Raw genomic sequence first — 72,089 nt, forward strand, 5'->3', positions numbered from 1 at the left:
ATCATTTCCGCAGCAGCGAGTGAGGTTTTGGGTAATAAGAAGCCCCGTTTATAACTCCAGGCCCTGCTCAGGAGCTGGAGCAGACCCCAGCTCTTAGTCCCAAAACTAGCCCTTTGGCAAGCTAGCTCCCGCCTGAGTACTCTTAGTTCCTCTTTCTGTTCCCAAGCGAGTGGGTGAGTGAGCAGTGGGGGTCTTAACCAAACCCCTAGGACCCAGGTATCATCCAGTAGCCTACTTATCAAAACAGCTTGACCCTACTGTCAGAGGGTGGCAACCTTGCCTGCGGGCCCTGGGAGCGGCTACAGAGCTGACCAAGCAATCTCTAAAGCTTACCTTAGGGCAGCCTATTTCAGTGTTTTCTCCTCATCCGCTAACTGACCTTCTCTCTCACAAATCACTCACACATCTAGGACCTTCCCGGTTACAGGAGTTTCACCCACTCTTCATTGAAAATCCTTCAGTTAGCCTCCATCCTGCTTCTCCACTCAACCCAGCTACTTTGCTTCCTCTTCCGTCTCACTCTCCCTCCCCAGCCCACTCCTGCCCTGAACTCATAAATACACTTACCAAACCCGGAGAAGGCCTAACCGACCTTCCTCTATCTGACCCAGACCTCACTCTATATGTAGATGGGAGGTCTATAATAACAGCTGAGGGACAGCGAAAAGCAGCCTATGCCATGGTCACAGATTCAGTCACCCTCGAGGCCCGCTGCCTTCCTGATGGAACCACATCACAAAAGGCAGAACTCATTGCCTTAACCCGGGCTCTCACGCTAGCGCAGGGAAAGCGAGTGAATATCTATACTGATTCGAAGTATGCTTTCCTTATTACCCACTGTCATTCTGCCCTCTGGAAAGAGCGGGGATTCCTTACAACCAAAGGATCCCCCATAATCAATGCCACTCAAATCTCTAATCTCCTAAAAGCCCTGTCACTACCCAGGGAAGTTGCTGTCATTCACTGTCAGGGGCACCAGGCCCAACATGACACTGTTCCCCGGGGCAATGCACGGGCAGATTCGGCAGCTAGAGCCTTAACTAACACCGGACCGACCCCCACCCCAGTCCTTTTTCTCACCATGGCCATGCCGCCAGTTTACTCACTGTCAGAAAAACAGGCTCTCATATTAAAAGGGGGAACTGAGTCTGATCAGGGCTGGATCTTCCTAAACAGCAGGATTGCCCTTCCATGAGAGCAGGCTTCTAAAATAATTTCTGACATACACCAGTCCTTACATATAGGGCCCAAGGCATTATACCATTTTGTACAGCCCCTCTTTTTCTCACCGGGTTTACAACACACCATAGAGCAAGAGCACAAAGGCTGTGTCACCTGCTCTAAGGTCTGGCCTCAGGGTAGCTGAGGCCACAGTACCCTACCCACCAGATGCATGGCAGCTTTCTGGCCCAGGACTGGCAAATTGATTTTACCCATATGCCTCCTCATAAAAAACCTCGGTACCTTCTAACTTTTGTAGATACCTTTTCTGGATGGATTGAGGCCTTCCCTACCTCCAAGGAAACCGCGGACATGGTAGCCTCCCTCTTAATTCAGTAAATCATTCCTTGCTTCGGCCTACCTGGGACCATCCAGTCAGACAATGGCCCGGCATTCACTGCTCCAGTAGTCCAGCTGGTTGCTGAGTCCCTTAATATCTCTTGGAAGCTACACATCCCATACCATCCTCAGTCGTCGGGTAAGGTCGAACGGGCTCATGGCATCCTTAAGAACCACCTGGCCAAACTCATCATAGAGGTAAAACTCTCTTGGCTTATACTCCTACCTCTTACTCTGGCCCAGGTCCGAGCTGCCCCATGGGAACCGACAAGTCTCAGCCCCTTTGAGTTGCTGTACGGTAGGCCCTTCCTGGTTTCTCATAGCCTCCCGGTACAACCACCTCCCCTGGCCTCCTACCTTCCCTACCTCTCTTCTCTGCCATTTACTCAGAGAACATGCTGACCGCATTCCCCCTGTGGTCCCAAGTCTGGGGGACTCCCATCAGTGCCTCTCCAGCTAGGTGACAGCGTTCTCCTCAGGGAACTTAAGCCAGAGTCTGCAGCCCAGGTGGTCAGGGCCCCACACTGTTATTCTAACCACCCCCACTGCTGCTAAACCCCTGGGTCATGCCCCGTGGTATCATGTGTCCCGCCTCAAACTGGCCCCCCAGAATGACCAGTGGAGGTCCGAGCCCCTTGGCCCCATTCGCCTTCGCCTCATGCGTGGCCCCTGCCCGTCATTCTCTGACCCTCTGAGCCCTTCTAATCACAATAGCTCTAGCCCTTCCTCTTAATGCGAGCCCTTACTACGTCTGGAGGTTCTACCTTCAAGAATCCTGGAGAGATGGCCCCGCCACTAAAACTCATTACCTTGCCCAGGCAGACTGCCAACCCGCAGGGTGCCAGTCAGCCATAACATTCGAATTTCCGCGATCCAAGTCCAAAACTATTGGGAATTCTGGAGGTACCCCTGCCCTCTGTTTTCTATATCAACAAACCCAGGACCGTTGTCTAAAATGGAATCAGACCTACGGTGGATGCCCATACACTAGCTGTGTCACGCATATTCCCTTCAATACTGAAGTCATCCCAGCGAACTATTGCCGTAGTGACATACTCCACCTCAACCACCAAGGTAAAGTGTCTCTTGTGATCCGCAACCCCTGGGACAGGCGCTGGGAGAAGGGAGCTACAGGCAAAATTTACTACTTTCAAAGCAGCCACCAAGCGGCACATGGCTAATATATCGATCCTGTACCGGCGCTCTGCCTGTAGACATAAACTGACTTAACTCCTTAAGTGATACTATCCAGCAAAAGGAAGCCTCCTTAACTAACCAAACCAAACCCTCAGGGAACACTCCCCAGCCTTTTGCATGGATAATGCTGGTGCGACAGGGTGCTAACATGCTGAGCCTAACTGAAGCAAAAAACTTTACAGACTGCTTTCTGTGTGCCTCCCTTAACCAACCCCCCTTAGCCACAGTTCCCCTTCGAACCGGTTTCAGCCTGTCACAATCACCCACGGGACCTGACACCACCTTAACGAGCATCCCCTTGTTCAAAATACATTCCCAAAGTCTCTCTCTCTGCTATGGAAAAACTAGAAGTCCCAGTCTCAGGTGCAACACCACGGTAGAAGTGAAAACCACCCTTTATGCACCTCTAGGGGTTACTTCTGGTGCAATGGAACCCTAACTAAAGTCATCAAAACATCCTACCCGATTCCCTGTGTACCTGTCACCCTAGTTCCACAGTTAGAAGTATACGGACAGGCTGAGTTTCTGTCTCTCATCGCACCGTCTCCTAATCACTGGGACAAGCGAGCAGTCTTCCTTCCAATAGTAATAGGCCTCTCTCTAGCATCTTCACTAGCAGCGGCTGGACTAGGGGGTGGTGCCATGAGCTACAGCGTCAGTTCAGCCGCCCAACTAGCAGACAAACTCCTTGTGGCCACTGAAGCATCAGCCGCCTCATTAGCCTCTCTCCAGCGACAAATCACTTCACTGGCGCAGGTAACACTCCAAAACCGACGGGCCCTGGGCCTGCTGACGGCAGAGAAAGGAGGTACCTGTTTATTTCTTCAGGAGCAGTGCTGCTATTACGTCAATGAAACAGGCCTAGTGGAGGAAAATGTCAACACCCTCTATCGCCTCCAAGAAGACCTCCTAAGAAAGCAAAACGCACCAGCTTCCTCTTTTAACTGGTGGCAGTCTCCCATACTCACCTGGCTAGCTCCCATTATCACCCCCATCATCGTTGTCTATTGCTAATGCTAGCCCCTTTCCTTCTCAGGTTTTTACAAGCCTGCATAAGGGAAATTTCCAGGGTAGCCATAAACCAGATGTTACTTCACCCATACATCCGGATCCCAACCGAGACACCGGCCAACTGACCCCCCCCTCACTCCGCCCCCGTTCAGCAGGAAGTAGTCAGAAAGAAGCGGCGCCCTATGTCATCAAAAAGGTCGGGATGTAAGGTTGATAGCCTTGCTGGGACCCAGATGGACAACACCCACCCCTCTCCATGCCTGATAACAGTTTATCAGGACACCTTACTCAGCATCTTCTCCATACGGGCTCCCCTCACCCACTTCTGCATTCTGCTCCCAGGTCTATATTCAGCACTAAACTATGCACTCTCAGCACTAAGCTATGCATTTGAACCCACGAAAATTTAAGAAATCCCGCCAAGCCTTACCCAATGGCAGCCCTCCCCATACATCCTTGGCCAGCCCACCCCTCAATAAGTCTCACCTCCTTACCTATAGCGGCGCACCCCGTCCGGGCCTTGTCTCCCTACAACCAATGAAATTGCCTATGCTTTGCTTCCCCAATATCCAATCAATCACCTCTGACCCCCATAAAACCCCCTGCCCCGAGAAGTTAAGAGCGACTTCTCTGGCCCCGTCCTGGACCATAGAACCTCGCCCGGGAGCTGAATAAATTGCTGAATAAATTGGATTTTTCATTTTTATATACTGGCCTCAGTTTCCTCATTTCAACTCGGCAATATATCTTACAAGGCAATATACCTTACAATTTGTAACTGCGACTATTTTCACAGCTATGCTGCTGTTCTGAGCATATCCTAAGCTGAATGGCACACATTATTTTCAACTTGACAATGGCTACATTCTAATATTTTTGTAGATGATCCTGTCTTGCTGTTTCTGTTACATATAGATTGCAGGTATCATTAAGAAACTCATTCAGAAAGGTAAATATGTCAAGTATATGCACTATAATGAGTATTAAAAAAGGTTTCTTCTCTGGCATTGGCATCAAATACTATTCATTGAAGTAGGTTACCTGGGAAAACGTTGGTTTTGTACAGACTAGGACACTTTTGCCTAAAGACAAGAGGATACACGAAACAAATTGTTCAGCTTTCTTCTGGCACTGTGGGTTTCCAAAACAATGACTTCTGTGGGTATCTTTTTTCCTTCCAATATGCAGATTTTTGGTAGCATTTCTTTTCCTGCGTTATTTAATTATTGGTGCTATTTGATATAGACTAGGAGTAAGTCTGCTTTGAAATGTTTTTAAACTTGCTCTGAATTCTATGAATTGTATTTACATGTGGTTTGCATGTGAAATGTATACATCTGTTCAAGAAAAAAAAAATCTTAGGTGAAAAATGATCAGGGAATAATAAGAAAGCCTTTCTAAAATCTGTCCTAAGCTTCACATGCCAAATCCAATTAGTTCATGTTTGATGGGTCAATATAAGAAATTTATGTTGTACAAACGATGAAATAGAGTTTGTTTTACAACAGCAAGTATGATTACATTAAATGTTTCTACTTGGAATAATATATAAGAATATTAATAGTTTTGTTGATTTGAAACCCAACAAATGGTAATTGGGTAATGTTCTTGACTTTCGGGGCCTCTGTTACCTCATATAAAAGGTTTTGCTATCACTATACAATCTCCAACCTCTCTTCTAGCTTGAAATACTGTGATTCCAAATGTACTCCTGGGAAAATTAAAAAATAAAGTCATGTGCTCCTTACTACTAAGCATTCAGAATTTTTAAAATATGAATGACAGAATTAGCCAAAATAGTTTTTCAAGGAAAAGGAACTACATAATCAATAATGAGAAAAAGGTCAGCATAATGTTAATACAAAATATTTATTTATTTATTTCTAATTTTTTTTTTTTTTTTTTTGAGACAGAATCTCACTCTGTTGCCCAGGCTGGAGTGCAGTGGTGAGAGTATGACTCACTGCAGCCTCAACCTCCTGGATTCAGGCAATCCTCCTGCCTCAGCCTCCCAAGTAGCTAAGACCACAGGCACACGCCACCATGTGCAGAAAATTTATTAATTTTCTGTAGAGATGGGGTTTTGCCATGTTGCCCAGGCTGGTCTTCAACTCCTGGGCTCAGGCAATTCTCCCACCTCAGCTTCCCAAAGTGCTGGGATTGCAGGCATGAACCACCATTGCACCAATCCAAAATGTTTAAACTGACATAAAAAATAGTCTAAAGGCTGTGTTGGAAGCTTGTGATTTTTGTGACAATGTTCACTTCTTTTTGGCATTTCTCAAATGATCAGTTTATAGTAATTTTCCCCTTCCTACCCACGGGTGGCAAATTGATAACAGCCACTCTTTTTCTCTTGCTAAAGTATTTTTTGGAGCAGGCAATCAGAAAAAAAAGAAATGGATCCTATGGCCTTTCCAGAAAGACCATGATCTGTTGTCACTGGTTTGTTCATCTTGTCATCTCTATCTTGAGCCTACAATCATTACTCAAGGGTCTGGGAGAGAAACTGCTGTAGTAATGTAGGGAGGTGGTCACAGCCCTTTCCTCTTAAACCTCTTGTCCTGCTGGTTTCCCTACCCCTAGACACGATAAAGTCCCTTCACTGAAAGAACAGTTAGATCTCAAAACCAGCACACTGAGGATGAACAGAGCTTGTATTTTTATACAGACTGCTATTTAGTACCATACAAGGAAATAAAGCCTTACACACTTAAGCCTTTAAAAAGACAGACTCAAAAGGGAAGATCCTGCGTTGCTTCCTAATTTCTGGATATTTTCTATCTATGATCCTTTATTTACCCAAAGACCCATGAAGGCCTCTAGTCTTGTGTACACCCTCTTTTACACCCAATTAGGAAACTCCTGAGGGCTTTTCTCCTCTTGTCCTTTGAATTTTGACAGCAACCTAGTACTTTGGCCTTTACATAAATGTTAATGAAAGCCCTCTTAGCCTGGACACTGCTAATTCTCCTTTTTTTTTTCCTTTTGGTTGATAATGACCAAAGATGCCCGCTTTATTTCCTATTAGGTGATTGCATTTCAGGCTGGTAACATCAAATAACAGTCTGATTACCAACTAAGTATCTCTGAACTACAAATCAATAATCCTGTTTGGCAAGAAACAAAAGTGTCAACAGCTTGTTGTGAGGAGCTGGGTTTTCCAAATAAATGGTTTGGGTTGTCAGAGTGCTGAGTGGAGCCAAAGGTAAAGTCCAGGATTGTTTAAAGACCCTGACACCCGCCTGAGTGAGGCTACAACCACATGAGTCCCTAGGCCAAAGCCCTCCACCCCAAACCCTAAGAGCATAGTTGTTGCTTCTTTTTTGGTGAACTATGGTCAAATAAGAGGCCGATCTGCCTGGGCCTAGCCAAGGGAATCCAGTGCCTACTCATAGCGACATGCCCTCTGCTCTCACTCCCACCCTAGGGCACAGCTCCTTCTGCAGAAAATGTGAGGCTTCTGATAATTCTTTGTCTTTTTAGTTCTGCTTTGAAAATAAAAGGGAATGACCATAGGGTAACCAAAGTGGGTGCAGGCAGCTTGGCAGAGGTGCAGTGGCCTCAGACAGAGCTGGGTGGAGTGAGAGGTCTGTGCTGGCTAGGAGGTGCTCCTCTAAGAACTCAGAGCTGAGTTTCTTGGGAATAGATATACAATGGGAAGAATCTGTTAAAATTTCTAGATCATGGGAGCTGGTCATATAAGCATGCAGAAACTCGGGGAAGGTCAAGCTCGAGGAAGAGATGAAAGAATGAGAAGCTCTCATCATGAGGCGGGAGCTCAGTAACAGTAAAGCCATAACTGTATGAACTATTACCTTTGTTAAATGGTTTTTCTCACCCTAAAAAAAACCCACACGCTTCCTTTTACATTTGAAAAACTCTTCTCTAAGAACACATTGATAAGCTGCTGTTTTTCCCTCAGACTAAGAAAAGCTGTCACTTATGAAAGGATTTTCTCACCAATAGGTCTAAGCTGACGCCTATCAAGGCCAAGACTCTTTCTCTGCTCCACCTCCATGTAGGTGTCACCAGGCAGTTCCTCTGGCTGTGTATGTGCTGATGCCAGAGTCAGGGCAAGAGCCCTGATCCACTGGCCCTTCACACTTACTCTGTAGAAGAAAATCCTGGCAGATCCTTCACCAAAAGCTAGTGACTTTGTCAAAGTGATGCTGTCTCTGTTCTGAGTAGACTGTGCCATCTCGTGATCCCAAGCAGAGTCTCCAACCATGGTGGATTCTGCTGCTGCTGAGAGGACATGTACCCCAGGGTGCTAACCTGGGGAGTGAATGCAGAAGCAAGGCACCACAGGAGGTTGGACACTTGGGTTGTATAATTCAGGACACACAGGATAAGTTTAAGGGTAGAGGGGAGGAAGGGGAGGAGGAGAAGACTAAATTGTAAATAGCATATCAGAAGGCCAGGCCCCATCAGGTGGGCTCTGGATTGAGTTTTTCTGCCAGGAAGTTATTCACAAAGTCCTCTACAATGGTAGGGGTAATCTCTTCCACGTCCATCATGAACTTGGCCAGTGCTGACATGTCCAGCATAATGAGTAAAGGGGCAGCCTCTGGAGGGTTGATGTAATCTCACAGGAAGTCAGTCATGTCATCCTCCCCAGGTACAAAAAAATGGAAGTGGTGTCTCCTCCTTTTTGGCTTTGCATTTGGCAATGATTTTCTCAGCGATTGGCTGAATCAGCTGCTTGGCTCCCTGGGACTCCCTGCCATCCTCAGAGTCTACAAAAAAAAAAATAAATAAGGAGGCAGGGTCCAATTGGGCTGCACAGTGAGTCAGAGATCTTCAGCATGGGCTTGGAGTGCCATGAAACTCCCAGCAGTCCTCATCATTAAGGAACTCTACTTGCATCCCCAAGCCCCGGCATGATCATCCTGCCCTGTGGGTCCTGCACAATGAGCATAGGGAATGTCTTGGATTCCGTACAGCCAGCTGGAGTGTGACCTCCAGGCCTCCTCAGTGGAGGGGATAATGAGCCAGAACATATCACTGAAGTACTGTTTGAAGGACTCTTCTCACCTGTCTTCACTAGGATAATCTCAAAGTTCTGGCCTGCCTCCTTGATCTTCTAATAGGATTCCACCAGGACCTGTGTGAGGCTTTGGCAGGATGAACACCCACGTGCACAGAAATGGCATCCTATGTGAGACCCTTCCAGGCTGCTGCTCTCCAGGAACTGTGAGTCATTTTTAAGGAAGGGCTCTGAAATGACTTCTCTGAAGAGTTTAGGTTCCCAAGGATCCATACCTTCTGGGTCATCTCAGATCACCAGCAGCCCATTCTTGCATACAACCTTTCCAGGGGTGGCATCAATGAATGTTAGCAATGGAATGTCAGAAATTTGGTATTTGTTCCAAAGTTTAAGCTTCTGTGCTTCTCGGTGTAGGGCAGCTCCAGCTAAAGCATGTCCTGCATGAAGTCCTACCACTGCCACTGGTCATCCCTGCTGCTGCTTATCACCAGCTTCTAACCAAGCTGTTCCTCCAAGAAGCTCACCATCCTGGCCCACCACAACCCTAGCATGCAGGCCTGTGGGTAGGTAGGCAGCAGCAACTCCACTTCCTCTGTCCACGTAGCCTGGATGCTGCTAATTTTTAATGGTAACAAGGGTGCTGGTGGGCATTCTGATGCCAGGTTTAACTCTCTGTCATGGAGCTGATTTTTTTCTAATTACCTCAGAAGCAGCATGAACATCTCTCCAAAGTGAGTATCACTTATTTGTCTTGGTAGTATATTAGTCCATTTTCACGTTGCTATAGAGATACTACCTGAGACTGGGGAATTTATAACAAAACAGGTTTAGTTGACTCACAGTTCTGGATGGCTGGGGAGGCCTCAGCAAACTTAAAATCATGGTGGAAGGCCAAGGGGAAGCAAGCATCTTTTTCACAAGGTGGCCGGAGACAGAGTATGCAAGGGAAACCACTATTTTAAAAACCATCATATTTCATGGGAACCACCTCACTATCATGAGAACAGCATGGGGGAAATTGACCCCATGATCCAATCATCTCCTACCAGGCCCCTCCCTTGACATGTGGGAATTAAAATTTTACATGAGATTTGAGTAGGGGCACAGAGCCAAAACGTATCATTCAGTCCCTGTCCCCTCCCAAAACTCATGTTGTTTTCACATTTCAAAACACACTGCTATATAGATAATACCTGAGACCAGGAAATTTATAAACAAACAAAAAAAGGTTTAATTGAATCAGTTTCATAGGGCCTGGGGTGGTCTCAGCAAACTTACAATTATGATGGAAGGAGAAGGGGAAGCAGGCACATTCTTTACAAGGCAGCAGGAGAGAGAAAACACGCAGGGGTAACTGCCACTTTTAAAACCATCAGGTCTTGTGAGAATTCCCTCACTATCATGAGAACAGCGTAAGGGAAACTGCCCCCATGATCCAATCACCTCCTAACAGATCCCTTTCTTGACATGCAGGCTTTAAAATTCCACATGAAATTTGGGTGGGGACACAAGTCCAAACCATGCCAGGTAGTAAGTATTCTATGTTCATTTAAAGAAAGGATAGCTTAACATGGTTTTAATCCTGTACCTTGCAAAAGAAAACCCTTGAGATTTGTACTTCTATGCCAGGGTTTCTTGACTGTGGCATTATTGTCATTTTGGGCCTGATAATTTCTTGTTGTGAAGGATTGTCCTGTGTGTTAGGTTCCCAAGGGAATTCCATACCTTCTGGGTCATCTCAAATCACCAGCAGCCCATTCTTGCATACAACCTTTCCAGTGGTAGCATCTATGAATATTAGCAATGGAATGTTGAAAGTTTGGTAGGTGTTTCAAAGTTTAAGCTTCTGTGCTTCTCCTTGTAGGGCAGCTCCAGCCAAGGCATGTCCCGCAAGAAGTCCTGCCACTGCCACTGGCCAACCTTGCTGCTGCTGATCGCTAGCTTGTAGCCAAGCTGTTCCTCCAAGAAGCCCATCATCCTGGCCCACAACGCCAGCACACAGGCAGGTGGATAGGCAGACAGCAGCAACCCTACTTTCTCTGTCCACGTGGCCATTAATTTTTAATGGCAACACGGGTGCTGGTGGGCACCCTGTATCCAAAACATTTACTCAAAAGACACAGTTGTAGCTACACACTGGGACAACCAAAAATGTCTCCAGACATTACCAAGTGTTCCATATGGGTAAAATTGCCCTTTTTGAGAACCACTCTCCTAGATATATCTTATAAGAACTTCTACAATAGCTACAAATAGCTTTCTGTTATCCTCCCAGATGTCACCATTAATTAGACTTTTTGACTGTTTCCAAATTGCTCCACACCCTGAAAAATCTGTGTATCAGTAAAGACATTATTCTTATAATTAAATACCAAGAACTTATATTAAATTGGTTTAGTAAAGACTGTAAGAGTGCTCTGCTGTTACAATCTCTTTTTCGTAAAGGTTTCCAAAATTCTGGTTTATCTTAGCCTGACAATAAGTGAGCATTTAACTGCTCAGCTGTTGGGCCTTCTCTTTAATAGCCAGGGTTCTCTAGAGAATTGAGTTGTTCACAGAAAATACCAATGGGACATCTGTAGTCCTTTCTGCTCTGCCTCTGCCTTGATCCAAATTCTCTGCACCCCTCAGTTTCATGGTACAGTAATTGGAGGCCCAAAGAAAGCTAGTTCCTCCTGGTGATATAAAAATAGTTCCTAACTTACATGTACAGTGTTGTATGAATGGTTTTATACATATTGTTTTAAAAACATGTACAGAACTTTATAAACGAAAGCCAGGCAGAAGACAAACTGGATTTTCTTTGTCCTTCCTTCCCCTCTGCATTCCAGTATTAGTTTAAATGTGATCCACTTTCATCTTTTCTTGGAAAGTATGAATTTTAAAAATACAGCTTTCCAATTTTCAATATATGCCATGTAGTTAAATGCTCTTCAGGCTTCTAACAGCAGAAAATATCTGTTTTGTTTTGTTTGCGACAATCAGGGTGGAAAATATAATGTTTTGGCTCATCTGAGGAAGAAAGGGCTTCTGGAAAAATGCTAGCAAGTGTTTAAATAATTATAATCACACATATAAAATTAAGTATTCTTAGAAATGCACTATGGTACTTTTTTTTTTACTGGGTAGGATAAATAAGGAACAGATTTTTATTTTTATTTTTTTTAGTTTTATTGGGGACATTTTATAAATCACAATGCAGTGAACCTCACCACATGAGTCGAGCTGGCCCACTGCCACTACTCAGCTCCGTAAAAGCACCAGCTCTCCTTTGAATTCCGAGAACAGCTCTCGGCCTGTGAGAACATCTGGGGCTCAAAGTTTTGGAAAGAAACAGTTCAGGTCCCTTTAGAAGGGCTCTCCCTATGGTGGGAACTGGAGTGTACACACACTTAAAAAGGATTTTGCAGTACCATTGGCCAGAGGCATTGGCTTAGAGCTCTAGCACCAGGGAAGATCAATGTGAGACCAAAACAAATCCCCAAGAAGCTTTATGAAATCATTCAGTGGGATTCAGGGGCTCAGGGTATGTTTTGTATCTCTTCTCTAGTCTTTTTCTATGTGTTTTCTCAGGGGAAACGAGTGTCTTGTGGTTGATGGGTCCTTGCATTCTCGTAAAATAGTGATGAAGAAAGAGGTACAATCCGAAAAAGGCTGGGATTTAAGGATATATTCAGAGGAACCCAAGCAAATCCGATTCCACGTATAAAGTGCTGCCTGGTAAATTCTGACAGTGATTTTCAAAGCACAGAATGAAGACGCTAACAGGTGAATAGTTTTGTCTAACAGTTACATAGAGGAAAGTCAATCATGAACATAAAACTGGTGGTTGTCTAATCTACCACACAGAAGCTCCCTTAACTTCCCCCCTGTCTATTCACTTTGGGGGCTCTGCCTCATCAGCTGCCAATAATGACATCTCCTGTTCCTTGGGGAGGAGGGAGAAACAGGAAACAGTGGGTGGAAAGAAGTGTACACACTCACAGGCATGTGTGTAGTTATCTTCAGCAAGAATATTTTCTTTCTAACTCATTCAGGATGCTTTAAGATGAAGAGAGATAATATTCATTAAACATAATTACCTGAATGATTTTAATTACAAATCATTAAGGAGAGATATAGCCTTGTATTTTCTGAGAAAATGGAACACTTAAGAAATCATGTTGCCCCTTTCTCTGATCTTTTGGCTTTACAGATGCATGTTATGAGTGTGATTTGGATAAAGCTGTGGGAGCTCTGAGGTATATAAAATTAAATTACACTGCCAACAAAATAAGATTTCTTTGGCTCACCCTCATCCTCTCTTTTGAGACTCAAAGACCCTGCCAAGTGCCACAAGACGATTATTTCTCAGATCCCCCACGTGGCATAGGTTACTAAACTTTCCTTCTGAATCCGCTATTGTTCACCATCTTTGGTGCCATCTTGCTTTATGGGTCCAAAGCCACCTTGCTGTGACAGTGCCTTGGTGCACTGTTTTCAATGACATGGCTGTTGTGGATCTGAGTTGGTGAATACTGAGTACTACTGCAGTCTCTAGAACTCAGGAAATGTCAAAACTGAGCTGTTATAAGCCCTAAAATGTGGTGCATCTCTGTTTCCCTTTTCATACTGTAAAAGAGGGCTGTGTTGCACTGCCAATAATTCACAAAGAGTTCTTTTCATTTCACTTAACGTTCATTTTTGACCTACAACTTTATGGGGCTTTTTTGGGTGACAAAGAAAATAACAGACATTGTACTCATTGTTTGCTGTAGACTCAGTCTCCCTTTGAGCTACTTTTGAGGCACCTTTTCTCTGGGTAAGTCTTCCTCAGGGAACTCTTAGGTTCCTTGTGCAAATGAACTTATGGTAGGCTACTTTCCAGGGATCCAGACAGGTGAAGGTGACAGAGTGGGTTTCAGCCCAGCCCCAACTCCTATATATTAGTTGTAATTTGAAGATATTTTAATACATTCTATCTGAAAATGAAATCAAGGGAAAAAGTGGGACAGTAATCTGTATATGCAAAATCTATATATTCTACATAAGAGGACAAGACAAGCTAAGATGAGCAATCATCTAACATTCCAATTTTGTTTGGTTTGGTTTTTGGTTTGCTTTCAGTCAGTCTTAATTAAGGTATATATTCTTTCCTAATGAATATTTATTGGAAATGTAATGTTCTGTTTTCAGCAAAATAACAGACTAATTATTAAGTAGATATGTTTTAAATTTCTAGCTAAATAAACTTATCTACATTTCTTCCTTTCAAATTAGCTTTATGTGAGTCATTACAGAACAAGTGGTTCCAGAAGGTCACTAGCATTCTGGAATATTATTGTCTTCACTATATAGCTGGATATATACATTTCAAGATCTATGGAAAATACTGGCTGGCTTATCTAACATTTCTTCATATAGAGATCAACCATTTCTATTTATCTATGGAGGACAAGATAAGTTGAGTTTAAAACGGAGGCACTTCATCCTTCATTGACTTCTGATTCTTTAGTAACTTCCGATTCAGTAACTTCAAATCTTTTAGCAACTTTTGAATCACCATGAGTAAGTCAGGTTTAGCTGAGTTTTAGTGTATTTTATTGCAGTCTGGTGAAATTGGCACTCCATATCCATTACACACAGTAACTACGCATTAAGTGACATAGTTGAATAACACAGTCACTACCCATAAAATATGATAGAAACTTTTCTGAGGCCTCCTTGTCCTATCTCAAGCATTCTTGTGGACTGTAGTAGGGATATGTTATCCTTCTTGGTCACTGAGCCACATAGCGAATGACAGATCTATTCACCTGGCTCTCACTAGCTGCTTATGAGTCCATTTATGAAATTTAGGCTGTCACTAACACCAACCAGAAGTCGCTGGACAAATTGATAAGGAAATGCCTACCTGCAACTTAAGATTGACTTGTTTGGAGCTGTCAATGACATTTCTACTGGGCTCTTCATTTTCTGGAAAGAACAATAGAAGGAAGTGTATGCTATTACCTCCCAGTCACCTCCAACCTTCACAAAAATATCAAAAGCCTTCCCAGTCTTGGGGAAATCTGACAAGAGACAGAATTATGAGAATCATCTACTCTGTGTTTAAAACATTTGAGTTATAAGTCAAAACCTAAGAGTATTTTTATGTCTGTAGTGCAATTCACAGGAGGCAGGGAGGGAGCACCAAATCCCGACCCTGTGCTGATTGGTGTGAGCCCTGGATACAGGACAACGGGAGCGACCTGAGACCTTCCCATATCATACTAAGTCAAAATGCTGTAAAAATCCTCAGGAATTCAATGCTTTTAAGGAGAAAAAGCCAATGACACTCTCATGGTGTCATTCAAAAGGAAATTAATATGAATAAAGAAAACTAACAAAGAATGGTAGGGAAATCTGTGAGCTACGTCACAACCCCTGGCAACAAGCATGCACCGACTCCACTTCCTGGCTGTCATTCAAGCCTGATGTTCTTGGGAATATGTGTTTTGTCCCTCGATGCTTGACAAAACAGCTCTCTATAGGATTATTCCATATGACCAGATCTAAGGTTTTTCCAATCTAAGCAATAAGCTCCCACACCCCCATGGGCAGGGGCTTCTGTTTCTTTTATTCATGGATGTGTCTCCAGTACTCATTAGAGTGTCTGGCATACATCAGTGCTCAACAGATATTTATAAATGAATACACAAATGAATTCTGTGGTATATTTTATTTCTATACAGCATTTGACAGCTCTGAAGAAGACTTGAATTTGCTCCCTCAGCATCCAGGCCACTGCAATTTTCTGGTTTTCTCCCTACCTCTCTGACTACATTTTCATTTTGTTTTATTTTGTTGTTTGTTTTAAATTTCTCAGCTCTTCTTCCTCCCTTCTCCTTTATTTACTTTCATTCTTAAAAATCATACTTATGTTCAATTTTTAAAAATCATGCCACAATAAGAATCAATTTCACTTGGACCTCCATTACAGGAGCTTTGCTTTCAGGTTAAACTAGTATAAACATAAATACAGGAGAGGATTAGAAAGCACTTACTGGCTACTTAAACTGAAAACTACAGGAGAGTTAGTCCAAAGCACAGCCAGATTCAGAGGTTTTGGAGTTGGCTGTTCCCTGAAATATTGTGGTGGCCCCTCAGAACTTCTAAACTCCATCATCATTATTCCCAGTTCAATCAGAGAGAAGCTACTTCCTTGTTCTTTCTGACACACACAGCAGTCTGAAATGAGAGTGTATTGATTGCTTTGGTATATATTTCATAATCTACCAAGGAGCCCTGTATATGGAGTCATTCTCAATTGAAATGCATGGGCCGAGAGCTGGGAGGGGTTATACACCCAAAGGGAAATTCTGGGTTACCTGGATTCTTGGCTAGCATCTTAAAAGATGCATGTTATATGTAAACTGTGTAGTTAAGGCCACTATAATGCTGAACTTTGTTGTGGGAGGATACTTGGTAATGCCAGGAAAAATATATTAGGGTTTTCTGAGTTGCTAGTACCATATTTGTTGATTTAGATGCTGGTTACAGGATAAAAAATCTTCCAAATCATACTATAGTTGGAGCCTACCTTCTACATGGATTGTATACCTCAATAAAAAGTTTACTTTGAAATTTAAAAAAGAGGCCAGGCATGGTGGCTCACACTTGTAATCCCAGAACTTTGGTAGACCAAGGTTCATGGATCACTTCAGCTCAGGAATTCAAGACCAGCCTGGGCAACATGGCAAAACCTCCTCTCTGCAAAAAATGCAAAAATATATGGTGGCACATGCCTGAAGTCCCAGCTACTTGGGAGGCTGAGGTAGGAGAATTGCTTGAGTCAAGTAGGCAGATGTTACAGTGAGCCACGATTGTGCCACTGGACTCCCTCCTGGGTGACAGAGCAAGACACATCAAAAAAAAAAAAAAACAACCCCAAACAATTAAAAAAAAGAAAGAAAATGATGTTAAAATGTGTTTGCAGGTAAATACCCCCTCATATCTGAGAGTTTATTATCTATGGATATTTATCAGGCATTATATTTCTGACCTCTCTTTACCTTTTTGTTAGCCTGTTTCTAGAATGGGAAATGACTTATCCGGTGGATGAGTTTGGAAGACAGCTATTACACCAAAAGTTATTTGAGGGTAGAAAGTATGTTTTATATACCTAGATAGTCTCCACAGCCATATAATAGTGCTTTACTAAACAAATACTAAGAAATTTATGAGTTAATATATCATCTATAAAAGTCCAAGGAAAGAAAAAAAGTTATAATAGGATAGTTGGCCCCAAAGCCATAGGACATTGTATTCCATCGACCCCATGTTAGCTAATTATGGCCCATGGGGTAAATACAGCTCAACACCTGTTTTGTGAATAAAGTTTTATTGGAACACAGGAACACAGCCATGCTTATTCACTTGTATACTGTCTATGACTGCTTTCACTACAATGGCAGAGTCAAGTAGTTACAACAGAGACCATATGGCCTGCAAAGCAGAAAATATTTATTATTTGGCCCTTTGCACAAAATGTTGGCTGATTCCTGCCATAAACCATCAGCTTGAACTTAACTACTTATTTATTAAACCACTATTAATTGATTCATTCACTAGATCTTTGTTGAACGTATAATATTATGATAGACACTGTGCTAAGTACTGAGGACTAGTGAATGAACAACAAAGATGAGGTTTCCACCATTGTGAAGTTTACAGAGTGGTGGGTTACACTAACTAGGACAATATTTGAAAATGTTTAGTGTTTCATCTTTTCTTCAATTCCTATTTCTAGGGCTTCAAATAATCATGGCTTCAAATACATAATCTAAACCCCAAACCAAAGGTTTGCTTTATAACTTTTCAACAAATTTTGCACTTGGAAACAATACCTGTGATAAAGTACCAACACAGTGTGCTCCTGTCATTTACTTTTCAACACTGAAAGAGAGAGTGGGTTATTGATGCTGTTTTATAATCAGAAAATGCTTAGGGGGTAAAGATCTGCAAACTGTTGGTCAGCATAGCATTTTGGAAATTAAGCAGTTAATCTCATTTTATTCCCTTCATTGTTAGTGGAACAAGTTAGGACTTAATAAACTTGCTTTTCAAATGTAACTCTTTTTAATGAAACATGAGGTTACAAAGTTCTCATTCTTCAAATCAAACCAAGCTGAAAAAAAGTTTTCAGGTCAGTTAACACATGCTTCCTATCCACACCATGACATTCTGTGGGGGGAAAAGGAGGAGTTGTGCAAAGAAGGGATTTAGCCATTATTACTGCTCAAATGTCCTAAAATTTGCAATACAGCCAGCTGACAGACTATTTTGCTTTTACCTATGCCCCTGTTACAGGTATAAAAAGAAAGAATTTTGAAACATCTATACTTGTTCTCTCATTCTAGTAACATTAAATGATCCCAACACGGATGTGTCGGGAAATACACTGCAGATTCCACATTTTCCTGCTCTGTAGACCTGCAGTGTTTTTCAGTGGTTCAGAGCACATGTGATAAGGTCAGGTTGTCCTCAACACTTGCTCCCTACATTGAACTTTTGCTCAGAAGCTGCTTTTACCATTCTTAGCAAGTATTGGTGTTGCCACCATTTCGGTAGGATTATCCTGGAAAAATCTGGACTCTGATTTTGAAAGGCTCAATTCCCATTCATGTGTGTGGAAGCAGGTGAGCAATGCCATAAAGAGGAATGATTTCAAATGCAAAAGGGATTCTTTCCTTTTCAGCAGAAAACATGAAAAGATTTTTTTCTCTCTCTAACACTTGCACCTATGCTACTTCAAATGAAATTAGACTTAAATTTTGTCTGCCTCCTAATCATGTAGCCAGAGATCCATCATGGTAAGTGAAGCCGTCAGAGACTGTGATGAAAGGAGAGCACAGAAATGTTGCTATAGTAACTGAAATACTCTTCCACACTAATAAAAAAAATTCCAGAATATCTCAAAATGCCCTGAGGCCTGACAAATAATTTTAGAAGGAATTGGAGATTCTTACACATTGGTCAGAAAAGGGACTGGCTCTGCAAAGGTTCTTAACCCATTTGCCTTTTTTAATTAATGGAAGATGTTGGGTATATATTATTTATATGTTACTGCATAAGTCTAAGTTTACATCACACAAACAAATCAGGACCTGGAGCATCCTGGTACCTAGGGTTGCTTCATAGGAACTGGCAGTTCTAAGCCAGAATTGTTTTTCACTTTGAAGGTGATTCTGCTCAGGGCTGAAGCCACTGCATAAACAAACTGACGGTTTGAAAAGAAACACCCCAGTTTTAATTCCCTTTGGAACTAAGTTTAGATCATAATTCATCTTGTAACAGAATTACATTTTTATAAAGATGTTTGTAATTTTAGCCATTAGTGTTTCTGTACATAACAGAGACAGCCAAGACTGTCAAATTCAAGTACTTTCTTCTGTAGCAAAGAGAGTAAGTGAGAGCTATCAGTTACTCCATACGGGCTACAAAGACGAGGACAATTGAAGACTTTCAGGAGGAGCCACTAATGACGGTCTCCTTTCTTACTGTCTTTTCTATCAAAATTAAATACAGAGGCCATGGGACTCTGGGGGGTTATCTCTAACTTCTGTCCTTGCAAATAGCTCCCAATAAGAAGAGGACTTCCACACATTCCTGCCAACACATCTCAGAGGGTTCAGAATGGAACAAATATTTCATACATACAGTGCTTCTCAAACTCTAAAGCACATCTGGACCACCTGGGGATCTTGTTTTATAAAGATTCTGATTCAGTAGATCAGGAGAGGTACTCAGATTCTATGTTTTCAACATGCTCTTCGGCAATGCATCTGGTCCTCCAACCATACCCTGAGATCTGAGCATAAAGAGCAACAACTTTGGGGTAGCCACCTGGAGTTCTACGTGGAAAAGAATATTCTGACGCTAAATTCTCACTTTTTGGGAAAGAATGATGTCATCTGTGAGTGAACTTTTCCTAGGTTACGGTAGCAGTAGCAATAATGTCAGGTTTTTTGTTTGTTTGTTTTTGTTTTTTAACCACTCCTAGACAATCATGACAGAATCTCTCCACCCTGCTTTAGGAGATAGGAGTTTATGGTATTCTCCTATTTCCAGAAGAACTTAGAATTCCTGCATACTGATGAGATAATAAGACGGTATAATTATGAAAAATCTTTTGCAGATGGAGGAAGTTTCAACAAAAAGCTTAAGTACAGTAGATAAGGTCACATAGAAAATCAAGAATACCCTTTAGTTTTCCTGTCTCCTAAAATATTTCTATGATTACATTAGCCTGCAACTAATTTTTTTTGGTATCAAGTGTATGTGAAATCCAAGCGGAAAATAGATATGAATTGACCTATTCTCAAAAATCCTATGCTTGAAAATTCATTGAGGGAAAATTATTTAGATTTATAAAGATATCTTTATAGTAAATTCAGCAAATATATTTTAAAATAAAATTAGCTTTGTCAAATTCTCCACATATTTTTAGTGAAATGTACTTATAGATCCATTGGGGTATAAATGATAATGTTGTTGAAAATTGGATGGATATATTGTTGAATGGAAAGAGCATTGGAATGAAAGAAAAACTGGATTTGAATTTCTGCACTGCCATTTTTTAAATTGTGTGAACTTGGACAAGATGCAGATGCTTCTAGATTATAGTGAAGTTATGTCTTTATAAACCCATGGTAAGTTGAAGACATCAGAAGTTGAAAATGCATTTAATACACCAAACTTACCCAATATTATAGCTAAGCGTAGCCTATATGAAACATGTTTAGAACACTCACAGTAGCCTATAATTGGGCAAAATCATTTAACATACGGCCTATTTTATAATACAAAGTGGAATACTGTACACAGATGAGCATTTTGTAGACATAATGGGATGTGAAAACAGAAAACACGATATCCAAAAAACACTGGCAATGCAGTATACCATAAAGTCTAGGTGGTTTACCCTTGTGATCACATGGCTAACTGGGAACTGTGGTTCACTGCCACTACCCAGGTTTGCAAGCGGTGTTATACCACATATAGCTAGCCCGGGAAAAGATCGCAATTCAAAAATTAAAGTGTAGTGTTTATTGCATATGTATCACTTTCATACCATCATAAAGTTGAACCGTCCTAAGTTAAACCTGAAACATTGGGGACCATCCGTTCTGTGTGTCCATGTGTACATGTGTGTGTGTATTCATGCGTGCTCATGCACATGCTTGTGCATATGAAGAATAATTTGCCCTGTGCATACACTGAGGTATCGTGAGGGTCAAATAAGGTGATATGAAAGGCTCTATAAGTGGAAAATAGCTAAATTATTATTTTTGTAACAAAAACCTTAATGTTAACCCATACGTGATAGCATGAAGCATATAATAATATTTGTGTCTTGTGTTAGTTGATATGGGGAATGCATAATGTCATTAACATAGTTGCACTCCAGGGTCTGTTAAAATAAGGATTTTTGGCAATTTTGTCACAAATTTCATAATTTATGTGTGTTTATGTGTGTGTGTCTGTGTATGTGAAAGAGGACAGAGAGAAGGTTTTGTAGCTGAGAGAGAGGGAGGAGAGAGAAGGTTTTGTAGTATACTTTTGACAAAAGTGGGTACGTATGCTGCCTGATGCTTACAAATCAGTAGACATCTAAGAAGTAACACGAGAAAATAAAGCCATTTAGAACCAGGGTTGATATTATTCAAGTTGAAAACCAAATTAAAAATCCCCAGTGTTACAATTCAGAATTTAATTTTGAGAATGAGTCCAAATGCAGCTAAAATGAATACCGCCAAACTGTATGTTTGGGAAGTATTTTTATTGTTTATTTTAATTTTTCAATTAAAAAATTGTAATTAGAAAACTTAACATGAGATCTTCCTTCTTAACGAGTGTTTAGATGCACTAGACAGTACTGTTAACTCTAGGTCCAATGTTATAAATGACACACAAATGCTTTTAGAAAGTGGGGGGAAAATATTTGATCTACAAATTTTTAAGCAATGGTTGCTAGCTATTGCCATAACTATACTAAGGACACTGAGGACAGAAAAGCAAGTTTTTATACAATGTTTATGAATCCCTAAGTCATCTTTCCTCAATCATAGGACAGAAAAGTAGCTTTCTACACAATGTTTATGAATCTCTAAGTCATCTTTTCTTAATCACTGACTTACATAGATTCAGAATGACACTTGGTTAACTGTTTCCAGATAATTTATTACTGCAACCCAAACCAACCAATCCTCTGTAAAGTTGCAAAGGTGGTTAAGATTATTGTTGGTTGCCTCAGCTTCTCCACTTTATGTCCCTTCTTATCTTTATACCCATCCTAAGTGCAAAATCTACTTATTTTCCCCTTGTCTTTGAAAACATAAATGGAAACTCTATCCAAGAATCAAAAAGCACACATAAGCTTGTGTAGTCACTTTCTTTTAGGGGTATTTCTTTATTTAAATAAGAATCAATGCCTAAGCACCCTGCAAATACAGCTTCCAGAGGACCCCATGTTTGTTTTTTTTTGGCACAGGGCAGGGAGTGCATAGTGCTGGTAGACAAGGGCTGATCCAAACTCAGCAATGAAGCATAGATGTTTAAGAATGACTCAGTCCCTTGCCTCTGGGTTCATTCCCTATAAAGGTCCAAAATTATTTTTATCACTGGACCTGAAATTCTATCAAGTACAAATATATCTATCTTATACTCATTTCAAAGGCATATCTCATTTACTTAGTATGTGTTGTTGTAACTCGATGTTCCCTCTTTGCACTGACTACTACTAAAATTATGGTTGAGACCAGGAGCTTAGGGGTCTAGAGATCTAGGGAGGCTGAAATGCTGAATTTGAGGGGTACATGATCATGGCACGTCTCAGAAAGCAGTAAGCATGATGGATGCCGACGTCTGGACCTGGCAGGTGGGCCCTCCAGTGTGAATGTGTATCCACGAAGCTGAAGTCAAAGCAGTGTTAAGTGTCAGAAACAGGTGAGGCAGATATAGGTAAGATAAACAGGAATAACAAGTGGGAAATTTAAATTTTGTATGTGTTAGGATTAATATATCATGAAGGACAAGGTCAACTTTGAAGATCAAAGCAGAATATTCTGGAAGTTTGCACATTACAATATTATAGAGATCAGGCAAAAGAGAATTGGAACTCGGCAGAAGGTCATACAAGTAAAGCACAGAATCAAGATGACTCTTTATCCAAGCCAATTTTCTCCTTAATCAGTATCTTCCTTTAGTTTTTGGATGCTTATTCTTAACACAGGAACTATGTACCAAGAATGGCTGGCTTAGAATCTGCAGGTAGAATGAGTGAATATGAGGTAGGGAAAAGGAATTTTCCATCCTGTTGATCTAGATCTTTATTTACTCCTATTTAATGACAAATTGGTCCCTGAGTCCATGGTTGTGCTGCAAAGACAGAATAGGATGAGCATACAATGTACTGAACAGGCAGCCTCCCAAATCGATAGACAGCATACCTGCCTAGATGAGCAATAGAAAATTCATTACCTTGGCAAAGTAATTATTAGTAGTAAACATCTAGTACAGGAGACAGAAGAAGGAGAGGAAAGTGGATGCAATCGACCCTGCTTGGGAACTCCTGAAGGCACAGCACTCACGTGGGCACTGACTTGCGCCAGACATAAAACTGCCTGCATGTGAGTTGATCCTAGGAGATCAAACCCAGAAAACATGGCCCTGAAACATCTTACAGGATTAGCAATGCATCACACTTGAGCACCAGAAGAGAAAGGGAGAAATTCTACCGTGGTATTATTTAGACTTATGATCTACTAGTATAATAAAAATGCTAAGTGAATTTTTTACTGACTGCATTAGTACAAAATAAAGTTCAGGCTTGGATAGTGTTTGTTTTCCATCATCAAAGAGTTGCAGCTTTTCTACAGATAATTCATAGGCTTACTAAAGCCTGTTTGAGACACCTTCTGCAAAACAGTTCAGCAGTAACCAGGAAAAAAACTGGCAAATGAACCATTATTAAAGAGAAAATGACACATAAATGCTTACCTCTTGTCCATTTAAAATAATTAACCTGGTGGGCACGGTGGCTTATGCCTACAATCCCAGCACTTTGAGAGGCCGAGGCAGGCAGATCACTTGTGGTCAGTTCAAAACCAGCCTGGCCAACATGGTGAAACCCTGTCTCTACTAGCCTGGCCAACATGCCAAAACCCTGCCTCTACTGAAAATATAAAAATTAGCTGGGCATGGTGTCACATGCCTGCAGTCCCAGCTATTCAGGAGGCTGAGGCAAGAGAATCACTTGAACCTGGAGTAGAGGCTGCAGTGAGCCTTGCACCACTGCATTCCAGCCTGGGCAACAGAGTAAGATTCCACCTCAAAAAATAAATTTTAAAAAATGAGATAAAATAAAATAATTAACCCTTACTTGGAAACAGTTTTAATGCCAAGTGGTTTATTAGGTTGATGCAAAAGTAATTAGAGCTATCCTTTTGATATTACACATTGAAGTTCTCCAAAGAAGAAAAAACACACTTTGTTTATTAAAGCAACTCGGGACATTGTTTTCTGTAGATGTATATCTTTCAAAAGTAACCTTTGCTTTTCTATATTATGTGCAGAAAAATACTGAGAATAATAAATCCCCAGTGTGTAATGGCAGTTGGTAAGAAGACACAGATAGTCACTTGCTCTAGCCATATACAGAACTCCTTATTTCCTTCAATAAATTTAAGGAATGGTGGCAAATGTAACTCACGTCCACATAGAAGCTTCCCCGCCCCCACACTGCCCAGAGATGTCTCTGGGCTAGAATCCTGTGCCTAAGACCTTTTCTAGTTAAACTTGGTCATGGTTCCAATTCACTGAGTCTCAAGGCAGTGAGAATAGTGACACATTCTGATATACATAGGTCAGTCCCTTGTGGAAACATTTAAATTTCTGCCAGAGATAATACCAATCAACAAAATTGGGGGAAATATTGTCATTTGCATTTTGAGTTATTCTTAGAGGAAAAAGAATCAGCATTGATTTGACCATGTTTGAGCTTTCCTTAACAGCTTTGGTAATGAGAATGGCAATTCTCCTTCTGACTGCCTCTACTACTGGCAAACATCAACGCCAATAATTTGAAGTACTCCCCAAGTTAATCAGTGTATATGAATTAGGTTTCAGTTTTGAACCTTCCTCTTCCTTTTTATGCAAAACCCAAGGGAAAATAGTGTTTGAAACATTCCAATTCTTCTTTGATATTCTACATGATCTTGGGTAAGTTATTGAACCTTTATAAATTCAGAGCTTCCTTTTGAGATAAACGATCATTAAGCTCTCTACTCATGTATATTACAGTGGTTTGTGGAAAGCCATGTCAGTTGTTTTAGTTGTTAAAATATGGTACTAATGAGTGAAATCCCTCATATTTAAGCTCTGGGTGGGCTGTTTAACTTTGTTCTGTTAAGTGATCATACACTTTATCATAACCAGGGACTTGAACCAAATAAAATATCGATTTGGTTCAAATTTATTTCAGAAAATATTCTAATGCTCTAGTTTCATTCTGGTTCAGTGGTTTTCAAAAATGCAGGTTTGGTGTCTGTTCAAAAGTTCTCATTGGGTTTAAAAAAAAAATGATTGTGTTACTTGGTAAATGATGCTCGGCTCAACTTTCATTAGATCAAAAGTTCATTCCAACTTTGTATAAATTGAGTTTATAGTTGGAAATAGTTCAATTTTCAGCTACTAACTTGAGTCAGATATCTCAAAAATAGACATTGCTAGTCACAAAAGAAACAAGGAAGGAGTGAGTGGCAAGATCTGGTGCGTTTCTTTAACCTACACTATCAAAATAAATTCTACTGCAAGTGGAAAAATTACATCACGCTATATAAGCAAGACTCATGGGGACTCAATCATAAAAGTTGGTTTTCTTCTCTTTTCCACAATATTGTTAAACCTGCTTAGTGGGGATATTCCTTCCCTTCCCATAGGATAAAAACTTAGCCTCATAATTTCCTGGTTATTCTTAGAAAATAAGGGAAAGATAAAACTGCAAGCTCAATTCAGTAATTCATTGTGTCTAGTAATAGTCCCTTATAATAGTCAAAACTTCAAAGATTCTTAAAATTTAAATTTTCTCCACTCCCCCAGCTGGTTCTGCTGTAGGGAACACACTGCATAGAGAAAGTATGCTCCTTCCTCTCTCTCCCTGGTCCTCCTGCTCCCTGCTGGCCCACAACTGGACCATCCAACAAAGGAGTGAAGAAGCTGTGCGTGCATGAGCAGGAGACATCTCACAAGCAGGGACTATATGAGACAGCTGTGCACTCCCAGCACCTGGCAGATTTGTCAAATGACTTTTTCTTTAATGGAAACATTTATGAACATCAGAAAGTAGAGACCTTCTTTTCTACTTTGGTGAAACTCTCCCAATGTTTCATATGTAATATTAAGTTGGGAAAGAAGAAGAAGAAAATAAAGAAAATAAAACAAGACAATACAAGCTTTGTTATGAAAGCACTTGCCATATACTGAGGACATTAGCATTAAAAGCAGAAAAATCCCACATAATACTACAAATAATATAGCAATAAAAAGACATAACTGAATACATCCATGTACATAAGAGTGGAGAGGGTAAGCGTATAAAAGGAAGGATATGGCGAATATTTTGGAGATAATAAAACTGAGCAGAATTCAGTTGGTAGAGGATGAGAGAAGGCATTTCAGGCAGTGAGAACAGCATGTAAAATGTCTGAGGGGGCTAGTGTGGTGGCTAATGCCTATAATCCCAGCACTTTGGGAGGCCAAGGTGGGAGAATCACTTGAGGCCAGGAATTTGAGACCAGCCTGGCCAACATGGTGAAATCCTGTCTCTACAAAAACTACAAAAATTAGCTGGGCATGGTGCATGTGCCTGTAATCCCAGCTACTTGGGTAGCTGAGGTGGGAGAATCAATTGAATCCAGAGGGCAGAGATTACACTGAGCTGAGATTGTGCCACTGCACTCCAGTCTGGGTGACAGAGCAAGATCTTGTTAAAAAAAAAAAAAAGTCTGAGAATTAGAAAGATATATGACAATTAAGGGAGGACATTTGAGTGACTTTCTCAGTGTTGGTAAATCAATCTCTAGCAAGAAATCAAAACTACTTGGGAGGTAAGAGGGCACCATTCATTATGAATGATCAGAAAATTTTAACTTGATAAACAGAGAACTGGAAACTCTCTTGGGGACTCAAGAAAGAAAATTTGATGATTAAAATATTGAGAACAATGACCTTGAGAATGTGTGTGGGGGAGACCAAAGTAGAGGGTTATGTCTCTAAAAAATCTGAAGAACCAGGTCTGGTAAAAATAGAATACTCTTGTGAAATTCAAATGGTCTCATATTTTCCAATTCAAAGAGATAAACAACTTTTCTCTATGTTTTAAAAATCATTTAAAATTTCTTCTCATTCTGCCATAATCCTATCAACAGATCCTTTTCTGGTGAGTGGTGAAAAAAAAGGTCCTCTATGTAGCAATGTGGCACATAGAGGTACCAGTGGTATGACTGCCGCCATATGGTCATACCATTCTTTCATATAGTGCCTGTGAGGCAGGTGAAAAAAAATGTAGCTTTATGGCCTTTGAATAATACACTTTTTTAAATCCCAGGAAGAAGTGTTTATTGGTGTTTTATGGGAATGAAGAGAGCTTTTCTCCTCACCTTGGACAATGGAACCTCTTCCTATCTGACGCAAGGTGTTATGAACAGAGCATCTGGATATTTGGTGAAGTGTTTTAAAGCACCAGAGCCTCTACTCTCCAATTATGATGTAGATTATTATTTCTTCAGCCCTGTGAGGGATGATTTCCATTGTCCAAATAAAAAAATTGGAGTTCGGAAGGAATATGTGAGTTATTCAAGTCACACGACACAAACAGGAAATGCAAGGACCCAAATCCAGATCCTATGATTCTGAGTTCCAGGCTATTTTTCTCAACACCAAGCAATTGGCATGAACAGCTGTCCATGTGCTAGTCATTGAACTTATTCTGTCTGCTTCATTTTATGAAATCATTACCCTACGTCCTAGGAACAATGTGTTACTATATCATTAGCAAATTTGTTAGTATGAACATGCCATGTTAAGTCACAAAGAGACTACCTCAATTATTCTTCCTTTGATTGATTTTTGGTAAGGATACAGAGGACTTTTAGTTGTGGTTTAGCCTTACGACACGTTATAAACATCGACATACACTGTATTAACTGTCTAAAAGGAGCTTACTGTTTTAAATGCTTATTAAAGATAATTTTGAGCCATATTAATAATTTAATTTCAAGAACCACTTTTATGAAAACCACTAAACAATTCCTTTAAGACTTGATTATGAAAGAAGGAGGCAATAAAACAAGGAAGTAGGTAGGAGGTAGTGGCATTCAAATTAGGAAATTTTCTATATGTGAAAAAGCTTCTCAAATGTTTCTGGGTTGTATACATTATGATGGATTTTTGTAGCCTTTATAGAATTTTAGAAAATAAAGAAAAATTAAAGGATAAGAAAATCACCCATATTTTTAAGATGGCAATGATTTTCAAAGAACGTTTATTAATTCTCAAAACTAACTAGTGTCTTGATAGTATGGCCTGAAACAAATACGGTTCCATCTGTGGAACTTACTTCATCCAGGGGTTGAACTCTGATTGTGAGAGATTTACAAAATAAAGCCAAACCAAATAATTACAAATACAAACAAAGTTACATTCCCTCAAAGTAAATACAGTGGTGATGATGATGATACTTATTATTATTATTACACATTTTTGGTTAAGGATTTGGTAAAAAGTATAACTTCTTACTCTCACAACACTTTCTTAACAGATGAAAGTGCCTTAATTGTCAGACAGGTTTGAGGCTGCATTTAGAGATTTGCATCTACATTTGGTGAGTTTTATATACCAGGTGCTGCCACCTAAAGATTATGAAGAAATGTGGTTAAGTACCAATCATGAGCATGTATTAGCACACCAGGGCCTTGGAAGGAATAACTCATGCATGGTTGGCTATGTTTTAACCTCTAAGTCAATCTAAGAAATCTAAGGGTAAAGGCAAAAAACAAATGCTTGATTCAATCAAATTGTTCCAAAAGTCAAAATAGTTCAATAGTTCAACACACACACAAACTTCTCTTTACAGAATAAGTTGCTAAGGATTAATTATTGCAGAGATTAGATCCATCATTCTGAATATTTGAGAAAAAAAGTGAACTCACAGAAAATTAATCATTACTTGTCTTTTATAAATGATAATATAAAATGTTTAAATTATCTGATTCTTAGTATGTTATATATAACCAGAATTTCTATCCTTATTAGAAAATGTTTAAAAATTTAATTTTTATTATTTAAAAATATTGATCATATAAATCCAAAATATTTCTCTGAACAACATCTAGCTAGGCATTTCATAATTTAATCTGTCATACTGTCTTTGTTACTAAATTATTTTGAAATTTGTAAAGCATTTTGGAAATTTGGATGGCATATCTTAGCACATTTTTTAAAAGAATGTGGATGTTGTTATGACTTAGGTGACCAGAAAAGTTAGTTCAATTCCTAAAATGAAGAATCTAAGCCTTTCCCGTTACAGCTCCTAAATTTGAACTCAGTCTTTGATCTTTTGAGCCTGCTGGCCAGTGCCTACAGACTATTACATTTTCTAGCATATTCTCTACCTTGCTGCCAGAATTATCTTTCTGAAACCAAATTCTCACGCTTTGACATCAAAATATCAGTGGATTCCCTTTACCTATAAGATAAAATTTTAACATTTTAAAAGGCTTTTAACATTTATCAATTTGCAGCCCCAATTCTTGACACTGCAAGATATACATAAAACATGCCAGTCCCATTGTATTAATCTCTTCTCATGTTGCTAATAAAGACAAACTTGAGCCTGGGTAATTTATAAAGGAAAGAAGTTTAACTGACTCACAGTTCCACATGGCTGGGGAGGCCTCACAATCGTGGTGGAAGGCAAAGGAGGAGCAAAGTCACATCTTGCATAGCAGCAGACAAAAGAGCTCGTGCAGAGGAACTCTCAGTTATAAAACCGTGAGATCTCGTGAGACTTACTCACTCTACGAGAAAAACTGCCAAATAATTCAATTATCGCCACCTGGCCCCACCCTTGACACGTGGGGATTATTACAATTCAAGGTGAGATTTGGATGGGAACACAGCCAAACCATATTACTAATCAGCAATTTTCTGGTCTTCGGAGATACCGTGTTTTTCGGTAGTAATACTTCTTTGCCTGTGGTATTGCATCTGTTATGCTAATAATGATGATGATACTACTAATAATGATAGTGACAACCATTAATCAAGGATTTGCTATGTAGTACAAACTGCTAAGCACGTCATACAGATCATTGTCTTTTGATTTAGTATTTTCTATGAACATCCCTGCTTTGCAGATGTAAAAACAGATGCTTATGGGAAATAAGTTGAATAAATGGTTAAGGGTGTTTCCTGCATAAAAAACTAAAACAGTCATTTTGGAGAGTATGCTTATAATCCGAATGCAAGGAATAGTATTTTAACAGATTATTAATGCATATATTCTTTGGTCTTGAGAGAATTACTTTCCTTTTGTGAGCCTCAGCTTCTGTCATTTTCCATCTTTGAAATGAAAGAATTTGTAGATCCTTTGACTTGGACTCCCTGCTACCCACATACTAAGTAAAACTGGCAGACTAATGAGGCAAAGAGTTTACAGCAGATTTCAAATATCAAGTGTAATGTAAATACATGCAAAATAACACATCTGTTTATTTACCTTTACAAATCCAACCATTGCATTTTAAAGTGAGTAAGGATAAAGAGAGGGCTGGAGTATTGTCTTAGTAGCTATTTCACCACATGGAAGGAGTGAGCAAAACTATTTCTCCTAACCTCTCTGTTCCTGTGATTCAGATAGTGTTTCTTATCCAACATTTGTGAGTGGAAATCTAGCTATAAATAAAAGAGGCTGCAGAGAAGAAACATGCTTTTATCAATCAGATGGAATTGGGAAGAATTTTCTCCATGGCTTCTTGAGAAATTCTATGAGAATATATTAGAAATTTCTTTTTGAGATGGTAACCTGTATGGCAATCTGAAGCCTTGGTATGATGATATTCAGTGTGAGAAAGAGATACTGCTGTTTGTTCTCTGAGTTACAGACACTGTGCTAGAATTATGTAAGAAAAATGGTAATAATATTACTGTTGAATAAATGAATGGTAGCTAAATTTGAGCACTTACTATGTGTCAGGCTCTATTCTAAGCACTTAGTAAGCATTGGTTTATTTAATCCTCATTATATATAAATCACCTGTGAGAGAGAGAGAGGATTCAGGATTGAATGAGGAAAAAGTGAGACACAGTTGCAGCAGGGACCTTGGCTAAGCTTGAAGGACTCTCTGGAGCTGGGTTAGTCCTACAGAGACAGCATCCCAAACTGATGCAAATGGTCCAGGCCTTTGTATTCTTGCCTTGACAAGAAAGTGAATTCAGGCTGTCCCCAACCAGGGAGGGTAATCCTGGTTGAGACCGCATTCTATGTATGACTGAAGGATTCCCAAAAGGAATTCATCTGAGATATAACAGGAGCCAGAACTCCAAGCAGCTGGGAGAATGAATGCTCAGGCTTAAGGGATGTGGGAGCACAGAGTTGGCAGCTACCAAAGCATCCATTATACCAAAATATAGGGTAAAGGCAGAAGGTGGCAAGAGAGGAGGATGAAGAGAAAGGGAGGATCAAAGTCCTGGCTAATTTTGGATGACATTCCAGGTATTTTGAACTTAAGTGTGTAAGCCAGTGGCTCTCAAACATTTCTATCTCAAAATCTCTTTACAAACTTAAAAAGTAATAGGACCCTAAAGAGCTATTGTTTATATGAGTCACAGCTATTTATTTCATCATATTATAATTAAAACTAAGAAATATGCATTTTAAAAAAACATTTATTAACTTATTTTTAACATATAACAAGCCCATTATGTACAAATTAAGATAAAATACCTTTATGAAAATAACTTTATGTCTTCCAAAACAAAGAAAGTTTAGGAAGGAGTGTCATTATTTTACATTTTTGCAAATGTCTCTAAATATCTGCTTACTAGAAGACACCTGGATTTTTATATCTGCTTTAACTATGATATCTCACTTTATGAAGCTTTGAATAAACTCCACTGAGAATGACTGCTATAGGCAATAGTGAGTCACTGAAGGATTTTAAGAAGCATGCACTAAAATCTGAATTACTACTATGATTGTAGTATAGAGAACATATCTGGAGGCACAAAGTCTATTCAGAGATGAGAGATTATGGAGGTTTGAACTAAGAGCACAGTCATAGGTATGGAGATGTGTGGATATCTTTGAAGTACATTTTTGAAGTGAAATGAACAGGATTTGGTAACTGGATACGAGTTGTGAAAATCCAGAATGACTCATGTTTTCCCACTTGAATATTTGAATGAATAAAGATTTTCCATTATCTGAAAATGAGAACATGGAGAGTAAAGGCTCATCGAATTCAACTGATACTTTGGGATTGGATTCAACTGTTGTCTTGGGTAGAGCTCCCTGGAAGCAAAGCCTAAGACAGACATTCTTTCTATGTGATTTATTAGGGGATGATCTCAAGAGAAGGAGGATAAGGAGAAATGAAATGAAGAGGGAGAAAAGCCAAACACCTAGTGTCAGGTGGAGACTTGCTTCACCCCCTATGAGCTCTGGAGCACAAGTTATACCACAGAGCTGGTTATATTTTGAGTTAAAAGGGCCAGACTTTTGCAGCCCTGTGTCAGCCAAAGATTGGCCAAAGTCTGGGGAAGGTATCCTCCTGGGCCAAGCACATTCCCTTTAGTTGAGGACATTGGAAGTCTGTTGGTTAGTGTACCACCTTCATCTTAGTCAAATTGTCTGGATAATTTGCTGCAGCTTCTATGTCAGCACTTGCTGTTTTTATGTTACAGAGATGCTGTTTTGCTTAAACCTCAAGAACCAATCTCTGCTTGCTTCCAACTTTTCTTCTGAAGCTTCCTCACCTCTCTCAGTCCTCATAGAATTGAGCAGCGTGAGGGCCTTGCTCTGGATTAGGTTTTGGCTTAAGGGAATGTCATGGCTGGTTGATATTGTATCTGGACCACCAAAACTTTCTTCAATACCAGCAATCAGGCTATTTTTGCTTTCTTATTGTTCCTGCATACACTGGAGTAGCACTTTCAATTTCCTTCAAGGGCTTTTACTTTGTATTTACAACTTAGCTAACTGTTTGGTGCAAGAGGCCTAGCTTTTAAATTATGTTGGCTTTCAACATGCTTTCCTTGCTAAGCATAAATATTTCTAGCTTTTGATTTAAAGTGAGAGATGTTCAACTATTTCTTTCATAATAAACAGGGTTATTAGTTGTCCTAATTTCAATGCTGTTGTGTCTCAGGGAATAGGGAGGCCCAAGGAGAGGGAGAGAGACAGGGAACAGCCGGTCAGTGGAGCTGTCAGAACACACACGGCATTTATTGATTAAGTTTGTTTAATCTGTACCCAATCTGATGTGGGCACAGTTCATGGTGCCCCCAAACAACTACAATAGCAATATCAAAAATCACTTATCAGAGATTACCATAATAGACACAATAATAAAAATTTGAGATATTGTAAGAATTACCAAAATGTGACACAGAGACAAAAAGTGAGCACACACCTTTGGAAAAATGACACTGATAGATTTGCTCAACTCATGTTGCTACAAACCTTCAATCTGTAAAAAACAACATATAAAAAACAGAATAAAGTGAAGTGCAATAAAATGAGGTATACCTTTATCTCATTTTCCATAAAATGAAATTTTATGGAAATTTTCCATAAAAAATTAAAATTGTATCCAGTGACTTCCTTTCAGGGGGTTAATGCATCACAGTTCTAGAACCATTTAATTAGGAGCTGTACTTAAAAATGGAGCAGACAACATATCTACCCAATCTTTAAACTGTAAAGGAAATCCGGGGTGCCCACCAAAATATTCAACACTATCTACTACATAGGCTCACCAATCCAGGGAAATATTCAGAATCAGCTTATAAGTGAACAAGCATTCCGAAGAGAAGAATGGCCAGTGAGGAATACTAGAGTTAATTCTACCAGTTATTCTTACAACTTTAGTCTTTTTTCTTTCTTAACCAGGTGAGCACATAAGTGGGAGTAATTGTGTATCCTATTTTGATTTATGGCTCCTAGAATTGACACTCTACATTTTTCTTTCTAGAATAGTGAAAACTAGCTGAGTGCATAGAAGGACCCAAACCTCTTAAACTAGATTGATTTTCATTGCCTTAATTCACTTTTCCTTTTCTGCTTTGATGTCTTACTGACTGTTGAGCTAGAATGCTAAATCACAGGTATGCACATACTCACATGAGGGACTTATAGACAGGAGGCTTTAATGACCACCGTGTGCCCAGATAATTTGGACCCATGATTAAAATCAGACATTTTAAAAGTTATTTTCAACCTGAGGCCATGTGCTTACCTTTCACCCCTCCTCATCAATGCAGAGCCACAGTTTGCAAAAGATCCTGTTTCTTTGATTTTATTTTGTGGTTTCAAAGGTAGGAAAGAATTCCACCTAGTTTGGAATTATAGCTAACTACAGGTAAAGAATGTTACTATGTGTGCCTTGGTCCACTAGAGCCAAGGATAATATAGGGAACTAGCCCAAGACATTAAAATGTCTGCACCAATTGTGGTCATTGTGTCGGGGTTCAGGACTCATTAGGAGCAATCTTTGTTGATGGATCTTGGTGTGTGGGCTTGTGTCCCAAGTGAGGACCATCAAGCCAGTGAATGAGTTGGCACTGCCAGAAGGTTTGCAGGCAGGCTTTGAATCTGAGATCATATTCTAAAACTGAGTTATAAACTTATTAGAGCAACCACCTCCACTTATTGTCAGTTCATGAAACTTCAGAAAGGAGAAAGACTTGGGTGGTGGAGGCAGGTAGGGAACAAAAGTAAAACTTTCCCTGTGTCTGTGAATCCATGAATCTGAAGATCTTGGTGTGATGTCCCTGGTTCTTAGAAGCCTGTGGTTTATAAAAAGCAGTTTGTGATCCATTAGTTGATCAGGAAATCAACTGAGGAAGCTGCAATCACCTTTTGCAAAAAATCTCAAAATAAACAGGAAAAAAAATCAAAGTATAACACAAGTAGTCAGAATAGAAATGTTCTATAAAATACATATTTCAACTATATTTATATTCAAAATTGTATGTGTGTTTGATTGTGATGCAAAATTTAGTTTTAATTATGGTCAAAAAGTTTGAAAGCCGAAGTTTAACCCTGCGGCCCAATGAGAAGAGCAATGCCTTTTCTCTGCATCTTATGGTCCTTTCTGGTGTAAATAGGAGATTAAAGTCACTCATTCCACAGTGATGTTGGTTCTCTTAAAGGAAGTCACTACTAAATTAAATAAATTCAAATGAACATGTATATCTCTGTTTTCCCTCATTTCCCTGAAAGTACTGTTGCCTAAAATCCCGTCTTCACACCAGAAGCGCAGTCTGCCTGCTCCAACAATTCCCTTCCTCCCTCCCTCTTTCCTTTCCTCCTTCCTTCCTTGCTTCCTTTCAATGTTGGAAGATTGGAATGAGTATTTTCAGAGTCAGGAAGGTTTAGTAGCCAAGGCAAACTGTGGTTGGAAGCCGAAATTGTAGCAAATAAGCAATTAAGGTGGATACAATGTCCCCATACACCTTCCACAAATATTCCCATCCTGGGGCAGGCCCTCATCACTTCACACCTTGGTTATTGCCATGGCTCCCAGCTCACTCCCTAACTCTAGTCCTTCCTCACGCGACTCCATCCTGCCCACACATGCCAAATTAATACTTCCAATATATTGTTTTCATTATGTAATTTTTCTGCTCAAAATAACTTAAGGCCGCTATCCCCTACAGGTCAAATCTGAACTCCACCCCATGTCATTCTGGACTCTCAGTAATCTTGCTTCTTCTATCTAACCACACTTAACTCTGGGTGCTTCTTAACTTGAAGCCAACTCATGCCCCCTCAACCTCCTGATATTATTCTCAGTACTCTTCATCTATTCTTTATATCTCAACTTATGCAGATTCCTCCTCAAGTTGAACACACGTAAAATTATCTGCATCATTTTTTTGAAATTTTTCTACAGATCCTCATCATTGTTATTTTACTGTTTCATATTAATGTATCTGGTCTCCTCAAGTTACTCAAAGGCAAGTTAATCAAGGGCAAGTTCTCCTGCATGACCCTTGATATGGTTTGGCTCTGTGGTCCCACCCAAATCTCACCTCGAATTGTAATAATCTCCACATATCATGGGATGAAGGCAGTGAGAAGCAATTGAATCAGCAGGGTGGGTTTTCCTGTACTGTTCTCCTGTTAGTGAATAAGTCTCATGAGAGCCGATGGTTTTATAAAAGGGAGTTTTATAAAGGGGAGCTCTCTGGCCTGCCACCATGTAAGACATGTCTTTGCTCTTCCTTTGCCTTCCGTCATGATTGTGAAGCCTCCCCAGCCATGTGGAACTGTGAGTCCATTAAACCTCTTTTCTTTATAATACCCAGTCTTGGGTATGTTTTTATTAGCAGCATGAGAGTGGACTAATACACCCCTCCTGCCTCTCAGGGTGCTATTTAATATTTGCCTATTAAAACAATAGTTAATATTTGCTGAGCATTACCAAAAGCTGTGTTAAAAGTGCATTGTTTAATTTTATTTTAAAACATGTATTATTTTATACGTTCTGTGCAGATGACGGAATGGAGGAAAGAGAAGTAAAGAAGAGCCATCAAATCAGACAAAAGCTATCTGTCTCTGAAGAGACAACCTCTGGGCTCACCCACTGCATTACATTCTTAGAGCTTATAAAAAGTGGTTCTTAAATATTTTCAAGGCTTACAGGCTCTTTCAAGAATTGATAAAAGCATAAAACTCCTTTCCACAAAAATGCATGTATTGCACACTAAATGTCTGCATGCAGTTCCTGGGGGCATGACCTCTGAGGCCTATCTGTGAGTCTTCAGTGTCTATAAGCCCATGTCAGGAATTCCTGTAACAAACATTATGTGATTATAAAATACTCAAAGAAGAGGTTTCTAAAGGGTCCTCCAGAATCAAATTCCAGTAAGCAAGCAAATTTGTATATTACCCTAGAAATTGGAGAGTTGGTGTAATGCGAATGGGAGATATAAGCATCTGTGTGTTGTGTGTGTGTGCTTGTGTGTGCCTTCATGTCTTATCTATAAACACATGCTAAGAAGTCATCTTTATCACATCTTATCTATAAACACATTCTAAGAAGTCATCTTCAGTTTCAGCCTTATTCCGGTAATAAAAATGTCAAGTCTTAAGAGGTGGATATATTCATAGGAGGATTATTATAACCCCCATTCAATCAAAGAAGAAGCTAAAGTCAGAGAAGGTATTTGATCTACCTAAGATTACACAGCTGACTCAGTTTTCTGCCTCTTCACTAGACCTTATTGAAAATCAATGCTCTCTGCAGAGGAACCAGTACTATTAAAGGCAGATTATTGAATGAGGGCTAAGTTGAAAGCAAAGAAATTGGAAATTCATGTTAAAACCATTAACAATAAGTAGTAACAATAGTGCCTTAACAATGATTCCAGATGCCTGGCCTTCATACTTTCACCTGCAGGTGATATTGGTCAATATTTGCAACCCATACGGGATAGCAAAAGTGCTTTTTGAGAAGGTGTAAAGGCTGTTATGATACCTCTACGTGCTAAGTCAGTCCATAAATGTCAATGTGTCTCTTAACATAAACTAGGCTTTCAAGTAAAAAATCACCTGGTTTGTTCTATGTTTGCATTCTGGTGAAATATGTATATTTAAAAATTAGAAAAAAATGAATATTAGCAGCAGTTTATTTATAGCTCATTTCTGGACTTTCAAAGTCTCTGTTTCCAGAATCCCTTATATTTTCTGCCCCATGAATTCCTAATGAGTTCCAGTTGAAAGTGTTACAGTTCCACATTCAGGCTATTAAAGAGAAAAAAGAAAGAGAGAGAAATAAAAAAGAAAAGAAACCTACAAAGTATGTTTCCCTCAACTACTAGGACTTCTAACTGATGTAACTTACCCCCTCCTCTTTCCTCTTAGCAAATGTTGGCAAATATGTTTGCAGTTGGACAGGCCTGCTATGTTTTTAAATCCTTTTAATCCTCTTTATAGTAACAGAAACATTTGAGGCTGATCTTTGAAGACTCTGTGGAGTACAGAACACCTGCAGCTCAGTGCTTTGTGTTAACAAACACCCAGTGTGAGCTTAACACGATTGGGCAGGCACAGAGCTGGCCCCAGAATCTTTCTGGAGTAATGAGGATCTCTCTTCCCCTCTGACCTTGCTTTCCCCAAGTTAAACCTGCTCTGGTAAATGGCACTCTTGCTCTCTGACCCTCACCAAATGACTCAATGAATCATATAAGGGCTCATAAAAATGATTTGCCATACGTCAGAAAGTAGAAAAAACTGAGTTGATTCCAGATTGAGAATCACTCAAATCATTAACAAACCCTCAGTCACTCAAATCACTAACTCAAATCACTAGCAAAGCCTCCTTGCCTCCCTATTCAATGGCTAGAAAAGTTGATTACCAAAGATTAAAACCAATGTTGATGACAGTCTCCCAACCAAGTAGAAAAAAAACAGGTCTTTATCCTCTCTCCTCTTTGTTTTTTTCCTCAACTAATGAGATGAAACTAACATTGTTCACAACCTCTTTGATAACAACTCTTTGAGATCTGTTTACAAGTTAGTAGACGTTTATCTCCCTTAGAGTAGAAATCATATTTGTTCTTTACCATTTATATTTCTGTTCCCTTATGTTACTTGCTCCACTAGTAATCTTCAAGTGGGTTAAATATAATCCCACTGTATTGAAGCTGAATAACTTTTCAAACCAACTCTACACTGAAAAATTTTTATCTAAAGCATACATATATGAATTACTCTTGGTTATCAAAGGATTCACTATAATATTTTTAGATAGAAAAACACTCTCTTGTGTTAAATTTATTTGACGAGTAAATATATGCAGAGCTTTTGGAAAAATACCCAGTGGAAATGTGAGAAACAACTTTGAGTGTTGTCAGGCTATTCCACTCATTAGTTGAAAACAAAAAGACATACGTGTTACTGAGATCAATGGGGGAATCCAAGCATACACTGTGTCTCAGGTCACTTGGACAAAGGGAAAAAAAACAATATTCTTCTTGTATTTTTTTTCTCAGCCTTATTATGGTGCTTGGATTGCCACTAGTCCAATCAGGTCTCTGGGGCTCAGCTCAAGCCTGGGCATCAACACTAAATGTCTGTCCTTTCGAAGTCAATATAAACGGTACATCTTTCCAAATTTTATTCTTCATTCCTTCAACTAAAAAATCAAAGTCCCTCTTTTTTTTTAATTACTTCCATGTCCTCTACAAACCTTTACAAGTCACCACTGAGTGCATCTGCTACAGCTCACTGATGCTGGGTTTAGGTTGCAGAGCATTTCCAAAGTGAATTGTTGAATATTTTTAAAACATGCATTTTGACAAGCTTGAGCAAGCAGGTTTCCCCATGCATTCAGACCTGTTGTTTCTCTGATGGTTGGTTAACTTGCCAATTCAACAAAAAGGAACTAAGAGAAACGGAGAATATGACAAACACATTCATGCTCATACCTAGTGCTTCTGGAACCATAACATTGCTACTCTGATGCTGCTTGTGCATTTAAAATGCGAATGTTTTAATTCTAAGATATATTGCAATTTTCAATTTATTCCTTAACCTAACAAAGGGTAAGTTTTGCATGAATACTGAAAATCATTTGGCAATTCCTGAATTCACTTAAAATATTTATGTTCTTATAGTTCCAGGTTTTAGTATCTTTATAACCAGGAAGATAAAATAATTGATTTTCTTTTTCTTCTCATGACTACTTGCTTACTCAGGTGATGGGTGCCATGAGCAATATGGTAAATTAACAATATTTGACAGGGAATTAGCATTTTAAGTGTAGACCACTTAATATACCTAACTGTGAACTTGAATAAGTTATATAAATTTTTATTCTAAGTTTCTGCATCTATACAAGTATTATGGGATTGAATGAGATTTTATCTGAAGTATTTTTAAGGTCTAGAATCCTATTATCTTATAATATTAAATTTGATTGAAACAAGATGAAAATAACATATTACCACAAATACGAATCTGAATACAATAGAGATCACAGATGTAAAACTTATTTGGTTATCCATGCATATATATATCAATATACATATACATATATATATATATATACACACACACACACACACATATATATATACGTATATTGATACCTACATTTACAAAATTGAAGTTTTTTACTTTAACTAATGTGATCTCACAAGATAAGTAATTTTTTAAAATAGAAGAGAGATAATCTAGAAATAGTAAGAGCCAAAGAAAGCATACTTAGATTCACCAAATAAAAAAAAAGTCTCAGGACCAAATGGGAGGCTTCTGATTTTAGTTATTAAAGGCAAAAATAAAAGAATAAATACTGGACTCAGAGCTAGCATAGGACAGGAGAAAGGCCTTCCCTAAGTTAATTTAGATAAATGTGCTAGACAGATGAAGGAGTTAACACTGCTTCAATGCTTGGAAAACCTTGTACTCAAGAATATAAGCTTTTGTGGGAGGCAGGAGTATTTCATATGAAGGCAGAGTATTTGCTACAGGAACACAGAGTTATTTTTATCAATGTAGTCTATAAGCTCTATTTCTACTTGCACATTCTTACATTCTTAATACAGAGCACATGGAAGTACAAATAGAGAACTATAATACAAACAACCACACAAATTCCTACTGCTTTATCCTGATAAACACCTGAAATTTCTTAGATACTTGCCCTGATGGCCATTTCGCCTACTGCATGATGATAAAGTAGTCTTTCTAATAAGAGTCAAAATGCCCTTTAAATTTATATTTAGAGCCAAAAAAATCATAAAGAAGACAATACTTGGAGCATATACTATAATATTAAGCATTAACAATAAAAAGTCACAATTTATTCCATTTTTGTTCAATTCTCTAATAAAGAAAATAATCTTCCAATTGACAAGATATCTATATCATTGTGGCTAAAAGAATGTGGATGAGAAAATAACTTTCTCTACCAGATGTTCTTCTGATAGAGAACATTAGTATAAACTGATAAAATAAACAGGTCAAGCTATAAAAAAAAAGATTATACTAAGTGCAATATATATATAAATTACACTAAGTGCAAAAATATATATAAGTATATATATTATGTGTATGTGTGCATGTATATAAGTACATTCATACATATATTTTGCACTTAGTAAAACCTATTTCTTTTAGAGCTTGATCTATTTATACATAGTATATGTAATACTGTAATGTATATTTTATATATAATATATACTACACTATAACATATATATACTATATAATATAATATATATAATGCTATATATAATATATACTATTATGTTACATAATAGAATATATTCTATATTATATATTTATAAATATATTAAATTTACAAATATATAATTTATGTATTTTCTAAATTGTATTATAATACAATATAATATAAATTATATATTTATAAAAATTTTTAAATTTATGTTATATAAGATATTTTAAATAATATAATTTTATAATATATTATGTATTTATATATAATAATAGATATTATTACATGTAAGAATATATAATACATGTTCACACACACATGCCTATATTTATATATAGGAGCTGTTACACACAATAGAATTAGGTGATAGATATTGATTTCATATGTAATTTATAAGCACACATACACACACATGCACAAACATTCACACTGGGAGGCCATACCCTTGGGTATGTTACTGGAAAAGATTCATAGAGGCTACACGGACTGAATCCTGCAGGAGAGATCTGATTATAGTACACGTTGCACCTCAGAATTACCAGTTAAGAGAGCTGCAGTGTTTCTACACTAGTGTACCCAACAGTCACTGGTTAAGACCTGCCCTCAGGAAGCCATTTATTCTCATAACGGCTCCGCATGAGCATAGGCTATGTAGCTCTAACCACCTGAGGCAGCCCTACAGAAAAAAAAAAATGGTTGCTGGATGAGAATGGGAGAGCAACCTTGTGGTCAGTGTGCAGGAAAATGGAAATGGATTTGAGGGAATGCAAGCCAAGCACTGACAGCTGCTGCTACATTCCCTCAGAGGAGATTTGCACTCAACGTGTGTCTGGGCTCTCTTTCTTCAGATTCTCACCAACTATTGGAAAACTATTCAGACAGCAGATATCAACTCTAGGGATGACTCAAAGGAGGGAGGAATAGCTAAGTTAGATCAAGACTGGAAACCGTTTTTGAATCACAGACTCAAATTAACAGAATAAAATTTGATGGGGATACAATAAAGCCCTCCCACTTAGCCTCCAAAAATCATCTGGATAGGTGTGAGATGAGGAAGAGGTGGAGTAACAACAATTTATGTGGAAAAGACAAGGCCTTGCAGTTAACACAAGTTCAATGTGAGTCAATTACGCCATAATGCAATAGTACGCCGGACCTCACACAGAGAGACAGTTAAAGAACTAAATAAAGCTGCCTAACACAGACCAGGAAAGAATTAGGATAAAAAGACTGACTGTGAAAGGGGGTTATATTTATTTCATATTCTCTAAAGGGGAAAACTAAATAAAAAGAGTAGAAAATACAGTAAGGCAGATTCTGACTCAGGATAAGAAAGAACTTTTTAATCATTAGTGCCAGACACATGCTTTTTTAAATAAGTGCTTGGAGTTGTCTAACCTGAGGCTGGATGAAATTCTCCAGATATGCTGTGGAGAGGATTTTTGTTTAGAATACGGAAGAGAGGAGTTTGGAGTGAGGACTCTGCATCCCCATTCAACCTAATCCTTCCATGATTCTGTAAATTTGTTTGGCAATTTTGAATGAAATGGCTCTCATATAAGCAGGAAACAACCAGAAGCACAAAGAGAAATACACAGGAGCCTGGAGAATCCACCAATAGATCTCTAAGTCACGGGATTATTGAAATTGGCAGTACATATTGAGCATCATTCAAAATTTGTGCTCTACTATCAGTATTTGGAAGGTAATGGGAAAGATTTGCTAACCCTGGTTACCTTTGCTTATGTGATGTAAGGAAAGCCAGGTGGAAAAAAAATCTTGGAAAATTTTCTTATGGAGAAAAAGGGGAAACTTGGACAAGTAAGGGGAAAGAAAACACAATGATGGGAAAAGAGAAACACTGTGCATCTACTCACCTTTGCTCACCCCTATTTCCTACTCATTGTTGTTTTGGATGTATTTACTTTCTTCTCCTCTGGGTCCGATCAACGGCTGACCACATCTGTTCAATTGGAAGTATACGTCATCTTGGTTTTGGAATATAGGCAAATATGCACTTAGTTTTTCTCCAAGCCAGAAGGTTGCTCAATGTTTAAGGCTTGTGCCAGTGGAAAGCCAGGAAACAGGGAACAATGGTATCAGGATAGAGAGCCATGCAGTAGAGAAGATTAGATTGTTGTCATTCTACATGCCTGTGGGCCACTGCTGTGACCTTTTCAAAAAAGGATCATCCTACCCATAAAATAGAACACCACACAAATTATGATGATATCTTTATCTAAAAAACCTCTATCTTCTAAGATCTCAAAGTATTTTGACTACTTAACAAATTAATCTTTACAAATTTCCTAAGGAGATTGCAACAATTATTATCTTCATTTTACATATGAAAAAAACCCCAAGATTAGTGAAGGAGTATAAAGAATAAATGGAAGGATCTGAAGAGGAGAATGGAAGTCTCTTGGAACCCAGTTCAAAAGCTATGTAATAATCATCCAGGTTTCCCTGAACATAATTTTTATTAGAACTGATGATCCCTAAACAAATATGTTAGAGGCCTTAGGAAATAAGGTCACCTGGAGAGGTTTTGAAATAACAGAATAATTATGTTACATCCATCTGATTTGGCAAGGAAACTTTTAAAACTTGCTGCAATATAAGCTTTAAACACTGCAACCTCTTAAACAAAGGACATACAGAACTGTACTGATTATTCTCACTTTTGGGGCTAAATTTCCTACCCTAGTTAGGTATGTATTTAGGTCCAAGGTGTTTACAAACATTACTGTTTGAGGTACTATGGCTGTTTTTTATTATCCATATTTAAACACACACATACATACACATATACACACACAGCAAAAGAAGAAAGTAATGCATAGGCTATATCTTAATAATAATAGGAGATATAATCTCAAAATTCTCTGGATTGCTTTTGGAAGAATACCATAAAGATGTAATGTTCAGTTCCTGGGCATGGTAGCTCACATATGCAATGGCAGGAAGGCCAAGTTGGACAGATCACTTGAGCTCAGGAGTTCGAGACCAACCGAGGCAACATGGCAAAATCCCATCTCAAAAAAAAAAGAAAGAAACATACACACACAGAGGAATTCGTTGTTGGAATTAAAGGATCAACTGATTTTTATTTTATTTTATTTCATTTTATTTTTGAAACAGGATCTGGCTCTTGTCACTGAGGCTGCAATGCAGTGGCATGATCAAAGCTCACTGCAACCTCTGCCTCCTCGGCACAAGCCATTCTACCACCTCAGGCTTCCAAGTAGTTAGGATTATAGGTGCATGCCACTGTGCTTGTCTGATTTTTGCATTTTCTGTAGAGATGGGATTTTACCACGTTGCCTAGACTGTTACTAAACTCCTCAGCTCAAGAGATCCTCCCATCTCAGTGTTCCTGGGATTAAAGGTATGAGCTACCCAGCAACTAATCATTTGATCTTTATGGATTTTTTCCAAAAGCAATCTGGAGAATTTCGAGACTATATCTTTTATCATTATTAAGATATAGCCTATGCTTAGTTTCTTCTTTTACTTCACATTCAGTTCCAAATTACACAAGCAAATGATTTACACTAAATGCATTTAGAATATTCTTGCAGCAGAAAAGTGGACAGGTATTGTGAAGATGATATCAAAGGCTGACGCAAATACACATGTGCAAAGGTTTGATTCCTGGCTCTGCAGCTCTTGATGGATATAGTACTTTGGTGGCAAAGGAGAGCAAATAATAGATTGAATAACTTTTTCAAGCTAGATGAGCACAATAAAAATGTACTGGATCAAAAATTTCCTGCCTACAAGGATAAGGAAATCAAAACAGCTGAATATTTAAGAAACTTAAAAACTATTTTATTCAGTAAGGATGAACACATATGCTTGGAATCCAATGTTCATTTGCCTTTTTGCTCTCCTCCATATAGAAACAGACTGAGGAAAATCCCATATGTAAAAATTGAAACCAGGCAACAACCTTTCTGATTATAAACTGGAATAAAATCTGGAGCCAAACTAAGAAAATAAAACAAAATCTGCAATAAAAAGAATACAATATAGAAACTCCTGAGTTTACTATTTGTCTCTTTAGAGGTGTTAAAAAATAGCCACAGCACCTCCAACAGTGAAGTTTGTAAATACCTTGGGCCTAATAGATTGTAGAGGTCATTTGCACTTAATAAGCTGCAAGTTCCTTTTACAACTACAATAAAGCTCTCTCATGTTTACTTGTTGTGAATAAAATGGACGTAGAGATAGTAGAGACTGCAAAGCAAAGTGAAGAACTCTTGAATACAAGACTGAGAAATCCTAGATATATACTACTGGACACTAAGAGAAGCAATTAATTCTCATCCAAAGTTCGATGAAAAATATGTAAACATTTGTAATCAGGTCCTAATTAGCAGGCATTTATTGAATGTGGACTATGCTTTGAGTGCTGTGTGTAACTGTAGCTCTTAAACTTTATAGCTAATTGGAAACCACCTGGAAAGTTTGTCAAAAATTCAAATTTCCAATTCTCATCTTTGGACATTCTGATTAGTAGGTCTGGGGTGGAACCAGTATATCTGCATGTTAATCAAACACTCTAGGTTGTGCAGATGTTCTCTTGATCAAATTCTTTTTTTTTTCCACATGTATTTTAGATTCCAGGAGTGTATTTGCAGGTTTGTTAGCTGGGTATATTGTGTGATGGTGAGGTTTGGGGCATGAATAATCTCATCATCCAGTACTGAGCATATTACTCAATAGCTTTTCAACATTTTACCCCCACCCTCCCTCTAGTAGTTCCCAGTTTCTGTTCTACTCTTTATGTCCATGAATACCCAGTGTTTAACTCCCACTTACAAGTGAGAATATGTGGCATTTGGTTTTCCGTTCCTGTATTAATTCACTTAGGATAATGGCCTTCAGCTGCATCCATGTTGCAGCAAAGGACATGGTTCCAATCATTTTTATGGTTGTGTAGTATTTCATAGTTTATATGTACCACATTTTCTTTATTCAATTGACCATTGATAGGCACCTAGATTGATTCCATGGTTTTGCTATTGTGAATAGGGCTGTGATGAACATGTAAGTGCATGTGTCTTTTTGTCACATGTAGAAAGATTTTTAGTAGGAGAGACTTGTTTTCTTTTGAATATATACCTAGTACTGGAATTACTAGGTCAGATGATAGTTCTAAGTTCTTTGAGAAATCTCCAAATTGCTTTCCGTGGTGGCTGAAATATTTTACATTCCCACCAACAGTGTACAAGCATTCCCTTTTCTCCCCAGCTTCCTCACCAGCATCTTTTTTTTTTGGGGGGGGGAGCTTTTAGTAATTGCCATTCTGACTGGTGTGAGATGGATCTTATTGTGGTTTTCATTTGCATTTCTCTGATAATTAGTGATACTGAGTATTTTTTCATGTGTTCATTGGCTGCTTATACGTCTTCTTTTAAGATGTGTCTGTTCATGTCTTTTGCCCATTTTTTAATGAGGTTATATGTTTTTGGCTTGTTCGATTTTTAAATTCCTTATAGATTCTTGATATTAGATCTTTGTTGAAGGCATAGTTTGAGAAGATTTTCTCCCATTCTGTAGGTTGTCTGTTTATTCTGTTGATTGTTTTGATGTGTAGAAGCTCTTTTGTTTAATTGGGTCCCACTTATCTATTTCTGTCTTTATTGCAATTGCTTTTGAGGACATAATCATAAATTATTTCCCAAGGCTGATATGCAGAATGGAGTTTTCTAGGTTTTCTTCTAGGAGTCTTACAGTCTGAGGTATTCCATTAAAATCTTTAATCCATCTCGAGTTAAATTTTGTTTATGTAAATGGTAGGGGTCCAGTTTCATTCTTCTGCATAAGGTTAGTCAGTTTATTCCAGCACTGCTTATTGAATAGAGAGTCCATTCCACCAGCTTATTTTTGTCTACTTTGTCAAAGATCAGATGGCTGTAGGTATGCATCTTTATTTCTGGGCTCTCTATTTTGTTCCATTTGTCTATGTGCCCATTTTTGTACCAGTACTATGTTGTTTTAGTTACTGTAGCTTTACAGCATAGTTTGAAGTTGAGTAATGAGATGCGTCTGTTTTTGTTCTTTTTGTTTAAAATTGCTTTGACTATTTGGACTATTTTTTTGATTCCATATGAATTTTTGAATAGTTTTTCTAATGCTGTGAAAAATGACTTTGGTAATTTGATAGAAATAGTGTTGAATTTGTAGATTGCTTTAGGCAGTATGGTCATTTTAACAATATTGCTTCTTCCAATTCATGAGCGTGGAATGTTTGTCTATTTGTGTTTTGAACAAATTCTACTAATAAGAATTTCTGGGTAAATGAGAAGCACAATTTTTGAGGGCTTTTAGTCATAGAGTAGGTTTACCTCTTCTATTCATCTTAGACATAAGCTTGATTTCCTTATCTTCAAAGTAGATGATAAAATCACAGTTAGAATTGTCATATCATACATGTAGGGACTAGATACACAGTAGGTGTCCAACAAATGTTCTCTTTCTTATCAGTTCTATTGCTCTAATAAGAAGTAAATGAGGCAATATGTATGTGTCCTGTCTACGTGGTACTCCAGATATGTTTAGAGGAGCACACTATATATCCCAAAGATATGAGAATGCTATTTTAATAATTTCAGTGAGACTGCATCAATTTAAAATGAATTACTGGATCATATTTTACATATGCATTAATTTCTCTTGGAAATAAAATTAGTGAGTCATATGATACTTACATGTTTAATATTACAAGAAACTCCCTGTTTTTCAAAGGTTTAACCAATTTATAACTCCCTTTAGCCGTGTACAAGGGTTCCAGTTGCTCCACAGCATAGCTAGTCTTTCAAATTTTAGCCATTCTAATGAATATGCAGTATCTCAATGTGTTTTTAATCCATGTTTTCCTAACAACTGTTGACTTAACAATGTTGAGTCATTGTTGGATGTTGAGCATATTTTCATGTGCTTATTAGCTGCATTATTGGGTGTATTATTGTGAAGCATTCACTCAAATATTTTGCGCATACTTTAAATAGAGATGGTTGCCTTCTTATTCTTGAGTCTTTATTACACACTGGGTAGAAGTCTATTAACAGATATACAGAGAGTAAATATTTTCTCACAGTCTGGGATTTGCTTTTATATTTTCTTAACTCTCTTTCGAAAAGCAAAATTTTAATTATGATAAAGTCAAATTATATATTTATATATGTAAATATATATATGTATATGCATACATATATACACATGTATAACTGGCTTACATAGTTATGGAGGCCAAGAAGTTTCAAGATGTGCAACTGGAAAGCTGGACACCAGGATAGCCAATGGTGTAACTTCCATCTGAATCTGAGGACCAGAGAACAAGAAGAGCCAATGGTGTAATTCTCAGTCCGAGTCTGTCCGAAGGCAGGAGAATACCAGTTTCCCTGTCAGAGAGAGTAAATTCTCCATTACTTAGCATTTTGTTCTATTTAGGCCTTTACAGATTGGATGAGGCCCACTCATACTGGGGAGGGCAATCTATTCAGTCTGCTGATTCCAATATTAATCTCATCCAAAACATACTCACAGGCACACTCAGAATAATGCTTAATCATATATCTGGACACCAAATGGCTCAGCCAAGTAGACACAATATTATTACATTATTTTGTTCTTGTATTATTAAGTAGAAATATACAGGTATTGATCGACTTACCACCTATGCAACTTACGACCATTCGACTTTACGACCACAATCGCTAGCCATGGCTGCTCCGCGTCTGGCAGCACAAACGTTGCCCAGCTGGGCGTACGACAGTGCGGACCAGCTTCCAGCAGCACTACTATCTCTGCGTGTGCCATTTCAACTGTACATATAGCCTACTCAACTTATGACCAAATCGTGTTACGACCGGTCCACGGTCCCGACCGTGGTCGTAAGTCGAGCACTAGCTGTAGACTCATTTTTTTCTAGGTACGTGATGAGTAACATTTGTTGAATTATTTTGGTGCCCTAGTCTATTATAAATTGATCTTTTATCTTTGGATCATTTTTATGCTTTTAATTTTGTTTCTTTGATCTTTAATCTCTTTTCAATGCACCATTGTTTTGATTGCCACTTTTATACAATGTGTGGGAAACAAGCTTATTTCCTTTTTTCAAAATTGTTTTGGCTGTTGTAGAATTTTTTCCATTTCAACATAAATTTTTGAATCAGCTTGTCAAGTTCTATGCAAAAAACATGTCAGTCTTGTACATATTTTATTAAATATATTCTAAAGTTTTTCTGTGTTTTTGTGATACCTTTGTAAATAATATTTTAAATATTATTCCTATATTGTTACATATAGTGATACTCATGAATAGTAATATAATTGATTTTTGAATATTAAACTTGTATCTTACAACCTTCCTAACTTCACTAATTCTAGTAGGTTTTTAAAAAATTTTTGTTTTTGTAGATTCCTTGTAATTTACTATGTATGTTATAAATGCTGTCATTTTGCAAATACAGTTTTAATTCTTTCTTTCTAATTTATGTGTCTCTTATTTATTTTCTTGCCTTATTGTACTAGTTAGAATTGCCAGCATAATTTTTAATGTAAATGATGAAAGTGAACATCTTTGCCTTGCTTACTATTTCAAGGGGACAGTATTCAATTTATTGTAATCTTAATTATAGGGTTTTTTGTAAATAACAATTATTAAATTAAAGCTTATTTTGTCTGATATAAGAATAGCTACTCCTGCTTGCTTTTGGTGTCCATTTGCATGGAATATCTTTTTCTACCCCTTTACCTTAAGTTTATGTGAGGCCTTATGTGTTAGGTGACTCTCTTGAAGACATCAGATAGTTGGTTGGTGAATTCTTATCCATTCTGCTATTTTGTATCTTTTAAGTGGAGAATTTAGGCCATTTACATTCAATGTTAGCATTGAGATTTAAGTACTGATCTATTCATCACGCTATTTGTTGCCTGAATTCCTTATTTGTATATTTGTTTTTTCATTGTGTTATTGTTTTATGGGTCCTGCGAGATTTATGCCTTAAGGAGGTTCTATTTTGGTGTATTTTGAGAATTTGTTCAAGATTTAAAGCTCCTTTTAGTACATCTTGTAGTGCTTGCTTCACAGTGGCGAATTCTCTCAGCATTAGTTTGTCTGAAGAAGACTGTATCTTTCCTTCACTTACGAAGCTTAGTTTTGCTGGATACAAAAATCTTGGTTGATAATTGTTGTTTTTAAGGAGGCCAAAGACAGACCCCCAATCTCTTCTAGCTTGTAGGTTTCCTGCTGAGAAATCTGCTGTTAATCTGACAGGTTTTTCTTTATTGGTTACCTGATGCTTTTGCCTCACAGCTCTTAAGTTTCTTTCCTTTGTCTTGAATTTAGATAACCTGATGACTATGTGCCCAGGTGATGATCTTTCTGCAATGAATTTCCCAGGTGTTCTTTGAGCTTCTTGTATTTGGATGTCCAGATCTCTAGTAAGTCTGGAGAAGTATTCCCCTATTATTCCCTCAAATATATTTTCTATATTTTTAGATTTATTTTTTCTCAAAAACACTAATTATTCTTAGGCTTGGTTGTTTAACATAATCCCAAAATTGGAGCCATTGTTCATTTTTAAATTCTTTTTTCTTTGTCTTTGGTGGATTGGGTTAATTCAAAAGCCTTGTCTTCATGTTCTGAAGTTCTTTCTTTTATTTGTTCTCATCTATTGTTGAAACTTTCCACTGCATTTTGTATTTCTTTAAGTGTCTTCTTCATTTCTGAAGTTGTGATTGTTTTTATTTATGCTACATGTTTCATTGGATTTTTAAAATTCATATCCTGTATCATTTATAATTTTTTTAAGTTGGACTTCACCTTTCTCTAGGGCCTCTTTAATTGGCTTAATAACCAACTTTCTGAATTTTTTGGTGAAAATTCAGAGATTTCCTCTTGCTTTGGATCCATTGCTGGTAAGCAAATGTGATCTTTTGGGAGTATTAAAGAACTTTGTTTTGTAATATTACCATAATTGTATTTCTGATTGCTTCTCATTTGGGTAGACTATGTCAGAGGAAAGATCTGGGACTCAAGGGTTGCTGTTCAGATTCTTTTATCTAATGAGTTGTTGCCTTAATTTGGTGCTCTCCCCCATCTCCTATGGACAGGGTTTCCTGGGAGCCAAACTGTGGTGATGGCTATTTCCTTTCTAGATCTAGCCACCCAGTGAAGCTACCAGGCTCTGGGCTGGTACTGGGGAGTGTCTACAAAGAGTCCTGTGATGTGACCCATCTTCAGGTCTCTTGTCCTTGAATACCAGCACCTGCTTCAGTGGAGGTAGCAGGGGAGTGAAGTGAACTCTGTGAGGGTCCTTGGTTGTATTTTTGTTAAAAGCCCTGGTTTTGTGTCGGTTGGCCTCCAGCCAGGAAGTGGCACTTTCAAGAGCACATCAGTTGCAGTAGTATAGGGTGATACAAGCTTGTCCTAGGGTCAGGTGGTGGGCAGGGCCAGAAAGCTCCCAAGAGATTATGCTCTTTGGCTACCAGGGCAGGCAGAGAAAGACCATCAGGTAGTGCAGGGTTAGGTGTGTCTCTTTGGGCAGGGTTTGCTGCAAATGCTGTGGGGAATGGTGCTGTGGTTCCCAGGGAGAATATGGGTGCCTCTGCTGCCTCACATGGTTGCCAGGGAAGTGGGGAAAAGCTGGCAGCCACATGCCTTATCCAGCTCCCATTCAGCCTGCAGCCTGAAAGTCCAGTCTCACTCCCACTGTGCTCCTCCCAACAGCATCAAGTTTATTTCCAGGCAGCCAATGAGCAGGGCTGAGAACTTGCCTCAGGCTAAAAGCCTCCCAGCTGAGAGAGCAAAGAGACTCACAGTTTCATGGCTGTCCCATAGAGCCTGCAGCAGCAATCCACCTCCTTCATAGGGTCTGTGGATTCTCTCAGCTTTCCTGATATGTTCCTGTGATAGTTCTTGGAGCCAAAGTTCACAACCTAAGTCTCCACACGTGGCTCTATCCATCCAAGTGGGAACTACAAGTTAGGCCTGCTTCCTTTCTGCCACTTTTCCCTGCAGTCTTTCTTTTTTCTGTATATCTGAGTATCCGACTAGTGTCATTTCCCTTCAACCTGAAAAACTCCCTTTAACATTTTTTTTATAGTTCAGTTCTTATGGCGATGAATTCTCTTTAATTCTATTCTTAATTTGAAGATTATTCTTACTAGTCAAGAATTATTGGTTGTTAGGATTTTTAAAATCACTTTGAAGATATTATAGCCTATTATAAGACATATAATTAAAAATTATGTTATATATAATATATATTGTATATTACTATATGGTGTTATATATTTTAATATAGTATAGTATACATCATTCATTGTTCCTGAGGAGAGGGAATGTATCATTTTTGTAGTTGTTCCAATTACTTTTTCTTCTCTGGCCTCTTTGAGAAATTTCTCTTTCTTTGGTTCTAGCACTTTTCTATGATGTACACAGCTTAGCTGTTGGCCAAGAAGACATGGTGAATCCCTATTTAAACTGCTTTTGCCCTCCCTCTCTCCATTATCACCTCTGTCAACAGCTTTCTTTCCATAGTTTTCTGCTCTGGAAATGCCAGAACTTATGTCATCAAAAATTTTTATCTCTGCTTCTTCAGTTCAGCATGACATCAAATATTTGCTTGAGTTTTACTTGTGTGTACTTAGGCAATTAGCAGGGTTAAGAGTAGGGTTTGCCTCATCTATTTACTTTCTCCAAAGATCACAGTCTCCAGGCTAGTTTTTAATGTGTAAAACAAGTTTCTTATATATTTTGTCCAGTTTTATAGTTGTTTATGGTGCAAGGGCATGTCTGATTCCTGTTAACACAGTCAAAGATGGGAGTTCAATTGCCAGATTTGGACTGAATCGCCTTGATTATATTGAGATACTGGAGAAATATTCATAGGTGTCTGTATGTGCATAATTTTGTGTGTATCTGCATAATTACATAATTTTACTAGTTTTGTGCTTGTAGGGCTTACAAGCAATCACACAATATTTGCAGTGAGTACACTGAGCACTCACATTTTGGCTTCTAAATACTAATGAAAAAGCTTCTAAAATAATAAGGCAGAATATAAATGAATTAGCATAAGCTGTATGCCTTCTATACAAAAACTATAATCAGTTACAAAATATAATTGAATATGGTTCCCCCATTTACAGTAATAGCATAAAAGTTAAATACTTTGTAATAAACATTGTCAAAAATGTTATAAAAACTTTAAAAGCATGTGAAAAAAACACAAAAAATATACTTGAGTTAATGAACAGCCACACCAGGATCTTAAAGAGGAAGATTCGTCATCAAAAAGATGTAATTTTCACTGAGTTAATTTTTTAAATGTTACAAGACCTTGATTATAATACTAATTTTGTTTGCAGTTAGATAATATATTTCTAAAATCCATAAAGAGGTAATAATGAAAGAAGAATAGTCAAAGTCAATAATAGCATTCTTGTGCATTTTCCCCCCAAGAACAGTATGAATCATTCCTTACACTAAAACCTAGTTGTTAAAACATGCGCTCTGAATAAAGAGACCCCCAAATAGGCTTTGTGTGAGCAACATGGCTGTTTATTCACCTGGGTGCAGGGAGGCTGAGTCCAAAAAGAGAGTCAGTGGGGTGGAGGGATAGGAGTTAGTTTTATAGGTTTGGGGTAGGCAGTGGAAAGTTACAGAAGTAACAGTTTAGGGCAATTTTTGCAAGCTGGGAGGGGGTCATAGGGTCAGGAGTCAGGAAGTTGACCAAGGTTGGTTATAAAGTCCAATGGCCTTATCAATTAGGGCTAGAATAAGAAACAATAGAAGAATGTTTCAAGTCAGTTAGGCACCACAGGGTTTGATGTTCTTCCACTTTTCAGTTACTTCAGGTTTTCTAATTCTGGAAGGCCCTCCAGAGGTGCATGTGCAGGTCACAGGGGTCACCATGGCTCAACTTAGGGTATGGCCTATGGTACAGCCAGTTAGCCTAAAAGACCTTACACTAGTCACCTTCTCCACCTGACTATAAACCGTTAGCATGGGCTTTACTTTGTAAAAATCCACAGCAGGACTCAAAGGAAAAAAAATAAAATATTTTAAAAGAGTTTTAAAAAAAGAAGAAATCATATAATACAGTTTGGCTGTATCCCCACTCAAATCTCATATTAAATTGTAACTCTTACAACTCCTATGTGTCATGGGAGGAACCTGGTAGGAGGTGATTGAATTATGGGGTTGGATTTTTCCTGCACTGTGCTTGTGAAATAGTCTTATGAGATCTGATAGTTTTCAAATGGGGGGTTTCCCTACTCAAGTTCTCTTTATGTCTGCTGTCATCCATCTACGATATGACTTCTTCCCCCTTGCCTTCTGCCATGATTGTGAGGCTTCCCCAGCCATGTGGAAATATAAGTCCATGTTAAACCTTTTTTCTTTTGTAAATTGCCCAGTTTCAGGTATGTCTTTATCAGCAGTATGAAAATGGACTAATACAGTAAATTGGTACCAACAGAGTGGGATGTTACTGAAAAGATATCCCAAAATGTGGAAACGATTTTGGAACTGAGTAATAGGCAGAGGCTGGAACAGTTTGGAAAGCTCAGAATAAGACAAGAAAATGTGAGGAAGTTTGGAACTCCCTAGAGACTTGTTGAATGGCTTTGACCAAAATGCTGACAGTGATATGGACAATGAGTCCAGGCTGAGGTGGTCTCAGATGGAGATGAGGAACTTCTTGGGAACTGGAGCAAAGGTGACTGTTGTTATGTTTCAGCAAAGAAACTCGTGGCATTTTGCCCGTTCTCTAGAGATTTGTGGAATTTTAAACTTAAAAGAGATGATTTAGGGTATCTGGTGGAAGAAATTTCTAAGTAGCAAAGCAATTCAAGAGGTGAGTTGAGTGCTGATAAAGGCATTCCATTTTAAAAGGGAAACAGAGCATAAAAGTTTAGAAAATTTGCAGCCTAACAATGTGAAAGAAAAGAAAATCCCATTTTTCTGAGGAGAAATTCAAGTTGGCTGCAAACATTTACATAAGTAATGAGGAGCTCAATGTAATCCCCAAGACAAAGGGAAAGATGTCTCAGGGTATGTCATAGGTCTTCACAATAGCCCCTCCCATCACAGGCCCAGAGCCTAGGAGGAAAAACGTTTTTGTGGACCAGGCCCAGGGTCCACATGCTGTGTGCAGCCTAAGGACTTGGTGCCCTGCATTCCAGCTGCTCCAACCATGGCTGACAGTGGCCAATGTAGAGTTTGGGGCATAGCTTCAGAGGGTGCCAGCCTCAAGTGTTGGCAATTTCCATGTGATGTTGGGTCTGCCAGTGCACAGAAGTCAGGGGTCTAGGAACCTCCACCTAAATTTCAGAGGATGTATGGAAATGCCTGAAAGGCCAGGAAGAAGTTTGCTGCAGGGATGGGACTCTCAGGGAGAACCTCTGCTAGGGCAGTGTGGGAGGGAAATATGGGGTCAGAGCCCCCATACGGAGTCCCTACTGTGGCACTGCCTAGTGGAGCTGTGAGAAGTGGACTGCCATCCTCCAGACCTCTTAATGGTAGATCCACTGACAGCTTACACCCTGCACCTGGAAAGGCCCCAGACACTCAACACTAGCCTGTGAAAGCAGCTGGGAGGGAAGCTGTACCCTGCCAAGCCACGGAGCTGCCCAAGACTATGGGAACTCCCCACTTGCATCACCATGACCTGGATGTGAGAAATGGAGTCAAAGGAGATCATTTTGGAGCTTTAAGATTTGACTGCTCTGCTGGATTTTGACTTGCATGGAACCTGTAGCCTTTTTCTTTTGGCCAATTTCTAACATTTAGAATGGCTGTCTTTACACAGTGCCTGTGCACCCATTGTATCCAAGAAGTAACCAACTTGCTTTTGATTTTATAGGCTCATGGGAGGAAGGGACTTGTCTTGTCTGAGGTAACATGTTAGACTGTGGACTTTTGAGTTAATGCTGAAATAAACTGAGACTTTAGGGGACTGTTGGGAAGGCATGATTGGTTTCAAAATGTGAAGACATGAGATTTGGGAGGGGACGGGGTAGAATGATGTGGTTTGGCTCTGGGTCCCCGCCCAAATCTCATTTTGAATAGTAACTCCCACAATTTCCACAACTTGTGAGAGGAGCCTTGTGAGAGGTGATTGAATTATGGGGACTGGTCTTTTCTGCACTATTCTCTTGACAATGAATGAATCTCATGAGTTCTGATGGTTTTAAAAAGGGAGAGTTTCCCTACACAAACTCTCTTTGCCTGCTGTCATCCATGTAAGATGCGACTTATTTCTCCTTGCCTTCTGCCATGATTGTGAGGCTTACCTGGCCACGTGGAACTGTAAGGCCATTATAAGCCTCTTTGTAATGCCCAGTCTCCGGTATGTCTTTATCAGCAGCATGAAAATGGACTAATACATCAACTATGTTCTAATATTGATTTGCTATTTGCCTGTGAGCCATTGGTAATATGCTTTGAAGAGGGTATAAACTGAATTTAATTAAATAACTTAGCTGTTTAAGTGAGGCAGAAACTGAAGGCAAAGGGAAAGGAGATCCATAAATTTAATTTGATTGATTGTGCATTGTCTACAGAAGGCAGTTTGGAGACTGAATATTTCTATGTGACACTTTGAGCCACCAAAGGAAGCATGATCATGGCTCTAGGATGCTGTGCTGGAAGCAGAGGTTTCCATATGGTCCAAAAAGGGAATGTGTGCCCTAAGGTGGTCCATTTCTCTTCTGTGCCCTAAGGTTGTCCATTTCCCTATTTTACCACTCTCCTCTCCCAGCATCTTCTCATTTTAAAATCATGGTTCTTTATGCAGGAGCTGGATGTGGGGTGGTGAAAACAGAGAAATTATTAGTGAGAGAATAATCAAGTCATATTATTAACAATCCAGTTCATTTTAAATAGTAAAGAATGTGCTACAGTGTTCTTAGATGCTTGAAAATGGACTGAGGTCTAACTTATTTAAGACTCAAATGCTAAAAATTGGGTTGGAGGTTATTTATTATTTGGAAAACACTTTCTTTTTCTGAATCCAAAATATAATTTCCTTTTATTCATATTTTAAAAAAAACTTTGACAGATAGTGATCTTCATCAAAAAGCAGATACCCTGAAGATTTATTTAAGCAGAAAACTATGGAGAGTTCCAATACATCAGAATTGCTTCTACACAAATGACTCCATTTGTATCCATTGCTGGCTTTGTTTATGAATGACTAGCCAGGATACCAAAGAGCAGTCCATGATTTGTCCCCTCCCAATTTTGTTTGTCTCTCTGTGGAAAGAATTCTGGATTATTATTCAGTACTGGGCAGCATGCCAGAGTTCAAGGGTTGGCAGGAAGAAAGGGAACCCTCCTTAGATCGGGGCTCCCAGTAATTCACAAATGAAAACAAAGGAAGATGAGAAAAGGGTGGAGGCTGGCTCTGCGTTGCTGACTTTCTGAGTTTCTATTTTAGATCATTTGCACAGAATCATTAGGGCGGATGCCATTTCTAAACTATTATGAAGGTCATCAGAAATGGGATCTGGCATCTGGATAGCTTTCTAAGTGACTTTTATACTGAAGATTTACCAGAGAAAGCGCCTTAGCACTTACTGTGAAAACATTATCTGAAGGTGTAGCCTGACACTGTGCTTTGCCAGCAAACACAGAAATACTGAGCATAATAAAACCTTCCATAGTTCAAGATCATTGAGGGCTTCAGTGCAGAAAATGTATCAATTTATCAGATTGGAGCTTGTCGCTGTAGAATGTGAAATCTCTTCTCTCTTGCCTAACTAAACAACACTATTCATGCTTACTGTTTGTCCTCTTCTTTGGCATTTTCTCTATCTCTTTGCTATTTTCAGACCCTAGACACATGAATTCCCCAAAGGCCATCATTTATTTTTCTTTCCTTATTACCCTTCCCTCGACATCACACTGAATCTCAGCTCCTACATCTACATAAATAGTTCCCCAGCTCACATTCTGACCCTGACGTCTCTTCTGAGATCCAGATCCATATTTTCAATTGTCAATATTATAACTTATATACCCCGTCTATCTAATGAACCTTGTTCAAAACACCTTAGGGGAAAAATTCATGTAATGTTTCTTTAATAAAAAGCATGAGTAGGTTGCTACATATGTCTTAAATTGGCCTTTATATTCATAACACAAGTGTCTGCCACCTGAATGCCTCCAAACATCCAGACACCTGGAATTCTTTCATAATTAAAGAGGATGAAAACTGCATCCCACATAGTGTCCCTCTTGATATCTCCAAGAATGTTTGAGGGAGAGGGAGCAGGTGGGATGGAACGAGAGGCTATATTTTTTCCAGTCACTTTGCCTTGTCCTCTTGTGCTCCAATTTCCTGCTGTGGTTAAGCTCTCTGTCTTAGAGGCTGCCTTCTTCTTTACATTGCACATACACCAATGACTCCCAGATCTGATCTCTTCCTTGGGCTCTGGAATAAATTTCCTAAATGCCTTTTCAACACTCGATTTAGATATCTAACAAGCATTTCACACTTAATGTACCCCAAATTGGACTTGTCCCCCACTCCACACCTGTTTCTGAAATATTTCCCATCTCAGAAAACGATTCTACCACTCATATTGTTCCTGGGGCTAAAAACCAAGGAGCCATCTTTGACTTTCCTTTTTTTTTTCACATACCCTGTAACCTGTCTGCCTTATTTTCAAAATATATACTGAATACAACCATGTTTCACTCCCTCTGATACTATCATAGTGCCCCACCTGGATAACAGCAATAGACTTTATTATCTGTTGTCTTACTGTCTTACTGTCTATTGTCCCATGCTCGCCTCTACATTCTAATCTCTTCACAAAAATCACTGTGATACTCCAAACATCAGTCAAATCATGTCACTCTCACATTCTAAACTGTCTTGTGGCACCTGCTCACACTTCGGCTAAAATTCACTTTCCTGTACATGGCTGACCATGGCCTTGCCCTCACCTACCTACCTACCTGTCTTCATTCCTGTCATTTTCTCCATGGTTTCTTCAAGCTCCAGCCACCATAGCTTTCTTGTTCTTTTAACGCAACAAGCTCTTTCTATCTCAGGACATTTGTACTTGACGTTAGTCTACATGGAATGCTCTTTCATCAGTTTTCTATGGTCTGTAATTTTGTTTAGAATTTTTCAGCATAATAGGATTCATTTTAACCCACACTATGGCAGTTGATAGCAATTGGATTGTCCTAAACTAGAATGTACATATGTTCCATTTTCTTAGCTCTTAACTTTTTTCCTTATAACATTTATGTTCACTTTAAATTATATTACCTATTTTATTATTTACTTTTCATGCTCTCCTCATTCCCCTCCACCCTGCAGAATATAAGCTTTATGAGGATAGGATCTCTAGTGCCTGGCAATATATGTTTGTAGATTAAATAAACATGTGGGACTTGTCACTCAACTTTTTAAAATTTTATTTTTCTCACAAAGAATAATAAGATTGAAGTGAGTATATCTTTGAATAGTTTTATTATCTTTTCTGTTTGTCTGGAGAACAATTCAGTTGCCTTTTCATCTGGCCCATCTTGGCTACATCCTGGTGGAGCATTCCCATTCATATTAAGTATGCTACCAGAGTGCCTCAATTAATCAAGGACACCTTCGTACCTTTTTAAAAAAGTTTAGCTATCTGTGTATTCGATTTATATGGGAATGTCTCTGTATGTATGCATTCATATATGTATGTATTTATATATTCTATGTAATTTATATGGTAAATTATATAAAATATACCCAATATACCCAATGTGGTATATTCGTGTACTATTTCTGTAGACACAGATTATTTATCCTTGCATAACTAAAGTTAAAGTTAAATGGACATTGTTCCTTTGTACATAATTTATTACAAAATATATCCACTATGATCGGGAGTGATGATACAGTATTCATCAAAGCATTCTGTTTTGCCTTATAGATAAAGATAGGTATTGGCTAATAGAGTGCTCATTGTTTCATGTGATGACTCATTACTTTTCATATGATGCCAAAAACATTGAGCTATGTGATTATGCATCATCAAATCTATAAGTGCCGTCTTAGCACAAAGATGCTGTTTTTCTCACCTCAGACTCCCTCCTATTTAATTTTCCAGAGGAAATAGCAAGATGCAGTATGAAGAAAGCTGAGTAGGACTTAACCATGTTTCTCTCGCTGGAGATGTGGTAACTCTTGCATCACCTTGGTCCCCAGTCCCCACAGCTCAGACATTGTAACCTAATGGCCATGGGCTGGGTTCCTTATGGTCATGCCTGGAATCACTGAGCTGGCTGGAACACTGGGGTTATAGAAGCTTGGGCTGTAGGATTATATCATTAGTGACTTCTCTTTCATCTCTGGATTTAGTTTTGCAGGCTGATTCCATATTGGAAGACTGGGTACCAGAAAAGAAAGGATAAGACTCCTTACAAACAGCAGAGCCATCAGAAAGGAAGAGTTTGTACATGGCAAGCCTTAGATTAACTTATAATTCAGTCTGAAACAGTACCATAAAGATGGCAGCATTGGTGTGCTCATAATTAGATTGCTTAGGGCCATATTTAAAAAAAAAAGGTATCTTGCATTATTTTGGTGTATTTTCTATAATCTCCAAATATTGACCACATTCAGATACCCCTTCTGAAGGGCTCCTTACACACAGGTGACCACAAGAATGCATTATCAGTCCATCATTGATTGGGCACAAAACAAAAGCAACCATAAAGGTTGGTCAGTAGCCTATTAATAGGATGACATGAGAGCCTGGGGAACTCATTCATTTTCTCTTTGATTTTAATGGCTGAAATTATTGGATTTCTTCAGAGTATGAACTCATATAGTATATCTTGGGAATATGTACATACAGAGAGAGTTAATTTGAAAACAAAAATTAAGTGATTAAGTCACAACAATGGTAAATTTTAAAAATGTGAGAAAGCAATCACCAGAGTTCCTACTGATCATTAAGGTTACTAGCAATTCAGAACTCCTGCTGTGTCCTGTTTTCTGAGAGGACTGGTCATTTCTCTTCCTTCTCAAATGACCTTATAATGAACTCCCACTTCCTAGGGGAAGCAAAGTGTATTGCTCATTTTTTCACCTTAAATTAGGCCATAAATAATAGTCCACTTAGTGACTAACACACAAGGTCTTTACCTTTCACTCTTTATCTTCCACAGGCCTTGACAACACAGGGGCACTGAAAAGTCAAGATCCCTTTCATTTCCAAGCAAATAAGCATTGTTACCTCCCAGGCTTACCTAGGACCAGATTACAACAAGGATCCCAAAATACCACAAGCACATCTGAGGACAGGCATATTGGAATAACAAAAAAAAGCAGAAAATGTACCACACATTTTAAGGAGTAGATTATCCTGGCCTATGGCATACATTGCAATCTTTCTTATATGTCATGACTACCTGCCTCTATTTTTTTTAAGCACTGGTGGAGGCCAATGTTTTTGAGAGTGCTCTTTACCCGGGAGAGAGACAGATCAGAAATCAATCTTTCTTACTACTTTCCATGAATGAAAGGCTACTTATGTTTGATTAGTGGGCCTGAACCTTGGCTAAACTAACCACGTCCTCAGTCAAGGCTCTGAATCCCGCTGAACACTATCTATACACAAAATAGAAGGTGTTTCTCCTACTTGACAAGTTCATTGTGTTATTTAGGGTTCTCCAGAGAAACTGAACAAATAAGATGCATGCATACATTCACACATATGCATACATATTCATCCATATGTATATTTAGAGAGAGAGAGGCAAAGCGAGACAGAGGCAGAGACAGGGAGACAGGGAGAGACAGAGCAGAAAGACACAGAGAAATGTTAAGGAATTATCTCACACAGTTGTGAGGGTTAGCAAGTTTGAAATGTACAGTTCGGGTCAGCAGGCTGGATACTCATGCAAGATTTCTTTTTCAGTCTTGAAGAGAATTCCTTCCTTGGAAAATACCAGTCTTTGCTCTTAAAGACAATTGATTAGACATAGGCCATCCAGATTTTGGATGGTAATCTGCTTTACTACTCATCTACTGATTTAAAAGTTAATCACTTCTAAAAAAATACCTTTATGGCTACATATAGACTGGTGTTTGATCAAGTAAATGGGCATCATAGTCTACCCAAGTAACACAAAAATTAATTATCACATACATTATTTTTGACTTAGACCGAAGCTTACCTTTTAACTCTTTATGGGAACGAGGCAAAAGAACAGTCTTAACATAATTGCAGAACAAGTTTATATAAAATACACAGGTAAATGGTTTTGGCCTGTTTGTTTCCAGTGTACAGATGGTGCTCCTAATGAATCTGTTTGACTAACAAAAGCAGAGGATTTACTTTTTGTGTCATTTGGTTGACTGACAATGATACATCTCCAGGGCTACCACATATGGTTGTGTGGATTGTGTATTGCATCCAAGTGCCAGACAGACGGGACACTGAGGACTGCAACTCATCCCACACTTCGCTTTCCAGGCCACGTGTCCCTGTGTGAAGCTGTGCCCTTCCTGCGGCAAGAGCACCTTTCTGTCTTCTTCGGGCAGGAGTGCCAAGAATTAACCAAGGCAAGCCAACCATGTGCCCACGGGGCTGCGGCCCCCCCAGAAGAGGTACCTTCTTTAAATTTGCACAAAAATATGCTAGAAGTTGTTCATGGGCCCAAGCATCTCTGTATCTTTAAATATTCTTTAAGACACACATCCCAACAACTCAAAAAGGTTTTTCCTCCCTCTAATTGAAAGATGAAAACAGAGATTATTGTATGTTAAATGCATAATTAGCTTTTCATTCTTCCAGTTGCCAGAACCACCTCCTTTTCTTCCTGCTGGTACAGGCCCCATGGCTCTCCCAGAAATGTTTCCTTCTAGTTAATCCTCCTCTCAAAACAGTGTTGAGTCTAGAGATTGTGCTCTTTCATGCCTCACTCTGCCGACAATAATATAAATGACTCCCTTCCTCTCCTTACCCTTCTATTCCCTGCCCTGAGTCATATCATGGTTTCTTTTGTACTGGTTTACCCCTCCTTAGCCAAAAAAAAAAAAAAGAAAAGAAAAGAAAACCACTGTCAATTTTTTGTCTTTAGCGTTCAAAAAATATTCTGGCAGCATTTCCTAAATTTTTTTTTTTTTTGCATATTCATCAACTATGTAGTATCTATGCTTTGTATCTTACTTCTCCATTTCTATGTTTACTTTTTTTTTTTTTCATCTGACCAAGACTGGCTAACTGTCCTTGGAAATCCCCTGATCATTAATTTTGTTTGTCCCAAAATGGAGGTCTTCACCTTGAAGGCATCTGTGGAATGCTTTGCTCTACCTGCTGGAGATAGGTACCATACTACCTGAAACTCCAAGTTAATCATTTCATCAATTAGGCCAGGAACCTAATCTTCTTTGAGTAGATCACTTTCTTTCACTGGGCAGTTTTCTTCTTTGCAATTAACGTTTCAGGAAATGATTTATCATGACTATGGTTATTTATTATTTCCTGTGAGCAAGTCTCCTATCCTGTGATAAGTAGCAAATTTAGTAATTAGAGAGTAACTTTCACCAAAATAACAACATCACAACCTTCAGTTTCAGACAGAGCTATTGATTACAGAAGTCACTGGAGAAATTGAGGGCATCCTTCCTGACGCTACCCTGGAAGAACTGCTATTTCTCGGTCACCTACACATGAATGATTACAGGGCTGGGATGACAATAACAACACTTTAATAACTCTATACAGATATTCATACATCTATAGCTTATCTCAAACCCCCTCCTCTCTCCAAATTGGATGGTAAAGTGGGCAAGAGAGCATTTGTTGAGGCCAAGATGAAAGTACATATCTGGTAATGGATGCCACAGAAGGAGGAACAACAGGCTTTCTGTCCCAGTGTATCTCACCTGGCTATTTTGTATATACTCAATGCCTCTAATATGTTTCCATGTTATTTTTCAATTATTAATACTGTGCCATCCTCCAATCATCAAGCTTTGTGGTTATTGAGTCATTAATCCTTACCAACATCTTTGGGTAGATAAGAGACACCCCATTTTGCTGCTGAGAAAACACACTGAAATAAATTCAATAACTTGCTTGAAGTTACCCAGGAAGTTAAGAGACTGAACTATTTTTCAAACCTACATGTGTCTAATTCTGAAGTCCAACCTCTTAAATCCAAAGTTATAGAGTTCAACTCTTATGCTACAATGTGTTTCTCTATGTGGAGTTATTGGTAGAAGTGCTAAAAGCTAAAAGCTTGGATCTGAAGTCACAAAACCTGGTTCCAAGACTGTTCTCTGTCACTTGCCAGTTGTGGCAAGTCACCTACCTTCCTTATATATTAAGTGAATAATAATAATTTTACCTTTCTTATCAGAAATCAAATAACATGGGAAATACTTGCAAAGCTACAAAGTACAGTTAAATACTTGGCATTATGTGACTTTGTAAGCATTCTTAAGTCACTTTTTAATGCAAATAATATGTCTAAAAGTGGAGAGACACTCCTTAAGGGTGGAAATCAGGCCTATCAGTTGTTGGAGTGACTTGCTCTCAGAACTCATCTTGTGCCTGATATAAAAGACCCTCCTGACCCTAATCCACTCATTCATGTTACACACAGATTTTACATGATTAGTGCACTCTTCTGTCCCTTAGAAAGAGAAGGTAGTGGAGAATTTTAGAGAGTTTATGACTGTTGGGTGTTGGTGACAGGAATTCTAAAATGCGTAGTGAGGTGTGTATGTGTTGTTGAGAGGCATGGATTGAAGAAGATGGAAAGGTCAACTGATGTAGCTTTGAGTTATGTCGCTTAATATAAATACTTTACCAGGTTTTCCTTTATCTGTGGTATTTTCATCCATCTCTTTCTATTAGTCGCTTTATCTGTCCAATGTTACTGAGATACATAACCATTAGCTCAGAGAATGATTGCTTTCTTATTTATCTATTCCCCTTCTTATACATTCTACATTGACAATCATCTGTCCCTGTGACTTACTCATACTGATCAGTTCAGTAAACATCTTTGGGGTGAATTCTTTTCTTGGATTACACAAACATTCCTATGATCTTTTTTTCTGGTTTCAATGCAGTTTGAAACTAAGGAAAATACTACTTTAAAAAATATGTTGTGGAGTAATAAATATTTCTAGGGTCCTAGAGTCCCTTAAGACCTACTTTTTTCCCTACTGGAGGAAAATATACCCCCATTCTCTTTCTCACACCCCTAACTTCACACACACAAAGAATAGTTGTATTATGATCATCCTCATTGTGCAGCTTATCAAAGAATAGTAGTAAAGAAGAGTCTTATCAAGCAAAGCACAAGCTAGGTTTTCTTTCTCTTATGAGTACGATTCTTAGGGTTTTATATTATTTCCCTAGGGCTGCCATAACAAATTACTGCAAATTTGGTGGTTTAAGACAATGGAAATTTATTCTCTCACCATTCAAGAGGATAGAAGTCTAAAATCTGAGTGAGGAGTGTCATGCTTTCTCTGAGGGCTCTAAGGGAGAAACTCCTCCATGCCTTTCTCTTAGTTTCTGGTGTTACCAACAATCCTTGGCCTTCCTTGGCTTGCAGCTGTGTAACCCAATCCTGTCTCCATCATCATATGGTGATTTCCTTGTATTTTCACATTGCCTTCCCTCTGGATGTGTCTATCTCTGTGTCTTTTCTCCTCTTCTTATAAGGATGATTATTATATTGGATTAAAGACTCACTCTTCTCTAATATGCACTCATCTGAAATTTTGCCTTCTACAACTCTATTTCCAAATAAGTTCACATTCTCAAATCTGGGAAAGGCATGAATTTTGGGCAATGTAATTCAATCTATTACAGGTTTCAAATGAGGCAATGCCAGAAATCAACACTTGAAATTTATTTGTTGCTTTGGTAGTAAGTTTGAAAATAACTAATATAAACCCACAGAGGTGAAAATGGCTTTGGGAGTAGCTTCTACTAGAAGAAACTGGGTGATCAGTAGTGACTTTTCTGGCCCCACAGCAGAACTCTTTCTTTACTTACACCTATGACTGCTTCAGCCAAGAATACAGTATTGATACATAATAATTGGGCAGTGTAATGATGAGCTTTATAATTACATCCACAATTCCTTATCCTCAATTCCAGAATCTATAAACAACTGATTTTTTTTTTTGGTCTAAAAATGATACCAATCCTCCTTTGGTGTCAAAACCTGACTTGAACTGACATAGTTTTTTTAATAATATAAATGTTTACATGTTTCACTACAAAAATATTGTGTGATTAGGGGTGCTATCCTGATCCCACTAGGAGTTTTATTTACTATATAAGCTACTATACTATGTATACTCTGTATTACTTTTTAAAATTCTACAAAAAGAATCCAAAATATGAACTCCCAAATACATATGACATTAAGGATTTTGGATAAGCAAATACAGGCCTATTTTTTTCAATTTAGGTTACTTAAATGAAGCAGAAAAGCTGCTACCACTAGCTTTGAGTTTTTCTAGTCCAGTGGTTCTCAGACATGCCTGAACATTGGAATCACCTAGGAAGCTTTTGAAAATCCTAATACCTAGACTTCATCTCAGACCAAATTAGAATCACTCAGGGTAGGACCTAGGCATTAAAAACTCCCCAGCCAATTCCAATGTCTTCCCAAATTTAAGAATAACTGTTCTGGTACTAACTCAATATAGTCCTTTCTAGTGGAGCCAACCAGAAGCCCACACCAGCCACTTCCCGTTACCACATCCTGACAGCAACTCACTTATCATGAAGCATAAGCAGATGCAAATGATAACTGGCACTGGTCAAAACAAAAAGAGCCCACATGTTATGAGTTGAATTTTCTCCTCTGAAAAGATATGTTGACATCTTAACCCCCAGAATCTCAGAGTGTAACCTTAATAGAAATAGAATTATTAGTGATATAATTGATTAAGATAGGGTCATACTGGAGTAGAGTTTACCCTTAAACCATTATGAAGAGTGTTCTTATAAGAAGAGGAGAGGGAGACACCCAAATAAGAGAATGCCATGTGATGGCACAGAGACACAGGGGGAGAAGATGGCCACACGGCAATAGAAGCCCATACTGGAGTAATGCTGCTAAAAGTCAAAGAACACCAGGGATTTCTGGAAAACAACAAAAGCTAAGAAGAGACAAGGATTCTCTTCAACAGGTTTCAGAGGGAGCATGGCCCCGCTGACATCTTAATTTTGCACTTTGTGTCTTCACAACTGTTAAATTAGATTTCTGTTGTTTTAAGCCACCTAGTTTGTGGTACTTTGTTATGACAACCCTAGGACACACTATACATATGGGAGTAAATCTCAGCACTGTGCTAAGAATGACCCCAGAGCCCTCTAGATCCACCATGAAAAGCTATTCATGAATGTCCAAACACTGCAACTAAGGATGCATTGAAGGGGACAGCTAGCTCATTGTGGAAAAGGGAAACAGCAGTAGCTAACATTTATTGAGCTTAATCCATCCAGGCATACTTTACCTAAGCTAGTTAGTTTAATCCCAAACAACTCTTTGAGGCAAGTACTATTTTTATCTTCAATTTAGAAAAGAGGAAGCTGAGGCTCCCATAGATCATATAACTTGCCTAATATTGCTCCAATAATAGGAAGCTGAGCCAGAATTTGAATCCCATTGTACTGGACCCTAAAGCCCCTGCTCCCAATGGCAATTTGAGAGAAAGGCTCTTGGTAAGTCCAGAGATCTCACCAAGGCTTCTTTCTTTAAGAATAAGAGGCACAGTTCAGCCCACCATGCAGCAAGAGTGGGAGTCATGGCTCTGATGTGACAAGCACAGGGGTTTGGCATCCAGCTCTCGCAGCTGCCAAAAAGAATTAAACAGTCAATCAAAGCGAAGGAAAGGCAATAGCAAAAATGCCAGCAGCAGCAGCAGGAGGGAGGAGGGCCCAATTACTACTGGTTGAAGTGTGAAGAAAATTAAAGTTGGTGATGGTTCAAGGTTATGTTGAAATTCCAAGGCAATGGGCTTGCATAACCATAAAACATGGAAATTAAAACATTACTGATGTTCACACTGTTTATTTCAGGACCTCACTCTGTCTCATTTTGTCTCAACAAGTCTCAGTTCAATCATGTGCTAACCAACACAGAGAAATAAAAAAAGATGGAGAGCTCTCTCTCTCTGTGTGTGTGTGTCTGTGTGTGTGTGAGTGTGTGTGCATTAAAAGTGTAAATAAATTAGAAATAGGGAAAACTACAAGAAGTAAAATATAATCTTGTTTGCTTCTGGTGATGACCATTTATATTAAACGCAGTGAAATAAATTGTGACTGTAATTTAGGCCACCACAAGTCTAAAACATTTTTCAGCCAAAAGCTTTCTGAATCCCCCTGCCCCCTTAGCAATAAACAACACTAGATTTTTTGAGCATTTCCTATGTCTCAGACACAGTAACAGTCAAGCCCCATCATAGTCTTAAATAAATATGACTATCACCATTTTGGAGAGATAGAAACTGAGCCTCCAAAAGTAGAATAATTGTTCCCAGCTAACAGAGCTACTCAGAGGAAGGGCTAAGATTTGAACTGCTGTTTGTTGGACTTAAAAGCCAGAGCTCTGAGTTTCCCCATTACTTTTCCCCTCTGTACTTGGCCACTCTAGCTGATGTTGTCCATCCTGCTCTGCTCAATGCCTTTCCTCCCGCTTAGGGCTTGTTACTATTCTGTAGATGTAGTATAAATGTATTGAGGACTAGCTGCAAAGATTTATTTTCCTCAGATTAAAGATTTTTAAAGAATCAAATCACAAAACGCAACCCAGGTTTGATTTCAATACCTTCTTCAGTGGGACTGTACTTACAGCAAACTGGATTTTCCTGCAGCCTTTTCAGAGCCGAGTGACTACACAAACTCTCGACTAAGGCTCCCGTTCAATCATCAGAACACAGTTTGCTTCAAAACATTTGCTAACAATGGATTTACCAACTATAGTTTAAAGACAAAACTTTTTGTATCTGTATATTAAATTTGATTTTATTCTATTTACTTAAAAGAACAGGGAAAAAATGTTTGCTGCACATCTTTCCCTTCTTCATCACTGAACTCAAGTAGGTCCCTGGAAGTATTGCAAACATAGAGTAGATATTTTTTATGCTTCATTCTTTAAGAATATACACACAAGACGAGAAGTTCAAACTCAGCAAATTACCCTTAATATGATTTTTTTAATGATTGGATATTTTGTAGACACTTACAAAAATAAAAATAGTAAGAAGGCTAACTGGAAAACAATATACAAATTTCGGAGTCCAATCCAAATAAATTTCTTTTATAAAAAATGTTGGTTTAACCTATTATTATACTTCTGACCAACTGACAAAAATGATAATAGAAAAGAGTTCCCTGTAAGCAGCATTGCTAAATGTTCAGCCAATCCTGTTTCATTGTCCTCATTGCTAGAAATATTAAAAAAAAACAACTACATTTTTCAATTCCTTGAAGGTAAGTAAAGTCAAACGATGAGTTATAGCCAATAAACTGTTAATAAAAGTGATAAGAGTCACTTCCAGAATGAGATTATGAAAAGGAAATTCAATCTTTCTTTTTCTCCTCCTCAGTGATCCAGGAGGTCTTTTATTGAGATAGTAGAAACATAACATAGGCTGCATTACTGAGTCATGGAAAAGTCATGTTGGAAAGTTACCTAGACCTACTACAGCAGGTTTTGTGTGAATGAGGAATATAAACCAAAAGGAAAGCCATTTGGTTCTGCTGTTTTCTGGGTCAAAAGGAGTCAGTCAGATATAGGATGAACTTGTTCTGATATAGGAACATCTTGAAATTAAAGTATTACTGATCTTCACACTGTGTATTTCAGGATTTCATTCTCTGGCTCATTTTGTCTCAACATATCTTAATTCAGTCAGTTACTAACCAATATGTTTCTACAGGAACTTTGTTAATTTATCTCTGTTTTTAGTCCTTTATAGTTTTCATTGATTTTTACTCATATTTATCATTTTTTCCTTAGTATTATTTTGGATTTGTATTTTTTTTCCAGATTCCTGAATTGAAAAAGCTTTTAAGGACTATTCTGGCCATTGATATTATGCCTTCTTTTTGAATATAAGCATTTAATGTTTCATGTGCACTTGAAAAGAAAATGCACTTTGTATTGTTGGCTGGAGTGCTTTATGAATATCAATTAGGTCAAAATGGTTGATGGCATTGTTCATTGAAATATTCTATTTCTCTAATTTTTTTTCTCAAGTTGTTCTATTAGAACAAATTTAGGAGCTTAGATAAGGCTCCTAAAATCTTTCACTGCAATACTGTATTTTTCTATTTCTCCATTTAATTCTACCAATTTTCATTTCAAATATTTTGAAGTTCTATGATTAGGTAGATATTAATATATATATCTATGATTGTTATGCTGGTGAATTATGCAGAGGAAATGATCCTTGCATTACTATGAAATATCCCCTCTCTCTGGATATCTCTTTGTCTTCGAGTATTCTTTGTCTGGTCTTGATATAGCCATCTTGGCCCTCTTGTGTGCTTTCAATGTATTTGTAGCTTTACATTTAAAATACATGTGTTATTGACAGAATGTAGTTGAATATTCCTTTTAAAAATTTTACTGAACAATCTCTGCCTTTTGCTTGGAGTGTTAGAGCATTTATACTTAATATCATTTTTGAGATCGTTGGTTTTAGGTCTAACATTATTTGCTTTCTCATTGTCCCTTCAATTTTTGTTCCTCAGTTTCTCCTGTCCTGACTTACTTTAGATTGATGGAATGTTTTAAAAATTCTATTCAGATTTATCTATTGACATTTTAACTACACTTCTTTGCATCATTTTTTAATGGTAAAGAGATTATAATATGTATCTTTCAGTTTTACAGTCTATGTAGTATTAATATTGCATCACTTCCTACAAAATATAACAAACTTGTAACCATACATGGCTATTTACCTCTTCTCTTATTATATATGCTAAATTTGTCACATGTATTGTATGTACATCTATTATAAAATGTCACAATAAATTATTCTTGTTTTTGCTTAAAATTTGTATTTAAAAAAAGTTAAGAGTAAAATGTAGAGTTTTATATTTATGATTTCTCGGGCTCTTTATTCTTTTGTAAAGGTCTGAAGTTTTTATCTGGCATCATTTTTCTTTAGCCTGAAGTATGCCCTTTATTACTTTTTAGGGTAAAGGTTTGCTGGTGAAAAATTATCTTATTTTCTTATAAAAAATTTTATATGAATTTTTTAATTAAAATTTTCTTTAAAAATTTCTATAAACATTTCTGGGTTGAGAGATACTCTCTCTCTTTTTTCTATTTTGCCATTAAACATGTTGTTCTGCTGTTTTCTGGCCTCCATTGTGACTGATGAAAAGTTACAAATAGTTTTAATCAAATATTTGCTCTCTTATATGTAATGTACCTTTTTTCCTCTGCCTGTTTTCAAGATTTTTTTCTTTATATTTGGTTTTGAGCAGTTTGACCTTAATATGCCTAGTCAATTTTATTTGCATATGTTTCTGTCTTAAACATAAAAATTTTTGAATCTGAAATAAATTTAATTTTCATTAATTTATTTCAGTAGTTATTTCCTCAAAATTTCAGTAGTCATTTCCTCAAAAATTTATTCTCTGTTATTATCTATCTTTTCTTATGGGGTTATAATTACCTCTTGAAATTTGTTCAAAAGGCCCCTAAAGACTTTTTCATTCTTTTAAAACATGTTGTTTTCCCTGTTGTTAAGTTTGGATAATTTCTATTCATCTATTTTCATATTTACTATCTTTTTGCTCTGTCATTTCCAATCTGC

The 72,089-nt window shown here is 38.2% G+C and overlaps 1 pseudogene; it reads right to left on the reverse strand.

Annotated features, from left to right (window-relative positions):
* Window positions 1-7,817: 7,817 nt before the first annotated feature.
* LOC119470843 lies at window positions 7,818-49,071 on the reverse strand (annotated as a pseudogene).
* Window positions 49,072-72,089: the final 23,018 nt, after the last annotated feature.

Source organism: Cebus imitator, unplaced genomic scaffold (assembly GCF_001604975.1).
Source record: "Cebus imitator isolate Cc_AM_T3 unplaced genomic scaffold, Cebus_imitator-1.0 Scaffold42, whole genome shotgun sequence".
Classification (NCBI taxonomy): Eukaryota; Metazoa; Chordata; class Mammalia; order Primates; family Cebidae; genus Cebus; species Cebus imitator.